The 71,518-nt window shown below is 43.4% G+C and overlaps 5 protein-coding genes and 1 long non-coding RNA gene across 6 annotated transcripts in view; all 6 read left to right on the top strand.

Annotated features, from left to right (window-relative positions):
* LOC124013859 (calpain-5-like) overlaps nt 1-13,565 on the top strand; it is a 32,466-nt gene extending 18,901 nt beyond the window's left edge. Inside the window, exons 11-14 of the mRNA XM_046328413.1 lie at nt 9,666-9,862; nt 10,059-10,173; nt 10,856-10,996; nt 11,262-13,565. Of these exons, the coding sequence (XP_046184369.1) occupies nt 9,666-9,862; nt 10,059-10,173; nt 10,856-10,996; nt 11,262-11,438 (630 nt within the window). The 3' untranslated portion in view covers nt 11,439-13,565. The remainder of the gene's footprint in view (nt 1-9,665; nt 9,863-10,058; nt 10,174-10,855; nt 10,997-11,261) is intronic.
* A 7,007-nt stretch (nt 13,566-20,572) lies between these two features.
* LOC124013718 lies at nt 20,573-22,202 on the top strand. Its single transcript, XR_006834918.1, has 3 exons — nt 20,573-20,694; nt 21,131-21,181; nt 22,020-22,202. It is a non-coding gene; the product is annotated as an uncharacterized LOC124013718 (long non-coding RNA).
* An 11,422-nt stretch (nt 22,203-33,624) lies between these two features.
* On the top strand, nt 33,625-34,097 carry LOC124013857 (transmembrane protein 272-like). The gene is made up of 2 exons (XM_046328412.1): nt 33,625-33,749; nt 33,871-34,097. The coding sequence occupies exons 1-2, from the start codon at nt 33,671-33,673 to the stop codon at nt 34,095-34,097; spliced, it is 306 nt and encodes a 101-aa protein (XP_046184368.1). The 5' UTR covers nt 33,625-33,670.
* Nucleotides 34,098-45,625: 11,528 nt separating this feature from the next.
* Nucleotides 45,626-48,893, top strand: LOC124014613 (transmembrane protein 272-like). Its single transcript, XM_046329823.1, has 5 exons — nt 45,626-45,708; nt 46,043-46,126; nt 46,217-46,267; nt 46,417-46,608; nt 48,171-48,893. The coding sequence occupies exons 2-5, from the start codon at nt 46,072-46,074 to the stop codon at nt 48,404-48,406; spliced, it is 534 nt and encodes a 177-aa protein (XP_046185779.1). The 5' UTR covers nt 45,626-45,708; nt 46,043-46,071; the 3' UTR covers nt 48,407-48,893.
* A 10,247-nt stretch (nt 48,894-59,140) lies between these two features.
* On the top strand, nt 59,141-60,942 carry LOC124014326 (cytidine deaminase-like). Its single transcript, XM_046329184.1, has 5 exons — nt 59,141-59,313; nt 59,481-59,609; nt 59,759-59,870; nt 60,188-60,245; nt 60,584-60,942. Exons 1-5 carry the CDS (start codon nt 59,307-59,309, stop codon nt 60,692-60,694), a joined length of 417 nt encoding a protein of 138 aa, XP_046185140.1. The 5' UTR covers nt 59,141-59,306; the 3' UTR covers nt 60,695-60,942.
* A 426-nt stretch (nt 60,943-61,368) lies between these two features.
* On the top strand, nt 61,369-67,744 carry fis1 (fission, mitochondrial 1). The gene is made up of 5 exons (XM_046328676.1): nt 61,369-61,518; nt 62,868-63,000; nt 65,750-65,826; nt 66,003-66,108; nt 66,271-67,744. The coding sequence occupies exons 1-5, from the start codon at nt 61,474-61,476 to the stop codon at nt 66,375-66,377; spliced, it is 468 nt and encodes a 155-aa protein (XP_046184632.1). The 5' UTR covers nt 61,369-61,473; the 3' UTR covers nt 66,378-67,744.
* Nucleotides 67,745-71,518: the final 3,774 nt, after the last annotated feature.

Genomic DNA, 71,518 nt, shown 5'->3' with positions numbered 1-71,518 from the left:
TGGGATCGCGGCTGATTAGGGGTGTTGTTAGGCTTGGCTGCCTGAGGCGATTCTCAATTGGAGTCAGGTGCTTATCGTTGTCTCTGATTGGGAACCGTATTTGGGGAAAGTGGAGTGGAGAATAATGAGGGAGTTGCTAGCTTGGTGCTATAGATATAATATTCGTCCGACGGATCGTGTCGGGGATTTGATAGCACCTGAGTTAGCGCTCTATACTCAACCTGAGGTGCGTGTTAGTCAGCTGGTGAAGTTGGTGCCAGCCTCACGCACCAGGCCTCCTGTGCACATCCCTAGCCTTGCACGTCCTGTGCCTACACTGCTCTCAAGATCTCCAGTACGCCTTCACGGTCTAGCCCATCCTGTGCCACCTCCACACACCAGTCCTCCGGTAGCCGCTCCCCGCACCAGGCTTCCTGTGCATGTCCTCGATCCAGTACCACCAGTTCCAGCACCACGCACCAGGCCTCCAGTGCGCCTCGCCTGTTCAGCGCAGCCAGCGCTTTTCTCCTCTCCTGCGCTGCCGGAGTCTCCGGCCTGTTTAGCGCAGCCAGAGCCTTTCTCCTCTCCTGCACTGCCGGAGTCTCCTGTCTGTCCAGCGCCGCCAGTGCTCCCAGTCTGCCCAGTGCTCCCAGTCTGCCCAGCGCCGCCAGTCTGCCCAGCGCCGCCAGCGCCGCCAGTCTGCCCAGTGCCACCAGTCTGCCCAGCGCCGCCAGTCTGCCCAGCGCCGCCAGTCTGCCCAGCGTCGCCAGTCTGCCAGGATCCGCCAGAAGTGCCAGTCTGCCAAGATCCGCCAGAAGTGCCAGTCTGCCAAGATCTTCTAGATCGGCCAGACAACCTGAATCATCCAGTTCCACCAGCCAGCCAGGATTTACCGGAGCCTACTACCTGCCTGAGCTTCCTCTCATGACTGGGCTTCCTCTCAGTACTGGGCTTCCTCTCAGTACTGGGCTTCCTCTCAGTACCGGGCTTCCCCTCAGTACCGGGCTTCCCCTCAGTACCGGGCTTCCCCTCAGTACCGGGCTGCTTCTGTCCCGAGCTGCCCCTCAGTCCCGGGCTGCCCCTCTGTCCCGGGCTGCCCCTCTGTCCTGAGATGCCCCTCTGTCCTGAGATGCCCCTCTGTCCTGAGATGACCCTCCGTCCCGAGCTGCCCCTCTGTCCTGAGATGCCCCTCTGTCCTGAGATGCCCCTCTGTCCTGAGATGCCCCTCTGTCCTGAGATGCCCCTCTGTCCTGAGCTGCCCCTCTTTCCCGAGCTGCCCCTCTGTCCCGAGCTGCCCCTCTGTCCCGAGCTGCCCCTCTGTCCTGAGCTGCCCCTCTGTCACGAGCTGCTCCTCTGTTATGTGGGGATCTGGGTGAGGACTATTAGGCCATGGTCGGCGGAGAAAGTGGATTATCCCAGGACGCGAAGGGGAGGAAATAGGACATTAATGGAGTGGGGTCCACATCCCGAGCCAGAACCGCCACCATGGACAGACACCCACCCGGACCCTCCCTGTGCTCTTGAGGTGCGGCCGGATGTCCGCACCTTAGGGGGGGGGGGGCGGGGTTCTGTCACGCCTTGGTCATTGTATTTTGTGTTTTTGTTATACGTTTGGGTAGGCCAGGGTGTGACATGGGTTTATATGTTGTGTTTCGTATTGGGGTTTGTATATTTGGGATCGCGGCTGTTTAGGGGTGTTGTTAGGCTTGGCTGCCTGAGGCGATTCTCAATTGGAGTCAGGTGCTTATCGTTGTCTCTGATTGGGAACCGTATTTAGGCAGCCTGAGTTTCGCTTTGTATTTTGTGGGTGTTTGTTCCTGTCTTTGTGTAGTTTTCACCAGATAGGCTGTAATTAGTTTCACGTTTCGCTTGTTGTTTTCGTATTTCAGTTATTTCATGTACCGTCATATCTTTCATTAAATTCATGAGTAACCTACACGCTGCGCTTCGGTCCGACTCTCTTCATTCAACAGACGAACGCCGTTACAGTTGTCCTATATCTTTTTTAGATTTTCACTCTCAAAATTACATTTTCTTTGGATAGAACAAAGACAACATTTGATGGTCTAAGTCCACAACAGTGGTTAAACCACATCTGATTGGAGCCCATCCATGTCTACGCCCCTGATGCTAACAGCACATCATGACAATTGCTAACAGCACATCATTACAAATAGTCTACTAACCAAGAGATCGGATGAAACTTTTTCAATACCTGGTTTGTATACCCAATGGTAGATATCATAAGTTGAAATGTCTTTCCTACCCTACCAGCTATCGATGTCATTCTTTGTGAGCTACTACATGCCAAAACCAGTTGAGAACTGCAAACTATTTCTGCCTGTAGATGATATTCCCCTGGATCTAGGCTATGTGTGCGGCGGGCATGTGAATATATTTCACGTGCTTTGCGATTGTGTAGACTACTTTGTGCATGATTTCTCTAATTGTACTGCATAATTGATAAGTCGTATCCCAGGTAGAAAACATTGGTTTCATAAAGGGTTTTTTTTGGTGTTGGATTGGTTGTCTAAACATTCTGAATGCATTCAGATAAACGTTCAGTTTTGGTGTGTAGGGGGACAGAATATATTTTGTAAACATTTGTCATAGGTGTCATCAACGTTTGGTAAACATCGGCATTAGTGTCATTTACAACATTGACAATTAGTTATCTTTTAAACTTGAATGAACAGCCAAACGTTGGTAATAGGTGTATTTTACTACTTTTAGTAAAGTACTACTTTACTATTTTATTACTATTTCCCTTTCTTTTTACCAGTGGACACATTTAATCAAATCGCTGGAGTTACAAAATGTCCTCTTTAGTCAAAAAGCATTCAGGTCAAATCTGTGCTTGTGCTCCTTCTCTCTCCTGGGCTTCTGTCTCTTGGGCTTCCGTCTCTCTCCATTATTTCAGGTGCTGTCGTCTGAAACAAGGTAACCTGAGTGTTAAAACTCCTCACTGGACCAATAACATTTATTTGAGGGGCACAGTTAACTCGTGCTCTCTCAGACCATTTGGGCACACCGATCTCTTTCTGTTTATCGGCGACTCTGTCACAAAGCCTGGAGTGGTGGGTGCGGAGTCAAGCAGAGAGTAGAGGATAATGCGGACACCGGACTTTATTACGGCCTCCAAATTAAACGGCCAAAACAACAGGCGAATAATCAAAAATGGTCCAACCCAACACAGGGCACAAACAGACAGGAACACTACACGCAACAACCTCGACTAACAGAAAACAAGCCCGCACAATAACAGGCGGGCCTAACAGGCTAAAATAGTCCTGAAACAAAACAAAAATAAGAGACAGGTGCAACCAATAAAACATAACAAACAGAAAAGGAAAAGGGGATCGGTGGCAGCTAGTAGACCGGCGACGACCACCGCCGAGCGCCACCCGAACAGGCAGGGGAGCCACCCTCGGTGGGAGTCTTGACAGATTCTCTTTTCTCTGGAGACAGATGTGTCAATTTTGACAAGTAACATCATAGAAGAAGAAAGTTACCTAGCATTATGGGATAGTGGTGAAGTAAACAAACATGGCTGTACCCACGAAGTGCGTACGTGGCAAACGTTGGAATAAGTTTCAAATACATTAATTTATAAATGTTTATTTTGAAACCTACTGAAAATGTTCATAAACGTTGGCCAGGAGTTCCTTCTCGTACGTGTCAAACAGTTTCAAATCCCAACATATTGGCTATGTTGGAATAGGTTTCAAATACATTTATTTTGAAACATTCATTTTGAAACCTCCTGACAACGTCTAGAAACGTTGGCCAATAGTTCTGTTTCATACGTGTCAAACAGTACCAAATCGAGGAGCACGTGATGCCGCGGAGCTGAGCAGACGTTGACAAACCGAGCTCTTCAAAGTTATTCCATTATTACCTAAATAACAACGTTGAAACAATATTCTAACATCGGCTGATAAATTGTCAAGTACTTACCTTCCCAAAGAACCTTGGACCTCCGGCCGAGAGGCAAGAAGGACGACCTAAACGTAGTTTATTCCCAAAATAACACTACAGCTAGCAAGATTAGCATTAGCCCTCATAACTCAGACGACAGTTCCAGACTGTTGCTCTCGGCCTCTTGCGAGCCTGCTGACAGGCTTGCTACTCTCCTCCGGGAAATTAGGATGGTAACAAAGGTCTTTCTCTGAAAATTGGCAAGAAATGAGATTGAGTTGTGCATTAGCACAGTTGAAGATACCATTACTCGACATGACCAGGTTCTGATACAACTGCAGAAGGACCATGCCTACCTGACAAACAAGGTAGACCAGATGGAGAACCAGAGCAGACATAGCAATATCTGTGTGGTGGGATTGAAAGAGGACAGCAAGGGCCATGACCCGGTCTGTTTCTTCACTCATTGGATCCCGGAGGTCCTAGGCATAATCAACTTCACCAAGCCATTGGAAATCGAATGCGCCCACAGAACATCCGCCCCCGAAACCCCGGGCCAGATGAGCCCTCACGAGCTGGCCTGATCAGGTTCCTCCGTTTCCAGGACAGAGAGAAGATACTGCAACTCACAAGAGCCAAAGGCTATATCACCATCGATGGCAAGAGGGTCAGCCATTTACCGGATATGAGCGCGGATCTCGCCAGACGTCGTAAGCAGTTCAGACCTGCCGCCAAAGCACTGAAGGAGAAGAACCTCACCGGCTACCTCATCCACCCTGCGCAGATGAATTTTCAGTACAAAGGCCGAAGCCATCTCTTCAACACACCGGGAGACGTGTTCACTTTTCTCAAAGAACTGAACCGGGTCTGAATCAGGATGGTCTCTCTGGGGGATACAGTTTGTTTGTTTTTTATTTTCCATGCTGTCCTGGGACTGAACTGCTGATCTCTTCTTGGAATTTGGATCCATTTACCCCGCTATCCGGTCACTATAATTGATTTGTACATTTTCAACTAACCATTTTTTCCCAGGGTGAGTCCTATTACATTTACAGGAGAGTATATTTTAGTTTAGTCAATATCCACTATGCGAAGCAAATTAGTGGGCTTAGGCCCACTGCTTTCCCCCCCATTTATGTTTCTCCGCTCCTGAAAAAGACTCATGCAGCCCTACTGTGGGCAGTAGATATTCTGCCATAAACGTCTATTCACAACGTTTGTTTTCAACTTAGAGAGCTCGCAGGTTTTAGTTCAGGCCAAAGTTTAGCTAGTAAGAGCAAGATAGATAGCGAGCAACAACGTATCTCTACAAGTGTATTCATGTTTGATTGTTGGGATTGTGGTTTTAGTCTGACAACCCCTGGTGGGGTTTCTGTTTTTTTTCTTTCTATGTTTATTGTTTTTTCCTTCCTAAAGAGACACATAGGTCACTTCAGTGTTCAAAGTAAAGTTGAATATATATATAAGAGATTACATATAAGAGATTTCCATTTGGTTATATATTTTAAACCCAACCTATGCTTAATCCACTAAAATATGTCACATTCAACGTAAAAGGTCTTAACAGCCCGATTAAGAGGAAAAGAGTCTATACATACCTTAAGAAATTAAGGCTGACATTGTGTTTTTACAGGAAACACATCTTACAGCCAGTGAACACAAGGAATTGAAGAGGGAATGGGTAGGACAAATTTTTTTTGCGTCCTCTTTTAGCTCCAAAGCAAGAGGAACTGCAATTTTACTGCAAAAGTAGACACACCCCCTTCTGCGTCAACAACACCATCTCTGATCCCTCGGGCAGGTTTTTGGTGTAGGGGCATACAAAGCCTATGTGAGGGGACAGATCATTTGCTATACTAAAGGGTTGAAGAGAAAACACGGTGCGGAACTGAATGCCCTTGAATCTGAAATCTCTGAGCTAGAGAAGACCTACCAAAGAGGCCCAACTAAATATCTATACAGGCTTTTGATAAATAAAAAACTGAAATATAATACTCTGAACACATATCAGGCTGAGAGGGCCATCACTAAATCAAATCAGCGTTACTACGAGCTTGGAGAGAAAGCACACAAAGTATTGGCATGGCAACTGAATGCAGAGGAAAGTAAAGGGCAATTAATGCTATAGAAACTCTTACTCATGAGATATCTTTCGACCCTACTGAAATTAATGATACTTTTAAGAAATAACACTAAGACCTCTACACTTCCCAATCAAGCGATGATCTATCAGAGATCAACTCCTTTCTCTCCTCAACCTCCCATGCCTGTCAGAGGAAGACAGAGAGCGCCTGAGTGAACAGTTCTCAGTTCCTGAATTGTTGGAGGCAATTAATTAAATCCTTACCTTCTAATAAATCACCTGGGGAGGATGGCTTCCATCCAGAGTTCTATAAAGAATTTAGGGAGCTGTTGGTCCCCTACCTTATGGAGGTACTTAAAAAAGCCAGGGAAGACAACTGCTCTCCAGAGTCTTTCTCTCAAGCAGTGATAACTGTAATTCACAAGAAAGAGAAAAACCCGCTAAAGTGCGCCTCCTATAGACCAATCTCTCTCCTGAACACAGATTGTAAACTGGTCACCAAGATGCTATCTAAGAGAGTGGAGTCATGTCTTCCCCTGTTGGTCAACCCGGATCAGACTGGCTTCATAATTAATAGATTGACCTCCCATAATCTCAGAAGGTTCTTTGATATAATTCACCTTGCTAACAAAAACAAAATACCTAGTGTCACAGTCTCCCTCGACGCTGAAAAGGCTTGAATGGCCATACCTCTTTCGCGTCTTGGAAAAGTTTGGTTTAGGTACCGTGTTTTTAAGTTTGATAAAATCACTCTACAAATCTTCTATAGCTAAGATTGCTACCAATGGGATTACTTCCTCCTCTTTCCCTCTCTATAGGGGGAATAGACAATGTTGCCTAATTATCCCCACCTCTTTGCCCTCGCCATTGTCGTGTCTTTGGCTATGCCGGATTAAGTGATGTGACATGCTATTCTATAAAATAATTTCTCCGTAATTAATATCACCTGATTGAGCTAATCATGAAAATGTAATTAACTAGAGAGTCGGGCACCACAAAATAATATTTGTAGAGCTGTTATCTTCCGAATAAACTCTTAAAGACCTAGTAATATTTTACATCAATAGCAGTCAATATCAATCGTCATCTTAATTCAGTCTCATCTGAAAGTTGTAAATTCTTGGTTATCTGCACGAACCCTGGCTAACAATCTGAATCAGCAATACAAAATTGGGTTTAATCATTTATTTACTAAATACCTAACTAATCACACAGAATTAAACATACACATAATTAAATCAAACTTGATTACAAATTACGTCATAAAGCAAAACATCCCTAGCGGGCGGAACAGATATGACAGCTTGTTACACAAAGGAAAAGGGCTGGGTTTGAGTGAAAGAGTGAGAAGACTGAGGAACAAAGGGAGAAGCTGTGCTATCATAAATACAGTATCTCATGCATTCTAAATTACCACCCATTTGGAAAAGGGAAATGCAATAAACATTTACTCTGAGCTGTGCTTCGGTAGGTTGGTGGTGGATGGAAGGCCGTGTTGCCCAGCCGAGTCCTGTCTCCTTTGAAGAATGTCTCTGCTGGTAAATTGAATACATTGTATTAACGCCGTTGTGTGGTAGACGGGATACTCTGTCTGTTCCTTCCTAACCTACGTTTGCAGCTGCAGTTGCTAACTCAACGGCTAGGAGGTATCACTTCTGTAGTGAATAATAGTTCAAAGTTCATACCATTCGCAACCAAAGCTCCCACTGATGTTGGCTTCATTCTGTAGTTCTTATCTGAACCATTCTGACATCGGACCGTCGTCCTACATCCTCAGGAAACAGAAAGTGATATTGTCGTCAAGGGCTTATATAGGAAGGGAGAGGAGGGCGTGTTTGAAAAGTTTTATAGCCCATGTCCCTTCACAGGGCGGGCCACTGATTGAGCAGCCCTATTTTATGAAAATCCAAATCTCTCATTTTAGTAGTTAAAATCACATTTCATCCCATCACAAATAATTTCATATTCAAACATTTAAATTGAACAACAATTCCATGTGAATCCGATAACTCTGATGTGTAGACTTTCCACTGTAGAGTTTATATCATCTTATCATTGAGAATGTCTCAGATAAAAACCGAACTGACATCATATTCATTAAGTACCACCGCATATGTTCAATTGGTCGCATTACCAGAATATAGTTAATTTCCCCCCACCTTCTGATGTTCCCCAAATCTCTATGTTAACGAAGGGTTTTGCAAAAGTAACCTTAGTAGGGTAGAGAGAGGGAAAAGGGGGAAGAGGTATTTATGACTGTCATAAACCTAACCCCCAGGCCAACGTCATGACACCATCGAACTGTTGACTGAGGCTATTAGAACGTGTCCTGACATACATGGCTTTGAGGTGGGCCCCCATAGCCACAAGTTATCACTCTTTGCGGACGACCTTATCTTATTTCTAACGAACCCAGAACAATCCCTCTATCACTTGCAGATCCTACTACAGTGTTATAGTTCTTTCTCTGGATATAAGATCAATTTTGGTAAAAGCGAAATCTTACCGTTGTCTGTCTTTGACCACCATACCATCAAGCACAAGTTTCCATTTAGATGGTCGCCTATGGCTTTACATATTTGGGTATAATGGTGGACGGTAACCTGAAGAACCTCTATAAACTCAATCTGTCGCTAAATGTTGCTGCTGACCTTGTGCGACAGCAAGCCTTTTCCTTTTGGTCAAAAATATGGAGAGTTATGAGAGAGAGTTATTTATGAAAACTGGGTGTTTTGCAAATGTTGAACTTACAATATGGCTACTAATACTGGAAAAGCATTAAGCATTAAGCATTTCCCAATCGAAATGTACAACGATTACTTCCCATTGCAAAATGCATTTCATGTTTAGTACACAAAGTAACCAGTGACCTAAAGTTTAAAGTGTAACTGACAGTGTTTGAACTACTTTGCAGATATTAAACAAACTGGCAATCATAACATCAGTAACAAATATCAAATTTCCAGTTCATGCTACAAAACCAACTTCATGAGAGGTTTTTAAAATAGGTTATATTTGCACACTCTTGCATTCCAGGTGACTACCTCAGAAAGCTGGTTGAGAGAATGCCAAGAGTGTGCAAAGCTGTCATCAAGGAAAATGGTGGCTGCTTTGAAGAATCTTAAATATAAAACATATTTTAATGGAACACTTTTTTGGTTATTACATGATTCCATGTGTTATTTCACAGTTTTGATGTCTTCCCTATTATTCTACAATGAAGAAAATAGTACAAATAAAGAAAAACCCTTGAATGAGTAGGTGTCGAAACGTTTGACTGGTACTGTACACGTAGCTAACATTAGATAGTTAATCCAGAGATTATTACCTTTGCCTCGATTCGGCAGTCTCGTCCAGATCATCATGGCGTTTGTAGTTCTTTATGATAGCCACGTTAGCAGCTAATGTAAAAGATATGCAAAACTCCAATCAAAAGAAAGAAGGGAAGCGCTACTAAGGTACACAATAGTAGATTTTGGTAGACAGAAGGGGCTCTTTGGTAAAAGGGGTAAATTGGTCATCAAAAAGAAAGGAGGACCAAGGTACTCTTCATGTAGTTAAAATGCCTTTATTTGTATGGCATGTTCAATGGATACAAAGTTTATAAACTACATGTGTGTGTGCGTATGTCATATTTACTGTGTGTTTACCCGCATATTAATTCACCCTCCTCCATTGTTAACAGGTGGAGGTGAACCGTCTAAGCCGTGTGCAGCGTGTGGTGGAGCAGGCTGCAAGCTCTGTGTACATGGACTCCCGTAGCGTTGCCCTGCGAGTGACCCTGGTCCCCGGCCGCTACGCCCTCCTCCCCACCACCTTTCAACCTAGGGCCACCGGACGCTTTCTGCTACGCCTCTTCTCACATTCACACCTCAGACTCAGGTCAGGGGGAATGGTGTGAATGTTAAGAATGAAGGAATGGAACATATGTTAGGAAAGAAGGTGTAATGTCAAGTGTGTGTGTGAGATTCCCTGTGCATTTAGCATGTCAGCACTATATAATGATTGATAATATTACTGTCTATCATTCTTCCTCTTTACTACTTTTATTCTCTCTCCCTATATATATATATATTAGTGAGTTGAGACAGGAGTTGCCTGCTCTGTCAGTGTGGCAGTGTTGTCTCCCCCAGTCCAGTGTCGTGACCACCGTCCACCTGCGCCGAGCTTGCGGACTCAGCCAGCCCAACAGACAGGTAGTGTTACCTCACTGGGGCATTATTAACGTTATCACAACATACATTATCATAAAATACATTATTGTGACATATATTATTATAAACATACATTATCTTAATAACATAGATTATTGTGACATATATTATCGAAACAGATTATTATGAACTGTATTATCATAACATACATTATCATGCTAAACATTATCATAACATACATTATCATGCTAATCATGATCATAACATACAGTACATTAAACATAAATGATCATAAAATACACTATTGTGACATATTATTATAAACATACATTATCATACCATAAATTATTGTGACATATATTATCGAAACAGATTATTATGACATGTATTATCATAACATACATTATCATGCTAAACATTATCATAACATACATTATCACAGTAAACATTGTTGACAAATTATTATAACTTTATTTATTTATTATGCCATACATTATCTCAACAACAACAATTGTGGCATACATTGTCGCTACGAACATTAGTATGACATACATTACCATAACATACATTACCATCCCACAGAATTGTGGCTCATACCAGTATCTGACCACATCAAGTCTCATTGTATACACACCTCGATATCAATCTTTCCAAAGAATATGAGACGAAGTCTGACAACACAAGAGTAATTGTCTATGTATGGTGTCTGGATCTGTGTTGTGTAGCACCAGATGTGTATGCTGTGATCTGTTGTGAAGACGACACCATAAGAACACGAGTGTTCAAGGAGGATGGAAATCCAGAGTTCAATATGAGGGCCATTTTCTACAGGAGATACCCAGATGCACACATCAGCATTAAGGTTAGAAACACACACACACACACAGCTCACAAGGATGACACAGTACCGAGGGCTAGTAGTACTGAGGGCAAATAGTTTTGAGAGAAAATAGTATTGAGGGCGAATACCACTGAGGGCGAATGTGTGTGTGTGTGTGTGTGTGTGTTTAGTTGTGTGTGTGTGTGTGTGTGTGTGTGTGTGTGTGTGTGTGTGTGTGTGTGTGTGTGTGTGTGTGTGTGTGTGTGTGTGTGTGTGTGTGTGTGTGTGTGTGTGTGTGTGTGTTTAGCTGTGGAGCCGTGGTCTACTTTGGGACACTCTATTAGGAGGGGCTCGACTCCAGACCGGCGACAGCGAGAAAGAGCGGAGCCAGGGGATTGACCTGCAGGGCGGCCAATCACATTCAGGATACCAGGGATGCATCTATGTGGAAACCTTATCCAGCAAATGCCTGACAGACTTGTGACAGACAGCTGTGGCTTGTCCCACCCACTATACAACCATGGCAATCACTGCTTTTCTGGATGAAGCAGCGGATTTGAATGAGGATGGATCCAATTCAATAGCTTTGAAGGAAAATAGACATTTGTCTTCGGCTTCCATGAATTACAAAGACAAATACCTCTTTGAATGAAATGTTATGAGAACTCGGAACTACTGCGTTAAGGAACAGAAAAGCACAGTGATCTGTTTGTTGTTCACTACTAGTGCAGAGGAGATCATAAAATCATAAAAATATCCCCTAACGTTACATCTCTGCTGGCTAGACCATGTAAGAGTACAATATTATCCAAAAAACAACAACATTTAAACTGTAAAAATACATTGATTACCAGCTGCCAAGGTTATCTAAGGAATATACATAATATATGTAGGTCTACTCTTTTTTTAAAGGTGCATAAATTTAGGAAAAACATTTTGATCAATTAAAATGTCATTTTTCACTACAAACTGATCATTATATAGATGTTTTATTTCACCTTAATATGGTATGCTATATTTTCAAATATTTATTTGAAAAAGATACATATTTCAACGTGGGATTTTGTTTTTTGAATTAATGTGAACAAGAGTATACCCTAACCTGTCTCTTCTAGCCGTATTCACAATCAACTATCAGGTTTCAGGTATGACCCAGATGCAGACAGTGTCGATGAAACAAACATTTATTTCTAGTCCAGGGGCAGGCAAACGACAGGTCAATGGCAGGCAGAGGTCAGTAATCAAGCGAGGGTACAAAAGGCCCAGAACGGCAGGAGGACTCAGGGTCAGGGCAGGCAGGGGTCAATAATTCAGTGAGGTGGGGCAAGGTATAGAGCAGGCAGGCAGGGTCAAGGCAGGCAGGGGTCAATAATCCAGAGGGTACAAAAGGTCCAGAATGGCAGGAGGACTCAGGGTCAGGGCAGGCAGGGGTCAATAATTCAGTGAGGTGGGGCAAGGTATAGAACGGCAGAAAGGCTCGGGGTCAGGGAAGGCAGAACGGTCAAAACTGGGAAGGGACATTGCTAAAGTGGGTGTGGACAAAAATATTAATTGTAAAAAAAATATTGACTTGAATGCTAAAAAAATAATATTGTACACAGTATTATCAAAGACTTTTATAATTAACCAAGATAGACTGGAGACTGTCTTTTCAAATGGGAGCAAACTGGGCTTCCTCGCATCACCATATTTGGTATTTGGTAGAGTGGAAACGCCAATCAGATGCTTCACATTTATACATCTGGTGAAATATCTGTCTCATTGTTCTATCTGTGGTATGATCAACTTAATTACTCCAAATGCAAAGCACTTGAGACCAAGTGTTGATTAGAAGGAGTACAAAAGAGAGAAACATATTGTATAGAACTTTAAAAATATTTTATCTGTTGTGAGTAGAGAATTGGGGCATCTTTATACATTACATTTCTATAGGCCGTTGATGACAAAACCTGGGTTGAAATCTTTCCAATACTTTGAGCCTGGAGTGCAAGGAATGAGGGATTTGCACTTTTGAGACTTTTCTATTGGTTCCATTTCAACAGGCAACCTAAATCAATTACAGATACAGTGAATGATTTCAAATAGTATTTGAACGCAGATCTGTTGATGACAAGGACCATAATATAGCATCCTATGGAATGTTTGTGTCATGGCTCTCTTTCTCCCTCTGACTTTCCTGAATACCAGTGGTGATTTTAGCATGTCAATCTTGGTGAAGCAAACTCCCCAAATGTTTTGTTGTTGATGCATGCCAACAAAGCCACTACACAACACTACACTAAACAATGCATTCATTGCACTATAACGGTGACAAATGTAATTCAGTCTTATTGACTGTCTTTAAAAAATAGATATCTGATATGGCTGACTTGCTTAAACAAATGTGGTTTCTACTGACAAATGAGATGTACAAACTATGGCATAAGGAGATGACGAGCAGATAGGAGGCAATCTGTAATTTCGATTAGACATTAATGAGCGAGCTAGGATGGATTTAGTCAATATAATTATGTGTTCAGCACTTTTGACATGTATAGTTACAGAATTCAGAACATGGGCCGTTCTTACAGTATTCTCCCTGTTCACCAAGTCAGAACCGTAGGATATATAAAGGGGGTGTATACAGTGCCTTGCAAAAGTATTCATCCCCCTTGGTGTTTTTCCTATTTTGTTGCATTATAACCTGTAATTTAAATATATTTTTATTTGGATTGCATGTAATGGACATACAGAAAATATGAAGTGAAATGACAAAAATAACTTGTTGTTAAAGCCTGCTAGCCCCCCGAATAGCAACACTGCAGAAACTATTACACTCAACGGAACGACTTGATTAGTGTAGTGTCAACAACGCACCCACTGCCAGCTGGCCTACTTCAGCAGTACTGTATCATTTTAATCATTTTAGTCAATAAGATTCTTGCTACGTAGCTTAACTTTCTGAACATTCGAGACGTGTAGTCCACTTGTCATTCCAATCTCCTTTGCATTAGCGTAGCCTCTTCTGTAGCCTGTCAACTATGTGTCTGTTTATCCCTGTTCTCTCCTCTCTGCACAGACCATACAAACGCTCCTCACCGCGTGGCCGCGGCCACCCTACTCTGGTGGTCCCAGCGCGCACGACCCACGTGGAGTTCCAGGTCTCCGGTAGCCTCTGGAACTGCCAATCTGCGGTCAACAAGGCAGAGTTCATCTCAGCCTATGCCTCCCTCCAGTCCCTCGACTTCTTGGCACTGACGGAAACATGGATCACCACAGACAACACTGCTACTCCTACTGCTCTCTCTTCGTCCGCCCACGTGTTCTCGCACACCCCGAGAGCGTCTGGTCAGCGGGGTGGTGGCACCGGGATCCTCATCTCTCCCAAGTGGTCATTCTCTCTTTCTCCCCTTACCCATCTGTCTATCGCCTCCTTTGAATTCCATGCTGTCACAGTTACTAGCCCTTTCAAGCTTAACATCCTTATCATTTATCGCCCTCCAGGTTCCTCGGAGAGTTCATCAATGAGCTTGATGCCTTGATAAGCTCCTTTCCTGAGGACGGCTCACCTCTCACAGTTCTGGGCGACTTTAACCTCCCCACGTCTACCTTTGACTCTTTCCTCTCTGCCTCCTTCTTTCCACTCCTCTCCTCTTTTGACCTCACCCTCTCACCTTCCCCCCTACTCACAAGGCAGGCAATACGCCGACCTCATCTTTACTAGATGCTGTTCTTCCACTAACCTCATTGCAACTCCCCTCCAAGTCTCCGACCACTGCCTTGTATCCTTTTCCCTCTCGCTCTCATCCAACACCTCCCACACTGCCCCTACTCGGATGGTATCGCGCCGTCCCAACCTTCGCTCTCTCTCCCCGCTACTCTCTCCTCTTCCATCCTATCATCTCTTCCCTCCGCTCAAACCTTCTCCCACCTATCTCCTGATTCTGCCTCCTCAACCCTCCTCTCCTCCCTCTCTGCATCCCTTGACTCTCTATGTCCCCTATCCTCCAGGCCGGCTCGGTCCTCCCTCCCGCTCCGTGGCTCGATGACTCATTGCGAGCTCACAGAACAGGGCTCCGGGCAGCCGAGCGGAAATGGAGGAAAACTCGCCTCCCTGCGGACCTGGCATCCTTTCACTCCCTCCTCTCTACATTTTCCTCCTCTGTCTCTGCTGCTAAAGCCACTTTCTACCACGCTAAATTCCAAGCATCTGCCTCTAACCCTAGGAAGCTCTTTGCCACCTTCTCCTCCCTCCTGAATCCTCCGCCCCCTCCCCCCTCCTCCTCTCTGCAGATGACTTCGTCAACCATTTTGAAAAGAAGGTCGACGACATCCGATCCTCGTTTGCTAAGTCAAACGACACCGCTGGTTCTGCTCACACTGCCCTACCCTGTGCTCTGACCTCTTTCTCCCCTCTCTCTCCAGATGAAATCTCGCGTCTTGTGACGGCCGGCTGCCCAACAACCTGCCCGCTTGACCCTATCCCCTCCTCTCTTCTCCAGACCATTTCCGGAGACCTTCTCCCTTACCTCACCTCGCTCATCAACTCATCCCTGACCGTTGGCTACGTCCCTTCCGTCTTCAAGAGAGCGAGAGTTGCACCCCTTCTGAAAAAAACCTACACTCGATCCCTCCGATGTCAACAATTACAGACCAGTATCCCTTCTTTCTTTTCTCTCCAAAACTCTTGAACGTGCCGTCCTGGCCAGCTCTCCCGCTATCTCTCTCTGAATGACCTTCTTGATCCAAATCAGTCAGGTTTCAAGACTAGTCATTCAACTGAGACTGCTCTCCTCTGTATCACGGAGGCGCTCCGCACTGCTAAAGCTAACTCTCTCTCCTCTGCTCTCATCCTTCTAGATCTATCGGCTGCCTTCGATACTGTGAACCATCAGATCCTCCTCTCCACCCTCTCCGAGTTGGGCATCTCCGGCGCGGCCCACGCTTGGATTGCGTCCTACCTGACAGGTCGCTCCTACCAGGTGGCGTGGCGAGAATCTGTCTCCTCACCACGCGCTCTCACCACTGGTGTCCCCAGGGCTCTGTTCTTGGCCCTCTCCTATTCTCGCTATACACCAAGTCACTTGGCTCTGTCATAACCTCACATGGTCTCTCTTATCATTGCTATGCAGACGACACACAATTAATCTTCTCCTTTCCCCTTCTGATGACCAGGTGGCGAATCGCATCTCTGCATGTCTGGCAGACATATCAGTGTGGATGACGGATCACCACCTCAAGCTGAACCTCGGCAAGACGGAGCTGCTCTTCCTCCCGGGAAGGACTGCCCGTTCCATGATCTCGCCATCACGGTTGACAACTCCATTGTGTCCTCCTCCCAGAGCGCCAAGAACCTTGGCGTGATCCTGGACAACACCCTGTCGTTCTCAACTAACATCAAGGCGGTGGCCCGTTCCTGTAGGTTCATGCTCTACAACATCCGCAGAGTACGACCCTGCCTCACACAGGAAGCGGCGCAGGTCCTAATCCAGGCACTTGTCATCTCCCGTCTGGATTACTGCAACTCGCTGTTGGCTGGGCTCCCTGCCTGTGCCATTAAACCCCTTCAACTCATCCAGAACGCCGCAGCCCGTCTGGTGTTCAACCTTCCCAAGTTCTCTCACGTCACCCCGCTCCTCCGTTCTCTCCACTGGCTTCCAGTTGAAGCATCCGCTACAAGACCATGGTGCTTGCCTACGGAGCTGTGAGGGGAACGGCACCTCAGTACCTCCAGGCTCTGATCAGGCCCTACACCCAAACAAGGGCACTGCGTTCATCCACCTCTGGCCTGCTCGCCTCCCTACCACTGAGGAAGTACAGCTCCCGCTCAGCCCAGTCAAAACTGTTCGCTGCCTGGCCCCCCCCAATGGTGGAACAAACTCCCTCACGACGCCAGGACAGCGGAGTCAATCACCACCTTCCGGAGACACCTGAAACCCCACCTCTTTAAGGAATACCTAGGATAGGTTAAGTAATCCCTCTCACCCCACCCCCCCTAAGTTTTAGATGCACTATTGTTAAGTGACTGTCCCACTGGATGTCATAAGGTGAATGCACCAATTTGTAAGTCGCTCTGGATAAGAGCGTCTGCTAAATGACTTAAATGTAATGTAAATGTAAAACAGAAAAGCCCCTTCGCTATGAAGCCCGAAATAAGATCTGGTGCAACCATCTTCAGAAGCCCCACAATTAGTTAGATTGCACACAGGTGGATTTCATTTAAGTGTCACATAATCTTTCACATGATCTCAATATATATACACCTGTTCTGAAAGGCCCCAGAGCCTGCAACACCACTAAGCAAGGGGCACCACCAAACAAGCGGCACCAAGAAGGCCAAGGAGCTCTCCAAACAGGTCAGGGACAAAGTTGTGGAGAAGTACAGATCAGGGTTGGGTTATAAAAAAATATCAGAAACTTTGAACATCCCGCAGAGCACCATTAAATCCATTATTCAAAAATGTAAATAATATGGCACCACAACAAACCTGCCAAGACAGGGCCGCCCACCAAAACTCACAGACCAGGCAAGGAGGGAATTCATCAGAGAGGCAACAAAGAGACCAAAGATCAGCCTGAAGGAGCTGCAATGCTCCACATTGGAGATTGGATTATCTGTCCATAGGACCACTTTAAGCCATACACTCCACAGAGCTGGGCTTTACAGAAGAGTGGCCAGAAAAAAAAGCATTTGCTTAAAGAAAGAAATAAGCAAACACGTTTGGTGTTTGCCAAAAGGCATGTGGGAGACTCCCCAAACATATGGAAGAAGGTACTCTGGTCAGATGAGACTAAAATTGAGCTTTCTGGCCATCAAGGAAAACACTATGTCTGGTGCAAACCCAACACCTCTCATCACGCCAAGAAACCATCCCCACAATGAAGCTTGGTGGTGGCAGCATCATGCTGTGGGGAAGTTTTTCATCAGCAGGGACTGGGAAACTGGTCAGGATTTTTGTATTTTACTAGGCAAGTCAGTTAAGAACATGTTCTTATTTTCATTGACAGCCTAGGAACAATGGGTTAACTGCCTTGTTCAGGGGCAGAACGACATATTTTTACCTTGTCAGCTCAGGGATTCGATCTTGAAACCTTTCGGTTACTAGTCCAACACTAACCACTATAGTACCTGCTGCCCCAAATTGAAGGAATGATGGATGGTGCTAAATACAGGGAAATTCTTGAGGGAAACCTGTTTCAGTCTTCCAGAGATTTGATGTCTGGGACAGAGGTTTCCCTTCCAGCAGGACAACGACTCTAAGCAGACTGCTAAAGAAACACTTAAGTGGTTTAAGGGTAAACATTTAAATGTCTTGGAATGGCCTAGTCAAAGCCCAGACCTCAATCCAATTGAGAATCTGTGGTTTGACTTAAAGATTGTTGTACACCAGCGGAACCCATCCAACTTGAAGAAAGTGAAGCAGTTTTGCCTTGGAAGAATGGGCAAAAATCCCAGTGGCTAGATGTGCCAAGCTTTTATAGAGACATATCCTAGAGACTTGCAGCTGTAATTGCTGCAAAAGGTGGCTCTACAGAGTATTGACTTTGAGGGGGTGAATAGTTACGCACGCTCATGTTTTCTGTTTTTTTTTGTCTGATTTCTTGTTTGTTTCACAATAAAACACATGTTGCATCTTCAAAGTGGTAGACATGTTGTGTAAATCAAATGATACAAACCCCCCAAAAATCTATTTTAATTCCAGGTTGTAAGGCAACAAAATAGGAAAAATGCCAAGGGGGGTGAATACTTTCTCAAGCCACTGTAAGCAGACAATGAAAGCTCTTACAATATTCGAAGATGACATTTCTCTAAAACAGGCTATAGGCTACATGTGCACCACCAAGTCAGAACAGTAGGCTAAGCTATGAATAAAGGGAAAGGGGCCAAATTATTAGGGTGAGGCACATGGGCTACTAACAGCTTACTACACAACAAAGACTTAGTATTACTTTCTTAGCTACAGTATACATATCTCCCTGGTATATTACATAATGTTTGTCAGCAGCATACAATACATTTTTGGACTCACATTGTTGTGCTGTGCTCACTTGAACAGGAGGGTGGCGCGGCAGTCATCAGACTTTGTCACCAAAGCCTGGCCATCTCTGGATTTATGGTGCTTTCAAGACAACTGGGAACTCAGAAAAAAAACAATGTTGAATCATGATGTCAGTGATCTTCAGGTCGAAGCTCTAGAAAGAGGCTAGAGCTCCCGACTTGGAATTCTAAGTTGAATGACCGTTCTGTTGTCTTGAACTCACTGAAGTCTGAAATTTCCCAGTTCCCGAGTTTCCAGTTGTTTTGAATATGGCAGAAGTCATGCTGGATTGACAGCATGGCCAATATATTCCACTTTTTCTGGCCTATGGTGTTGAATGTGTATCCTTTTAAGCTTGGAAAAGAGACCTTTAAACCCACACTTGGACCACCCTCCCACTCCACTGAGTAGCAGGCTAGTGATTGCTTTGCAACGCTTATAGTTACCCACTAATTCCTTCCAAACAACTCTTTGTTGAATTTGCGATGTCCAACTTGTTGTGTAATGTTTATGTCCAATGGCCGATGAGCACCGATACATTTTATCCATAATTTTGCTTCATATGACAAGAATTGAAAGGATTTGCCAGTCGATTGTCAACGTGATTCATGAAGATGACTGCATGTCTAGCTTGCTAGCTAAGATTTTGAAAGTATGATGTTGACATGATCAGTCCAATCAAAGCTACGGTAGATATAACGTGATTTGACATAATTTTATCTGTGGCTAATGACCTTGAGCCTTCTTGGATGGGCATTTCTAATGTAACTCTATGGCAGTATCCAAGGCGCTTGAATTTTCCAGCTCTCCCCGTAGATTTTTGCCATGACGTACAGTAGTGTCCCCATGAGTGACAGAACACTGAGCCAATCACGTTGCAACTAGAGAACATTTACCAACCTGGCTTCCCCACCACCACAGAAAGCACTGAGCTAAGCTGAGATCCCTTACTCAAGAAAGCAAAAAAGAGACCATGCAGCTTTATTAACTGAATAATTAAAAATATATGTATATCTATATGTGACAGGCAATGCCACTGCTGAATACAACTGCAACTTTAAATCAATATAGTGTTTGTGTTTGAATTAAGATGCAGGATTAAGATGTCAAATCTGCTGCCACCCACAAGATGCAGTAGTGATAAAGTCCGGAGAATGTGGAGTTTCTTATCATTCATCAAACTGAAAGTACTACCTTTAGATTCATACTGTTACAGTAAGGTCACCGTAGTTCCATTTTTAGCGACGTTCCAATTCCCTTTTCACTTCTGCATTCATAGTTGATTTGGTGTTCAGCAGCGTAAGTGTCTGACCGCTTAAGAGAACGCAAGTTCTACAGCTACAACAGGTAGGAAATGTATTAACTCACAGGATTTCTGCACTTCTATTCTCTCTCTCCTAGACAAGGATAACTCTTATCTATATGTGTTAGCAAACCAGCAGTGAACAGTTAAGTAATGATGGTTCAATTGTAGCATTGTGTCAACAATAGATATATTTAGTTAGCCTATGTGGCTGTGGGGAGTGTGACGGTGGGGAGCCTAGAAACTGACTGGAGTGGGAGTAAAAATAAGATACTGCCGAAGTGCAGAAGGGACACACAACGACTACAGTGTTATCACTTCTCGTCTTCATGAAAAAGTACATTTTACATTTTGTCTCATCCGCCATTCAGGTCAATCCCAGCAATCTGTGTCACGCACCATGGGCAGATGTATCCAAGGTGCGTACCTGAGCTACTTCCTTTATAAAGGTTTAGCCACGTTACAATCTGACGGCATTACAGAAGCCTAAAGAAATTGGTGTTTAACATACCGGCAAATCTGATGCCCAACTGTGCAGTCGATGACGTGGCACGCAGCCATTGGTTGATGAAATGTAGTCCGTCTGGAATGTGACCCATGTAACATGACATCATAACTCTTAATATACATATTGCACCCCTCTAGAGAACAGTTAGTCATGGTATGGCTGCGCTGTTGATGATAACTGAAGGGTAGGGAAACAATGACACATGTCTGTTTATAAATGTACACGATTATAAATGTATACATTTATATAGGTTTCTAAAATGTAAAGATGTTATATCATCATGCTATGCAACCATAGATAGGGCATGAAACAACAACAAAAACATTTTGTGTTGTCTAATTCTGCAGTTTGCAAGCTGGTCCTATGGGTTGCAGTTTGTGTGACCTTCATTGTATTGGGTAAGTAGCTAGTAAGAAAAACATATCGTTATCATACCGCATCATCTTTCATCGACAAAACTCCTCTACTTCTCCACATAGGTGCTGTGTACACTGATGACTGCCCAGTGAAACGTGTCATCCCTATCCACATGATCATTTCTGGATCTTTCGGTCTCCTCTCTGTATTCTTCTCCTGCTGCAAGGACCGTGTTGTGTGCCAACATTTGTCTAAACTATTTTGGTTCATGATCATCATCTGGCTCATTATTGGTACGAGACGTCAAATTACGATACATGTTGCCTGGTTTGAATATTTTTTAAATGCTTCCTTCCTCACACCTTTCCTCCCGCCTTTCCTCCCTCCTTTCTTTGAGGTAATCACTGATCTGTTTCTGTATTGCTTCCAACAATCCAACATTATCAGCTCAGTGATTACTTCACGGAAGGAAGGAAGGAAGGAAGGAAGGAAGGAAGGAAGGAAGGAAGGAAGGAAGGAAGGAAGGAAGGAAGGAAGGAAGGAAGGAAGGAAGGAAGGAAGGAAGGAAGGAATGTACTGAAACTGTCATTTCAGCAAGCACCATCTCAGATTGTTCTGAAATCATTTCTGTAGTTAGAAACAGATAAGATTAGGATTTCTGCAACATTATTTTGTTGAAAAATAATTTGATCTCTGAGAAGCTAAATTGATTGCCAAATTGCCCATTTTAATTTATAGTATTCATATAATATTCTATAAATGTAGTCTGATTTGGACCAAACTTTTATCTAACTTAGCCTTAACTCTACACTGCACAAAACTACACAAGATCTCTCAAACTGTGTACATTGATTACATTTCCTACTGCTTTGTCTACAGGCCATTTTTGGACCTTCTCTGTATTCCAACCCAACTACGCACGGAAAGAGATCATCGACAACACAGTATACTGCAACAAATCTCTATACCTCTTTGTGGCCTCTACCACCATCATATTGGACATTATTATATGTACAGTGCCTTGCGAAAGTATTCGGCCCCCTTGAACTTTGCAACCTTTTGCCACATTTCAGGCTTCAAACATAAATATATAAAACTGTATTTTTTTGTGAAGAATCAACAACAAGTGGGACACAATCATGAAGTGGAACGACATTTATTGGACATTTAAAACTTTTTTAACAAATCAAAAACTGAAAAATTAGGCGTGCAAAATTAGTCAGCCCCTTTACTTTCAGTGCAGCAAACTCTCTCCAGAAGTTCGGTGAGGATCTCTGAATGATCCAATGTTGACCTAAATGACTAATGATGATAAATACAATCCACCTGTGTGTAATCCAGTCTCCGTATAAATGCACCTGCACTGTGATAGTCTCAGAGGTCCGTTAAAAGCGCAGAGAGCATCATGAAGAACAAGGAACACACCAGGCAGGTCCGAGATACTGTTGTGAAGAAGTTTAAAGCCGGATTTGGATACAAAAATATTTCCCAAGCTTTAAACATCCCAAGGAGCACTGTGCAAGCGATAATATTGAAATGGAAGGAGTATCAGACCACTGCAAATCTACCAAGACCTGGCCGTCCCTCTAAACTTTCAGCTCATACAAGGAGAAGACTGATCAGAGATGCAGCCAAGAGGCCCATGATCACTCTGGATGAACTGCAGAGATCTACAGCTGAGGTGGGAGACTCTGTCCATAGGACAACAATCAGTCGTATATTGCACAAATCTGGCCTTTATGGAAGAGTGGCAAGAAGAAAGCCATTTCTTAAAGATATCCATAAAAAGTGTTGTTTAAAGTTTGCCACAAGCCACCTGGGAGACACACCAAACATGTGGAAGAAGGTGCTCTGGTCAGATGAAACCAAAATTGAACTTTTTGGCAACAATGCAAAACGTTATGGTTGGCGTAAAAGCAACACCCTGAACACACCATCCCCACTGTCAAACATGGTGGTGGCAGCATCATGGTTTGGGCCTGCTTTTCTTCAGCAGGGACAGGGAAGATGGTTAAAATTGATGGGAAGATGGATGGAGCCAAATACAGGACCATTCTGGAAGAAAACCTGATGGAGTCTGCAAAAGATCTGAGACTGGGATGGAGATTTGTCTTCCAAAAGACTGATCCAAAACATAAAGCAAAATCTACAATGGAATGGTTCAAAAATAAACATATCCAGGTGTTAGAATGGCCAAGTCAAAGTCCAGACCTGAATCCAATCGAGAATCTGTGGAAAGAACTGAAAACTGCTGTTCACAAATGCTCACCATCCAACCTCACTAAGCTCGAGCTGTTTTGCAAGGAGGAATGGGAAAAAATGTCAGTCTCTCGATGTGCAAAACTGATAGAGACATACCCCAAGCGACTTACAGCTGTAATCGCAGCAAAAGGTGGCGCTACAAAGTATTAACTTAAAGGGGCTGAATAATTTTGCACGCCCAATTTTTCAGTTTTTGATTTGTTAAAAAAGTTTGAAATATCCAATAAATGTCGTTCCACTTCATGATTGTGTCCCACTTGTTGTTGATTCTTCACAAAAAATACAGTTTTATATCTTTATGTTTGAAGCCTGAAATGTGGCAAAAGGTCGCAAAGTTCAAGGGGGCCGAATACTTTCGCAAGGCACTGTATGTGGCTGCTTGTGTTGTTTGATGTATGTAAATGCTTCATACTTTGTCTGGTCTGCTGTGTCTCTTTGTGCAAGTCTGACGATGTCAAACCTGTGCAGGTTGTTGAGCCTTTGAGGGTTGTGGAGACTGAGGACTGTGTTGAACCTAAGGAGTGTGTGGGGACTGACCTGTGTGTGGGGACTGAAGTGTGTGTATGGGGATTGAGGTGTGTGTGGAGACTCAGGTTGAGTGTGGGGCATGATGAGAGTGTGAGACATGAAGAGAGTGTGGAGTATGTGGAGAGTGTGGAGTATAAGGAGTATGTGGTAACTGGGCAGAGTGAGTCCAACACTGCTCATTATTAATGCAATTCACTATTCACAATACCAATAGTAATTTACATGAATGTGTCTATTTTGGGGGATGAGATAATGTAAAAATGTAGATGTCATCATAAAAAATAAGCAATCAATGGGTCAATTTGTGCCATTATGTTGCCAAAAATCTGAAGATTAAAATAAAAATATTAATTCCCACTTTGATTTTCAAGATTTAAAATGGAGACAAATATTATCGTTACCATTTTTGAGCAGAATGATAGTAATTTGGCTAATAGGCTGCTGTTCCACTTCACAAACACCCGCCCTGAAATAGTTTAGTGGAACGGCCCATCAATGAAAACGCACACCCAAAGAAAATGGACTGGTGTGTTAAAATGGTCTGTTCTACTGTATCTTAGTCAATGCCGCTCTGACATTGCTCGTCCATTGAATTGATAAAATGTGTGTTGTGTTCTTCCACAATAAAAAGGCCAGGGCTTCGAGACTGGTGTGTTTCATTTGACCTACTCTATTTGAGTTGGCATAATTCAAATGATTGCCAATCTATTCAAATGAAGTTGTGCTGCCTTACTGTAACATTGTAAATTGTCAGTCGCCCGTACCGTTTCGATAAGGTAGCCAACAGTAGCTTGTGATATTGGCTGCTTTCAGTCGCCCGCAGCACCAGACGAGGGACCGCAAGAGCATGCGCTGTTGAGAGCGGTGGCTCCGTCAGTTAATGAGAAATGGTGAAATTGAATTATTTTCTGACTTTCCCCAAGCGCAGATCTCTCAGTAGTAGTGTTTACTTCACTGACACACGCACAACCAAGGTAAGTTTACCATATCGCAATCAAATACATTTGACATGTTTTGCCAAATTCTGTAAAGGTTTTTGATTGATATTTTTTTTTTATCATAGCCTACATTCTAATGCCGACAATCCATGGATGCGTTCATTGGACGAAAGTCGACGAAAGAATAAAAGGCTGATCATTACTGGTTATCAATTGTCTGCATAGGTTCTTGGTTATTGGTATTAACTTAATATGATTAAATGACATAGTATTAGCTCAATATTATTAATTGTGATGTAGAACTGTCCAACTGTGTTTTATTGAAAAAAGATATAGTCTGTGATGGACTAACAAAATGCTAACGTGAACAAGTGTGACAGATCAGGTTACTTCACTATTTAATGTAACTTCAACCAAACATAAAACTTTGTATGAAAACACAACGAGAGGTGAAATTGCAAAGCTAAGAAAATCAAATATAGGTAAGGGCCAGCAAAGACAGACAGGTGTGTGTGTATAGTTATGGGATTGGTGATTGTGTGATTGATGTTTGTGTCAACTTTTCATGGTAGATATACAGTGCATTCAGAAAGTATTAAGACCCCTTGACTTTTTCTACATTTTGTTAAGTTACAGCCTTGTTCTAAAATTGATTAAATAATGATCCCCCCCTCTAATCCATAGACAATACCACATAATGGCAAAACAAAAACTGAAATATGACATTTACATAAGTATTCAGATCTTTTACTCAGTACTTTGTCGAAGCACCTTTGGCAGCGATTACAGCCTCGAGTCTTCTTGGGTATGAACGCTAAAAGCTTGGCACACCTGTATTTGGGGAGTTTTTCCAATTCTTCCCTGCAGATCTTCTCAAGCTCTGTCAGGTTAGATGGGGAGCGTCGCTGCACAGCTATTTTCAGGTCTCAAGATGTTCGATTGGGTTCAAGTTCAGGCTCTGGCTGGGCCACTCAAGGACATTCAGAGACCTGTCCCAAAGCCACTCCTGCGTTGTTTTGGCTGTGTGCTTAAGGTCGTTGTCCAGATGGAAGGTGAACATTCGCCCCAGTCTGAGGTCCTGAGCGCTCATGAGGAGGTTTTCATCAAGGATCTCTCTGATCTCTCTCCGTTCAATTCAATTCAATTTCAATTCAAGGGCTTTATTGGCATGGGAAACATGTGTTAACATTGCCAAAGCAAGTGAGGTAGACAACATACAAAGTGAATATATCAAGTGAAAAACAACAGAAATTAACAGTAAACATTACACATACAACAGTTTCAAAACAGTAAAGACATTACAAATGTCATATTATATATATATATATATATATATATATATATACAATGTACAAATAGTTAAAGGACACAAGATAAAATAAATAAGCATAAATATGGGTTGTATTTACAATGGTGTTTGTTCTTCACTGGTTGCCCTTTTCTCGTGGCAACAGGTCACAAATCTTGCTGCTGTGATGGCACACTGTGGAATTTCACCCAGTAGATATGGGAGTTTTTCAAAATTGGATATGTTTTCGAATTCTTTGTGGATCTGTGTGATCTGGGGGAAATATGTCTCTCTAATATGGTCATACATTGGGCAGGAGGTTAGGAAGTGCAGCTCAGTTTCCACCTCATTTTGTGGGCAGTGAGCACATAGCCTGTCTTCTCTTGAGAGCCATGTCTGCCTACGGCGGCCTTTCTCAATAGCAAGGCTATGCTCACTGAGTCTGTACATAGTTAAAGCTTTCCTTAATTTTGGGTCAGTCACAGTGGTCAGGTATTCTGCCGCTGTGTACTCTCTGTGTAGGGCCAAATAGCATTCTAGTTTGCTCTGTTTTTTTGTTAATTCTTTCCAATGTGTTAAGTAATTATCTTTTTGTTTTCTCATGATTTGGTTGGGCCTAATTGTGCTGTTGTCCTGGGGCTCTGTAGGGTGTGTTTGTGTTTGTGAACAGAGCCCCAGGACCAGCTTGCTTAGGGGACTCTTCTCCAGGTTCATCTCTCTGTTTGTGATGGCTTTGTTATGGAAGGTTTGTGAATCGCTTCCTTTTAGGTGGTTGTAGAATTTAATGGCTCTTTTCTGGATTTTGATCATTAGTGGGTATCGGCCTAATTCTGCTCTGCATGCATTATTTGGTGTTTTACGTTGTACACAGAGGATATTTTTGCAGAATTCTGCGTGCAGAGTCTCAATTTGGTGTTTGTCCCATTTTGTGAAGTCTTGGTTGGTGAGCGGACCCCAGACCTCACAACCATAAAGGGCAATGGGCTCTATGACTGATTCAAGTATTTTTAGCCAAATCCTAATTGGTATGTTGAAATTTATGTTTCTTTTGATGGCATAGAATGCCCTTCTTGCCTTGTCTCTCAGATCGTTCACACCTTTGTGGAAGTTACCTGTGGCGCTGATGTTTAGGCCAAGGTATGTATAGTTTTTTGTGTGCTCTAGGGCAACAGTGTCTAGATGGAATTTGTATTTGTGGTCCTGGTGACTGGACCTTTTTTGGAACATCATTATTTTGGTCTTACTGAGATTTACATTGTAGAATAATTGTGAAGACATCACAACTTTGAAATAACACATATGGTATCATGTAGTAACCAAAAAAGTGTTAAACAAATCAAAACATATTTTATATTTGAAATTCTTCAAAGTAGCCACCCTTTGCCTTTATGACAGCTTTGCACACTCTTGGCATTCTCTCAGCCAGCATTACCTAGAATGCTTTTCCAACAGTCTTGAATGAGTTCCCATATTTGCTGAGCACTTGTTGGCTGCTTTTCCTTCCCTCTGCGATCCAACTCATCCCAAACCATCTCAATTGGATTGAGGTCGGGTGATTGTGGAGGCCAGGTCATCTGATGCAGCACTCCATCACTCTCCTTCTTGGTCAAATAGCCCTTACATAGCCTGGAGGTGTATTGGGTCATTGTCCTGTTGAAAAACAAATGATAGTCCCACTATGCGCAAACCAGATGGGATGGCATATCGCTGCGCTGCAGAATAATATATATGCCATTTAGCAGACGCTTTTATCCAAAGCGACTTACAGTCATATGTGCATACATTCTACGTATGGGTGGTCCCGGGGATCGAACCCACTACCCTTGCGTTACAAGCGCCATGCTCTACCAACTGAGCTACAGAAGGACCTGGTGTGGTAGCCATGCTGGTTAAATGTGCCTTGAATTCTAAATAAATCACAGACAGTGTCACCAGCAAAGTACCCCAACACCATCACACCTCCATGCTTCACGGTGGGAACCACACATGCAAAGATAATTTGTTCACCTACTCTGCGTCTTCCAAAGACACGGCAGTTGGAACCAAAAATGTCAATTTAGACTCATCAGATCAAAGGACAGATTTCCACCGGTCTAATGTCCATCCTCCGCTGTGCAATCTGGTTTCCGAGCCGGTCACGGGTGCACCTCAGCCACGCTCAAGGTACTAAACGATATCATAACTGCCATCGATAAAAGACAGTACTGTGCAGCCGTCTTCATCGACCTTGCCAAGGCTTTCGACTCGGTCAATCACCATATTCTTATCGGCAGACTCAGTAGCCTCGGTTTTTCAGATGACTGCCTTGCCTGGTTCACCAATTACTTTGCAGACAGAGTTCAGTGTGTCAAATCGGAGGGCATGCTGTCCGGTCCTCTGGAAGTCTCTATGGGGGTGCCACAGAGTTCAATCCTCGGGCCGACTTTTTTTTCTGTATATATCAATGATGTTGCTCTTGCTACGGGCGATTTCCTGATCCACCTCTACGCAGACGACACCATTCTATATACTTCCGGCCCATCCTTGGACACTGTGCTATCTAACCTCCAAACGAGCTTCAATGCCATACAACACTCCTTCCGTGGCCTCCAACTGCTCTTAAACACTAGTAAAACCAAATGCATGCTTTTCAACCGTTCGCTGCCTGCACCCGCACGCCTGACCAGCATCACTACCCTGGATGGTTCCAACCTTGAATATGTGGACATCTATAAGTACCTAGGTGTCTGGCTAGACTGTAAACTCTCCTTCCAGCCTCATATCAAACATCTCCAATCGAAAATCAAATCAAGAGTCGGCTTTCTATTCCGCAACAAAGCCTCCTTCACTCACGCCGCCAAACTTACCCTAGTAAAACTGACTATCCTACCAATCCTCGACTTCGGCGATTGATAGAGGAATTCTAAATTCCTTTATGTTTTAATTGCCAAAACCAATTTCGCACTCGTTTCTAATTCATTAATGATGTGTTTTCTAATTCATTAATGATGTGTAAAAAGTTCATCCCTAATAAGTTTTATGCACTATTGTTAAGTGACTGTCCCACTGGATGTCATAAGAGACCAGTCTTGGAAAGAGCCAAATGACTTAAATGTAATGTAATGTAAAAGCCGGGTAAGAGCGTTTAATTCCAGAGAGTACTAAATGCTTACACACATTTCCACAGGTTATAAACTGAACATGACATCATCAGTTTCCCACCCTCTCTCCGATTCTCACAAGAACCCATTGTTTTAGGAATGGAACATCTCCCAGACATTTCTTATCTGTCTGAAAAGCCATAGCATCACTCCCCTTTTAAACCTTCCAAGAGACACAGACAATTAATTTGTTCTGCTTACATTTTCAGTAACAGCTTAACCAATAACTTTTACTTTTCATACCATAACATAATAGTATTAGAATAAATGGTTCTAATCAATAATGTATACATAATTAATCATTTCAATCATAATTTCCTCTAACAGCGATGTCATCTACAAAATTGCTTCCAACACTCTACTCAGCAAACTGGATGCAGTTTATCACTGTGCCATCCGTTTTGTCACTATTCGTCGCCAGACCCACTGGCTCCAGGTCATCTACAAGTCCATGCTAGGTAAAGCTCCGCCTTATCACAGTTCACTGGTCACGATGGCAACTCCCATCCGTAGCACGCGCTCCAGCAGGTGTATCTCACTGATCATCCCTAATGCCAACACCTCATTTGGCCGCCTTTCGTTCCAGTTCTCTGCTGCCTGTGACTGGAACGATTTGCAAAAATCGCTGAAGTTGGAGACTTTTATCTCCCTCACCAACTTCAAACATCTGCTATCTGAGCAGCTAACCGATCGCTGCAGCTGTACATAGTCTATCGGCAAATAGCCCACCCATTTTTACCTACCTCATCCCCATACTGTTTTTATTTGTTTACTTTTCTGCTCTTTTGCACACCAATATCCCTGTACATGACCATCTGATCATTTATCACTCCAGTGTTAATCTGCAAAATTGTAATTATTCACCTACCTCATGCCTTTTGCACACAATGTATATAGACTCCACTTTTTTTCTTCCTATTGTGTTATTGACTTGTTAATTGTTTACTCCATGTGTAACTTTGTGTTGTCTCCTCACACTGCTATGCTTTATCTTGGCCAGGTCGCAGTTGCAAATGAGAACTTGTTCTCAACTAGCCTACCTGGTTAAATAAAGGTGAAATAAATCAAAAATAAATTGCTCGTGTTTCTTGGCCCAAGCAAGTCTCTTCTTCTTATTGGTGTCCTTTAGTAGTGGTTTCTCTAATAACTGGTAACTCTAATGAACTTATCCTCTGCTGCAGAGGTAATTCTGGCTCTTCCTTTCCTGTGGCGGTCATCATAAGAGCCAGTTTCATCATAGCGCTAATTGGTTTTTGTGACTGCACTAGAAGAAACTTTCAAAGTTCTTGAAATTTTACGGATTGACTGACCTTCATGTCTTAACCTCTTGCTCCTACCTGACACGCAGGCGTCCCATCTAGACATCTGGAAATGCAAATGCGCTACGCTAAATGCTAATAGTACTAGTTAAAACTCAAACGTTCATTAAAATACACATGCAGAGTATTGAATTAAAGCTACACTCGTTGTGAATCCAGGCAACAAGTCAGATTTTTAAAATGCTTTTCTGGGAAAGCATGAGAAGCTATTATCTGATAGCATGTAACACCCCAAAAGACCGCAGGGGACGTAAACAAAATAATTAGCATAGTCGTCGCTACACAAACCGCACAAATAAAATATAAAACATTCATTACCTTTGACCATCTTCTTTGTTGGCACTCCTAGATGTCCCATAATCACTATTGGGTCTTTTTTTCGATTAAATCGGTACATATATAGCCTAGATATCGATCTATGAAGACTGTGTGATAAACGGAAAAAAATAGCGTCTTGTAACGTCATTTTTTTTAATTAAAAAAGTTGACGATAAACTTTCACAAAACACTTCAAAATACTTTTGTAATGCAACTTTAGGTATTAGTACACGTTAATAAGCAACCAAATTGATCACGAGGCGATGTATATTCTTGAGCTGTCCATCTGGAAATAATGTCCGGGTAAATCTCAACCAAAATATCCGGTCGAAGACCGGAAGAAATGGCTTGTCTCTTCTTCGTTTGACCAAGAAACAAAGCCTAGGCAAATGACAAGACTGTTGACATCGTGTGGAAGCTGTAGGTATTGCAACCTCAGCCCCATTTATTGTGGTTCGCCTTTATCAATGGGTTGAAGTGGCGGATGGATATATATTTCCATTTTCAGTGATCAGATTTTCCTGTGCTTTTCGATGAAACGCACGTTCTGTTATAGTCACAGCCGTGATTTAACCAGTTTTATAAACGTCTGAGTGCTTTCTATCCACACATACTAATCATATGCATATATTATATTCCTGGCATGAGCAGCAGGGCGCTGAAATGTTGTGCGATTTTTAACAGAATGTTCGAAAAGTAGGGGGTAGGAGTAACAGGTTAAAGTAATGATGGACTGTCGTTTCTCTTTACTTATTTGAGCTGTCTTTTACCAAATAGGGCTATCTTCTGTATACCACCCCTACCTTTTCACAACACAATTGATTGGCTCAAACGCATTAAGAAGGAAATAAATTCCACTATTCCATTAAGTCACACCTGTTAATTGATATGCATTCCAGGTGATTACCTCATGAAGCTGGCTGAGAAAATGCCGAGAGTGTGCAAATCTGTCATCAATTGTGGCTACTTTGAGGAATCTCAAACATAAAATATTTTTTGATTTGTTTAACACTTTTTTGGTTACTACATGATTCCATATGTGTCATTTCATAGTTTTGATGTCTTCAGTATTATTTTACAATGTAGAAAATAGTAAAAATAAAGAAAACCCTTGAATGAGTAGGTGTGTCCAAACTTTTGACTTGTACTGCATGTATACTTTGGGTGCAAGAGGTCCTCTTTCCAGTGTCTGTTTTCTTTTGCCCATCTTTAATCTTTTATTTTTATTTGCCGGTCTGAGATATCGCTTTTTATTTGCAACTCTGCCTAGAAGGTCAGCATTCCTGAGTCGCCTCTTCACTGTTGACGCTGGTGTTTTGCGGGCACTATATTATTGAAGCTGCCAGTTGAGGACTTGTGAGGCATCTGTTTCTCAAACTAGACACTCTAATGTGCTTGTCCTCTTGCTCAGTTGTGCACCGGGGCCTCCCACTCCTCTTTCTATTCTGGTTAGAGTCCGTTTGCGCTGTTCTGTGAAGGGAGTAGTACACAGCGTTGTACAAGATCTTCAGTTTCTTGTCAATTTCTCACATGGAATAGCTTTCATTTCTCAGAACAAGAATAGACCGACGACTTTCGGAAGAAAGTTATTTGTTTCTGAACATTTTGAGATGGTAATCGAACCCACAAATGCTGACGCTCCAGATACTCAACTAGTCTAAAGGCCAGTTTCATTGCTTCTTTAATCAGCACAAAAGCTGTCAGCTGTGCTAACATAATTTCAAAAGGGTTTTCTAATAATCAATTAGCCTTTTTAAATTATAAACTTGGATTAGCTAACACAACGTGCCATTGGAGCACGGGAGTGATGGTTGCTGATAATGGGCCTCTGTGTGCCTATGTAGATATTCCATTAAAAATCGCTTGTTTCCAGCTACAATAGTAATTTACAAGATTAACAATGTCTACACTGTATTTCTGCTCAAGGATGTTATTTTAATGGACAAAATTGTGCTTTTCTTTCAAAAACAAGGACATTTCTAAGTGACCCCAAACTTTTGGACGGCAGTGTATGTTTACAACTGAAATCATTACCTATCATCTCTTATCTATTATCTCTGTTGTGGCTAATTGAGAATTGTGAGAGCTATACATTACATTTCTATCTCTCCAATGTTCCAAGCGTTGCACACCACTGAATTAATACAGCGTCCTATGTCATGTTTGTGTCATGGCTCTCTATCGCCCTCTGTAAGCCTGACTGTGTCGCACAAGATGGAGAGGGGAAATCTGCTGCAACACATGCGTCACCCTTCCAAACCAACCATATCAGGTGGAATGAAATACGTTCCATTGCATCACTTAAGAGTTGCTCAGATCAATTGAATGGTGCATTTAGGGTCGAATCCTAACTTCCACTTAAAGCGCCCTTCCGCAGTTGAAACAATAACATAGCTCTTGGTAAACAGCTGAAGGATTGGGCTGCAGAAATGTAACCACTATCGCATAATTCATAGACATGGCTATGGATGCAAGGACTGACCATCCATGCTATCGATTTACATTTACTTTATATACAAACATTGGGGTAAAATTCAAACAAGCTTATATTTTGGGTTCTGAGGATGACAGTTGAACTGTGCTCATGAGACATTTCTACGTTATATTATTTCATAATCAATGGGTACATATTATTAATATATAGGTCCAAAAATGTATGTAGTAGCTGCAGATATTACCACTTTAAGTCAAAGGGAAAATGTAGCTAAAATATGTAGATTGGGTTTAGGGCAAAAATATGAACCTCTATCTTCTCTCTCCCCCAGGTATCTCAAAACTACTTGCGTGTGTCATTCCTATCGCTCAGATCACCATAGGTGAGTAGCTGAAGTAATACTTTTATAATACACCTTCCTTACCATTGTTGTACACTTTGCAACCCCCTCTTGCTGCAACTGACTATCCCAAACTCTCCTACCCCTATGTATTACTTTATAGGTGCAGTGTACCTGTATGACTGCCCCCGGCAGCACTACATCCCCATTTACCTGGTGGTAATGGGGGCCACCGGCCTGGCCCTAGCCCTGCTCTCCTGCCTACCATGTGCCCAGGACTCAGATGACATGGCCCCCAACTTCCTGAACCACCTCTGCACCACCTGGAGCACCCTGACCTCCCTCTTCCTCTTCTGTTGGTTCATCAGCGGTGAGTCTGAGAGACCGTGAGAGAGAGAAAGACGGTGTGGTAGGATAGAGAAAGAACACTGTGTGTGTGTGTGTGTGTGTGTGTGTGTGTGTGTGTGTGTGTGTGTGTGTGTGTGTGTGTGTGTGTGTGTGTGTGTGTGTGTGTGTGTGTGTGTGTGTGTGTGTGTGTGTGTGTGTGTGTGTGTGTGTGTGTGTGTGTGTGTGTGTGTATTCAAATTGTGAATAATGTGCCTGTGTTTCATGTTATGATCCTAGTCTGGTGTAGGTATATGATTGTATCAGTCATTCAGTTTAATCTGCAGGACAAAACTGTTTTTGTATCACAATTAATCAGTGATACAGGTCTATCAGAGCCACATTATTACCAGTTCTTACCTTCTGGGTAACAGTTGCATTTCCATGCCTAAGGTATATTGTTCATACATTATATATCTCTATGGATAGCTCTACGTAATCATTGACCAACAAACATATCAGGCTTACTGTTATGTGTTGGACTGGGAGCCTTACAATCCCTGAGATCAAAATGAAACTGAAAGTTTCAGTTACTTGAGAATCCCAGACGAACCTTGTTCAGTTTAAATGTTACTCCATTTGAACTCTTTGTACAGCTATTTTCTTTCATTCAATGCTTTCAAAATGCCCTATTCACCGATAACAGTACAGGATACTTCATATCTGTATGATTTGACAAAAACAGTGCTTTAATTAGTATGAGCTGCACAAGGCCTATATGTGCTGTCTTATTTGACACATAATATTTTGGTGTCCCCAACCTGGCTTAAAATACGTAAACTCCTTTCAAATACTTGAGCTGCACTGATTGAGTTGCCTTGTACAAGGGATTCAATTGAATAATCCCAAAAGTGCAAAGTCCATGCAAAATCAAACGCCGTTCAAATTACCAAGACAGTTAGAAGCCTTTCAAAATCACTGGGTTTAAATATACAATTATTATAATCACATTTTCCCTAACCCACTGCCCTAACCCATCTGGACAAGAGGAATACCTATGTAAGAATGCTGTTCATTGGCTACAGCTCAGCATTTTACACCATAGTACCCTCCAAATACATCATTAAGCTCGAGACCATGGGTCTCGACCCCACCCTGTGCAACTGGGTCCTGGACTTTCTGACGGGACACCCCCAGGTGGTGAGGGTAGGAAACAACATCTCTACCCCGTGGATCCTCAACACTGGGGCCCCACAATGGGACAGCCTACAGGGAGGAGGTGAGGGCCCTCGGAAGTGTGGTGTCAGGAAAATAACTTCAAACTCAACGTTAACAAAACAAAGGAGATGACGTGGACTTCAGGAAACAGCAGAGTGAGCACCCCCTTATCCACATAGACAGGACAGTAGTGGGAAGGTGGAACGTTTTAAATTCCTCACGGACAAATTGAAATGGTCTACCCACACAGACAGTGCCACTTCAACCTCAGGAGGCTGAAGAAATTTGGCTTGTCACCAAAAACACTCACAAACTTTTATCAACTTTTACACCCACAACCATAAGGCTCTCCAGAGGGTAGTGAGGTCTCCAGAGGGTAGTGAGGTAGTGAGGTCTGCACAACGCATCAACGCAAACTACCTTCCCTCCAGGACACCTACACCACCCGATGTCACCGGAAGGCTTAAAAGATCATCACGGACAACAACCACCTGAGTCACTGCCTGTTCACCCCGCTATCATCCAGAGGGCAAGGTCAGTACAGAGACTGAAAAACAGCTTCTATCTCAAGGCCATCAGACTGTTAAAAAGCGATCATTAACATTGAGTGGCTGCTGCCAACATACTGACACAAATCTCTAGCCACTTTAATAATAAAAAATAGGATGTAATAAATACATCACTAGTCACTTTAAACAATGCCACTTAATATAATGTTTAATATAATGTTTACATACCCTAAATTACTCATCTCATATATATATATATACTCATATATATACACTGTATATATACACACACATACTGTATACACACACATATATATATACCATCTACTGCATCTTGCCTATGCCGTTCGGCCATCGCTCATCCATATATTTATATGTACATATTGTTATTCATTCCTTTGTTATTGTCAAATGGTTAGATTACTTGTTAGATATGACTGCATTGTCGGAACTAGAAGCACAAGCATTTCGCTACACTCACATTAACATCTGCTAATCATGTGTATGTGAGCAATAACATTTGATCTGTTTTGATTAGTTACAAAAGAGACATGAGGGGTGCCATGAAGCTTGGGAGGGGCTGAGCGCAGGGAAAACAATCGCATGTGACAGTACTGATAAGGGGAGAAACCGTTGAAGGCTCAAACCACTTAGTTCCCTGCTTAGCAAGAACGATGCATAAGGAGGAGTGATAGAGGAGACCACCCAATGTGGGGTATGAATACCACCACAGGGGAAAGCTATGTCTTTGACTGAATACAGCTGTATCGGCCCTTTGGGAAGAATTCAACTTGTCCGTGAGTTATTTACTCTGAAAATTAGAAGCTAACAACATGGATCATAAAGGAGAATGATGCATTACACACAGACTAATACACAAGCTCACAGACCACAATGCCCTGCTACGTGCAGAGAGTGTGCATCCCCTTCCCCTCAAGAATGGTCTACCATATTGTCACGCCCTGGCCATAGTTATCTTTGTTTTCTTTATTATTTTGGTTAGGTCAGGGTGTGACATGGGGGATTTGTGTGTTTAGTTTGGTCTAGGGTTTTTTGTATGTTGATGGGGCTGTATCCTTTCTAGGTAGTTTGTAGGTCTATGGTTGCCTAGATTGGTTCTCAATTAGAGGCAGCTGTCTATCTTTGTCTCTGATTGGGAACCATATTTAGGCAGCCATATTCTGTGGGTACTTTGTGGGTGGTTGTCTTCTGTCTTTGTGTCATTGCACCAGATAGGACTGTTTCGGTTTTCACAGTTGTTGTTTTGTATTGTGTAGTGTTCTCGTGTATGGTCTTTATTAATGCAACCACTGTGTCAGATTTCAAAAAAGCTTTACGGAAAAATCAAACCATGCAATAATCTGAGTATGGCGCTCAGAGCCCAAACAAGCCAAAAAAGATATCTGCCATATTGTGCAGTCAACAGAAGTCAGAAATAACATTATAAATATTCACATACCTTTGATGATCTTCATCAGAATGCACTCCCAGGAATCCCAGTTCCACAATAAATGCTTGATTTGTTCGATAATGTCCATCATTTATGTCCAAATAGCTCCTTTTGTTAGCGCGTTTGGTAAACAAATCCAAACTCACGAAGCGCGTTCACTAGGAGCAGACGAAAAGTCAAAAAGTTATGTTAGTCCGTAGTAACATGTCAAACGAAGTATAGAATAAATCTTTAGGATGTTTTTAACATAAATCTTCAATAATGTTCCAACCGGAGAATTCCTTTGTCTGTAGAAATGCAATGGAACAGAGCTTGCTCTCACGTGAACGAGCGTGGCCAGCTCGTGGCTCTCTGGCAGACCTCTGACTTGTTCGACCCCACTTCACATTAGAAGCATCAAACAAGGTTCTAAAGACTGTTGACATCTAGTGGAAGCCGTAGGAAGTGCAACATGACCAATATCTCACTGTATCTTCAATTGGGAATGAGTTGAAAACCAACCTCAGATTTTTCTCAGGTTTTTGCCTGCCATATGAGTTCTATTATAGTCACAGACATCATTCAAACAGTTTTAGAAACTTCAGAGTGTTGTCCATCCAAATATAATAATAATATGCATATATTATCAACTGGGACTGACTAGCAGGCAGTTTATTCTGGGCACCTCTGGGCTCCTTATTCATCCAAACTACTCAATACTGCCCCCAGCCATAAGAAGCTAGTGTTCAGCGAAATAACAACACAATGTCAAATACAGGTATCCTAGACAAAGACAGTAAGTAACATCCAATCACATTAACCGCCACTCTCTCGCGGGAATTCCACTAACGGTCTGTATGAAGCCAAACGTAGCTGATGATCATGTTGGTATCTGTACTGATGGTGCAAAAGCCATGATGGGAGACATAGTGGAGTGGTAATGTGCGTGCAAGCAGTTTCTCCCGACACCACTTGGGTACACTGCAGCATCCACTGAGAGGCTCTTGCCTCCAAGGGAATGCCTGACAGCTTGAAAGACGTTTTGGACACTACTGTTATGCAGGTGAATGAGGACCCAAAAGCGACTTAACAGAAACAGAGTTTATTCCAGTCTTAACAGAAAACGACTAATCCTGAATTCTTTCACAGGTAATGTCCAAACAGGAATAACAGAAATCCTCTAGTCTGTAGAGGGGAACAACAGGAGAAGCGGCCACAGACTGCAGGTCGCCTCGGGTAGGCGCAGGCCGTAGCTGATAGAGACACCTGCTCACTCGCAGCATCTGATGAAGGCAAAAACACGACGGAACAAGAACACAGCACAGCAAACATCAAACAAGGATCCGACAAGGACAGAAGCGGAAACAGAGGGAGAAATAGGGACTCTAATCAGAGGGAAAAATAGGGGACAGGTGTGAAAGAGTAAACGAGGTAGTTAGGAGAATGAGGAACAGCTGGGAGCAGGAACGGAACGATAGAGAGAGAGAGAGAGAGAGAGAGAGAGAGAGAGAGAGAGAGAGAGAGAGAGAGAGAGAGAGAGAGAGAGAGATAGATAGAGAGAGGGAAAGGACCTAATAAGACCAGCAGGGGGAAACGAATAGAAGAGAAAGCACAGGGACAAGACATGACAATCTATGACAAAACATGACAGTACCCCCCCACTCACCGAGCGCCTCCTGGCGCACTCGAGGAGGAACCCTGGCGGCAACGGAGGAAATCATTGATCAACGAACGGTCCAGCACATCCCGAGAAAGAACCCAACTCCTCTCCTCAGGACCGAAACGGGAAACAATGTAGAGGGAATCTAGTGCAATTACTATTATAAAAATGAGACACGGGTAGAGAACTGTAAGAGTTAGAGCAATCAGGACCAAACAGGCCAGGAGAGTAACAACTAGGGACAGACTGAGACACAGCAAGGCTAAGACCAGGAACAGGAGAGAGGCGGTGGCTGTGGACAGACTGAGACACAGCAAGTGCAGGAACAGGACCAGGAGAGATGCGGTGGCTGGGGACAGACTGAGACACAGCAAGGGCAGGAGAGATGCGGTGGCTGGGGACAGACTGAGACCCAGCAAGGCCAGGAGCAGAAGCAGGAAGAAAGTTACCGGACTTAGTCTGCGCGCAGTCCGAACAAGCAGCCACGAAACGGCGCGTGTCATGCTCTTGAGTAGGCCACCAAAAACGCTGGCGAATAGAAGCAAGCGTGCCCCGAACGCCGGGGTGGCCAGCTAACTGGGCAGAGTGAGCCCACTGAAGAACGGCCAGACGAGTAGAAACGGGAACGAAAAGAAGGTTCCTAGGACAAGCGCGCGGTGACGGAGTGTGAGTGAGTGCTTGCTTTACCTGTCTCTCAATTCCCCAGACATTCAACCCGACAACACGCCCCTCAGGGAGAATTCCCTCGGGGTCGGTAGAGGCTACAGAAGAACTGAAGAAACGGGATAAAGCATCAGGCTTGGTGTTCTTAGTGCCCGGACGATAAGAAATAACGAACTCGAAATGAGCGAAATACAGCGCCCAACGAGCCTGACGCGCATTAAGTCGTTTGGCAGAACGGATGTACACAAGGTTCTTATGGTCAGTCCAAACGACAAAAGGAACGGTCGCCCCCTCCAACCACTGTCGCCATTCGCCTAGGGCTAAACGGATGGCGAGCAGTTCGCGGTTAGCCACATCATAGTTACGTTCCGACGGCGACAGGCGATGAGAAAAATACGCGCAAGGGTGGACCTTATCGTCAGTATGGGAGCGCTGGGACAGAATGGCTCCCACGCCCACCTCTGACGCGTCTACCTCGACAATGAACTGTTTAGTGACGTCAGGTGTAACAAGGATAGGAGCGGATGTTAAACGCTTCTTGAGGAGATCAGTACAACAATCATACGACCGGTGAGGAGGAAGGGAGGTGGCTCTGGACCGACTGAAGACCGTGCGCAGATCATGATATTCCTCCGGCAATCCTGTCAAATCACCAGGCTCCTCCTGTGAAGAGGGGGCAGAAGAAACAGGAGGAAAAGCAGACATTAAACATTTCACATGACAAGAAACGTTCCAGGAAAGGATAGAATTACTAGACCAATCAAAAGAAGGATTATGACACACTAGCCAGGGATGACCCAAAACAACAGGTGTAAAAGGTGAACGAAAAATCAAAAAATAAATGGTCTCACTATGGTTACCAGATACTGTGAGGGTTAAAGGTAGTGTTTCACATAATATACTGGGGAGAGGACTACCATCCAAGGCGAACATGGCCGTGGGCTCCCCTAACTGTCTGAGAGGAATGTCATGTTCCCGAGCCCAGGCTTCGTCCATAAAACAGCCCTCCGCCCCAGAGTCTATTAATGCACTGCAGGAAGCTGCCGATCCGGTCCAGCGTAGATGGACCGGCAAGGTAGTACAGGTACTTGACGGAGAGGACAGAGTAGTAGCGCTTATCAGTCGCCCTCCGCTTACTGATGAGCTCTGGCCTTTAACTGGACATGAAATGACAAAATGACCAGCGGAACCGCAATAGAGACAGAGGCGGTTGGTGATTCTCCGTTCCCTCTCCTTAGTCGAGATGCGAATACCCCCCAGCTGCATGGGCTCAACACCTGAGTCAGTGGGGAAAGATGGTAGTGTCGGGAGAGGGGGGACACAGTTAACGTGAGCTCTCTTCCATGAGCTCGGTGACGAAGATCTACCCGTCGTTCTATGCGAATAGCGAGTTCAATCAAAGAATCCACGCTGGATGGAACCTCCCGGGAGAGAATCTCATCCTTAACCTTAGCGTGGAGTCCCTCCAGAAAACGAGCGAGCAACGCCTGCTCGTTCCAGTTACTGGAGGCAGCAAGAGTGCGAAACTCTATAGAGTAATCCGTTATGGATCGATTACCTTGACATAGGGAAGACAGGGACCAGGAAGCTTCTTTCCCAAAAACAGAACGATCAAAAACCCGTATCATCTCCTCCTTAAAGTTCTAATACTGGATAGTACACTCAGCCCTTGCCTCCCAGATAGCCGTGCCCCACTCCCGAGCCCGTCCAGTAAGGAGAGATATGACGTAGGCGATACGAGCAATACCCCTGGAGTACGTGTGGGGCTGGAGAGAGAACACTATATCACACTGGGTAAGGAACGAGCGACATTCAGTAGGCTCCCAGAGTAGCACGGTGGGTTATTAATTCTGGGCTCCGGAGACCCGGAAGCCCAGGAGGTAACCGGTGGATCGAGGCGGAGATTGTGAATCTCCTCCGAGAGGCCGGAGACTTGGGCGGCCAGGGTCTCAACGGCATGTCGAGCAGCAGACAATTCCTGTTCGTGTCTGCCTAGCATCGCTCCCTGGAACTCGACAGCAGAGTAGAGAGAATCCGTAGTCGCTGGGTCCATTCTTGGTCGGATCCTTCTGTTATGCAGGTGAATGAGGACCAAAAAGCGACTTAACAGAAACAGAGTTTATTCCAGTCTTAACAGAAAACGACTAATCCTGAATTCTTTCACAGGTAATGTCCAAACAGGAATAACAGAAATCCTCTAGTCTGTAGAGGGGAACAACAGGAGAAGCGGCCACAGACTGCAGGTCGCTTCGGGTAGGCGCAGGCCGTAGCTGATAGAGACACCTGCTCACTCGCAGCATCTGATGAAGGCAAAAACACGACGGAACAAGAACACAGCACAGCAAACATCAAACAAGGATCCGACAAGGACAGAAGCGGAAACAGAGGGAGAAATAGGGACTCTAATCAGAGGGCAAAATAGGGGACAGGTGTGAAAGAGTAAACGAGGTAGTTAGGAGAATGAGGAACAGCTGGGAGCAGGAACGGAACGATAGAGAGAGAGAGAGAGAGAGAGAGAGAGAGAGAGAGAGAGAGAGAGAGAGAGAGAGAGAGAGAGAGAGAGAGAGAGAGAGAGAGTGAAAGAACCTAATAAGACCAGCAGGGGGAAACGAATAGAAGAGAAAGCACAGGGACAAGACATGACAATCTATGACAAAACATGACAACTACAGTGAAAATGTGCTAACTTTGTTATAGCAAGGCCCTTGAACTCTCGTGTATTTTCTCCACTATGCAATGATATGGGCAGTGATCATGTAACGCTTTTACATACAGAGTTCATATGCAAGAATGGCTGGCTCCTACAGTCATAGGAGCCATCCATTCTTGCATGGTCCTCCTTAAGTCATCATTAATAATTCAGTATTATCATTTTTTTCTCTTTGACTAGAGGTAATGGGATGCCCGAGAGTGTATCATCCTGTGAAAATTTTATTTAATCAGAAGCCACTTTAGAATGACAAATTAGTTCTTATTTTCACTGTACAGGGCCTTTGACATCAAAACATGTTATCAAATCACAATACTCTAATAAAAAGCATGAGCTGGAGTACCCCCAGAGAACATGATTTAGTGTCGAGGTGCTGACTAAATAAACTCTAATATATAAAAAGAAATAAAGAGAGTTGCACACTCTATACACATGTACTCCCAATAATTTATTGGGTAAAACACCAATGTTTCTGGGATCACTGTGCTTTCCTCAGGGTAATGTCATGAATGTTTGAATCAGGTTATATAGACAAGAGGTTCCCAAACTTTTTATAGTCCCGTACCCCTTCAAACATTCAACCTCCAGCTGCGTACCAAATCAAATCAAATCAAATGTATTTATATATCCCTTCGTACATCAGCTGATATCTCAAAGTGCTGTACAGAAACCCAGCCTAAAACCCCAAACAGCAAACAATGCAGGTGTAAAAGCACGGTGGCTAGGAAAAACTCCCTAGAAAGGCCAAAACCTAGGAAGAAACCTAGAGAGGAACCAAGCTATGTGGGGTGGCCAGTCCTCTTCTGGCTGTGCCGGGTAGAGATTATAACAGAACATGACCAAGATGTTCAAATGTTCATAAATGACCAGCATGGTCGAATAATAATAAGGCAGAACAGTTGAAACTGGAGCAGCAGCACAGTCAGGTGGACTGGGGACAGCAAGGAGCCATCATGTCAGGTAGTCCTGGGGCACGGTCCTAGGGCTCAGGTCCTCCGAGAGAGAGAAAGAAAGAGAGAATTAGAGAGAGCATATGTGGGGTGGCCAGTCCTCTTCTGGCTGTGCCGGGTGGAGATTATAACAGAACGTGGCCAAGATGTTCAAATGTTCATAAATGACCAGCATGGTTGAATAATAGTAAGGCAGAACAGTTGAAACTGGAGCAGCAGCATGGCCAGGTGGACTGGGGACAGCAAGGAGTCATCATGTCAGGTAGTCCTGGGACATGGTCCTAGGGCCCAGGCCAGTTGAAACTGGAGCAGCAGCATGGCCAGGTGGACTGGGGACAGCAAGGAGTCATCATGTCAGGTAGTCCTGGGGCATGGTCCTAGGGCTCAGGTCCTCCGAGAGAGAGAAAGAAAGAGAGAAGGAGAGAATTAGAGAACGCACACTTAGATTCACACAGGACACCGAATAGGACAGGAGAAGTACTCCAGATATAACAAACTGACCCTAGCCCCCCCGACACATAAACTACTGCAGCATAAATACTGGAGGCTGAGACAGGAGGGGTCAGGAGACACTGTGGCCCCATCCGAGGACACCCCTGACAGGGCCAAACAGGAAGGATATAACCCCCTCTAGCACCAGGGTCAGTACACTCTCAAATGTTTTTTTGCCATCATTGTAAGCCTGCCACACACACACTATACGATACATTTATTAAACATAAGAATGAGTGTGAGTTTTTGTAACAACCCGGCTCGTGGGAAGTGACGTAGAGCTCTTATAGGATCAGGGCACAAATAATAATATAATAATAATCAATCATTTTGCTCTTTATTTAACCATCTTACATATAAAACCTTATTAAAATTGTGAATAACTCACCACAGGTTAATGAGAAGGGTGTGCTTGAAAGGATGCACATAACTCTGCAATGTTGGGTTGTATTGGAGAGAGTCTGTCTTCAATCATTTTCCACACACAGTCTGTGCCTGTATTTAGTTTTCATGCTCGTGAGGGGCGAGAATCCACTCTCACAGATGTATGTGGTTGCAAAGGGCATCAGTGTCTTAACAGCGCGATGTGCCAAGGCAGGATACTCTGATGACTTAAGGAGGACCATGCAAGAATGGCTGGCTCCTATGTCTGTAGGAGCCAGCCATTCTTGCATGGTCCTCCTTAAGTCATCATTAATAATTCAGTATTATCATTTTTTTTCTCTTTGTCTACAGGTAATGGGATGACCTAGAGTGCATATCCACCCAACTATGATCAGACCTACGGGAGCAAAACATACTGTGACAAAACTGTTTACTTTCTCTACCTTTATCATATTGGACATTGCAAGTGCAGTGACACTGTCCGCATGGATTATCAAGTTCTGTCAGCAATTTGATCTCTGTGGTGTTAGTTTCAGTGTTGCTTTCTGTGAGTGCTGCTGAAGATGTTATGGGAGGTGTGTGCTGTAAATACTCCAAACTATGGGAGGGCTGTGGCGGTGAGGGGACGTTAGTACCTTGGCAGGCTGTGAGGAATGTATGGCAACATAAATCATACAAGCTGACAATGTTTACGGGCTGCCTGGACAGGAGTGATCTCAGGAGGAATTCTTGGGGTGTTTTGAGATTTTTTTGACTAAAGGATTTTTGACTTGCCTTATTGCTGAACCATCCAGTCTATTTGTCATATACTGTAAATCAACACATTGGTATGCTAATAAAATCAAACAACATCTTCCCCATTGAGTTCAATGAGAAATATACAGTACATACTATATGCATTATCATTGGGATACACTCATTTGAAGTGTTGCAACGATCAAGTGGTGCCTTGAGGACTATTTTCAAACATCCTGTCTTAAAGATATTACAAACTAGCATTCTGTTCATTAATGTAACTCTGGTAACTCTGGCTTTTGCAATGTTAGTCTTTGAAAAGAGAAAATGCAAAGGAAATGGCTGCTAAGAATAATTCTCTATACAGGGTATGTAACGATGTTCGTCTGAGGAAGAATGAGTAGACCAAAGCTCAGCGTGGTACGTGTTCATATTTCCTTTAATTAACTGAACACTAAATACAAAAGAACAAGAGAATAAATGAAAACCGAAACAGTCCCATATGGTGCAAACACTGAAACGGAAAACAGCTACCCACAACCCATAGTGGGAAAACAGGCTGCCTAAGTATGGTTCTCAATCAGAGACAACGATTGACAGCTGCCTCTGATTGGGAACCATACCAGGCCAAACACCTAGAAATATAACACACAGAACCAAAACATAGAATGCCCACCCCAACTCACGCCCTGACCAAACTAAAATAGAGACATAAAAAGGTCAGGACGTGACAGGGTATGAGTTGTGTTGTAGAGTGTGGTTAGGGCGTGTTGCAATGGTTCTGCTTTGCCCCGAGGGTGCATTTCAAAACATCCTACCTCAATGGTAGAAGTTTCAAAGTTGACTAATTATGGCACAAGCTGTGCGGCTACACGTTAACGGAAAAGCAAAAATCTTGACAGATTCACTCCTTCACAAAAGAGACAGGTAAGAGATACTCACAAAATAAAACATATTTTATGTATTGAATACTGTAAACTGTAAACTAATTTGAGGGTTCAGTGTTTATTTCCACGTCATTTGGCAACCATTCATTTATGATTTCAGCATTTGACATAAAGTTAATCAAGTAAGAACCGATATCTACGCTGGTTTTATCTTATCCATCATTTATTGGTGGCACATTGTATAGTAGAAACTAGTATATTTAAACGTCGGAGTCTTTGCTGTCTGCAATTTGGTAAATAAAACTTTGAACCTGGAACCATCTATCAAATATTTCAAGTTGAAATGACTGTTCAGAGACCAATCCTGTGTCTAGTCCTTTTAGATTTAAAGGACTCACAAAAGATGGAGACTTCACAGAGGTCTCCCGTTCTGTCATCCTGTCTGATCTCAATAATAGGTACAGTAGTTACCTCTCATATAACAAACGAGTGTTCAGTGTTTTCAGCATGTTGTCGAGTTTGTGATCTCTTGATCTCTCTGTCTACAGTTGTGCTGAATATCATCCTGTGGATGTTTCTAATGTCAGCAGTGGGATTAGGTGTGTACATCATATTTCCTTTCCTCTCCATACTCCTTACTGCGAGAATGACATTGATGGTGGATAAGATACTGCAAGATGCCTAAAACCACCCTTTGAGAGAAACTGACATACTGTGTATATAATCAATCTCCACTTTCTTCCTTTAGGGGCTATGCACCTACATGACTGCCCCTTACAGCCTTATATCCCCATCTACCTGCTGGTGATCGGGCTGACGTCCATCGCCTCCCTGCTCCTAGTCTACCTCAATAACACACTGGAGACTGGCTTCCTGAGCCTACTGTGTTCCTCCTGCATCTTCCTCCTCCAACTCTTCAACTTCGGCTGGTTCATCACAGGTAAGCAAGAGGGATGAGGAAAGGATATTGAGGGAAGGGAGAAGGAGGTGGCAATAGGCACATAGGGGCAAATCCTATCTTCCACTTCAGTCAAATTTTCACTTGCATTCATGCATTAATGTCAATGGGAGACTAACTGAAAGGATTTGCCATGTAGAGAGGCTAGGGGAGACAAGAAAGTTCTGGTGCACAAACCGGTCAACCAGAACACTTGAGCACAGGAAGTTGCAGAATAGCCTAGCACCACCAACTTCACATTGTCATTACCAATACATAGACTCCACAGTATGTCACAAAGTAAACAGTAGCGTTATTTCCCCAAATCTGTATATACAGTGCATTGGGGACTACTTTACTATTTCCACATTATGTTACGTTACAGCCTTATTCTAAAATTGACTAAATCGTTATTTTCCCTCATCCATCTACACACAGCACCTCATAATGACAAAGCAAAAACAGGTTTTTAGAAATCTTTGCAAATTTATTACAAATAAAAAACTTAAATATCACATTTACATGTATTCAGACCATTTACTCAGTACTTGGTTGAAGCACTTTTGACAGCAGTTACAGCCTTGAGTCTGCTTGGATATAATGCTTCAAGCTTGGCACACCTGTATTTGTAGAGTTTCTCCCATTCTTCTGTGCAGATCCTCTCAAGCCCTGTCAGGGTGGATGGGGAGCGTCATTGCACAGCTATTTTCAGGTCTCTCCAGAGATGTTCGGGGTCAAGTTAGTTCTGGCTGGGCCACTCAAGGACATTCAGGGATTTGTCCCGAAAAACAAGTTTTAATGACTCCAACCTAAGTGTATGTAAACATCTGACTTCAACTGTATGTAAATAAGGTATTTCTGTTTTTATATTTAATACATTTCCAGAAATGTCTAAAAACCTGTTTTTGCTTTGTCACTATGCAATATTTGTTTCAAAATGCTTTGTGATGTAGTCACGACAGACAAAGATATATAGTTAATCAAGTTAATCAGACTTTACCATGCATGTTGTTTACCAGCACATCAAGTACATGAAGACAGTAAGTAACAATTGGCTTCCATTTCCTGTTTCCTGTGCAACTTCAATACCACTGCCACTCTCTGTTGTCATCTATGCATAGTCACTTTAATTAACTCTACCTACATGTACATACTACCTCAACTAACTGGTGCCCCCGCACATTGACTCTGTACCGGCACCTCTATGTATATATTGTTATTTCTTTCTTTCTTCTCCTCTTTAACTTGTTACTTTTATCTCTTATTCTTATCCATATTTTCTGAAACTGCACTGTCGGTTAGGGGCTCATAAGTAAGCATTTCACTGTAAGATCTACTACACCTGTTGTATTCGGTGCATGTGACTAATAAAATGTTATTTGATTTGATCAATAGTGCTACAGTATTGTGTGTAGATTGATGAGGAAATTGCTTTATTTAAAACATTTTAGAATAAGGCTGTAACGTAACAAAATGTGGAAAGAGTCAAGGGGTCTGAATACTTTCTGAATGCACCGTACCTATTATTGTCTGACATTATTCCTTGTTTTTCTCTGTATCTTAAGGGAGTGAGTGGGTGTACTCCATATATCCCCCGAACTATGACACGAATGGTGGAGAGAAGTACTGTCAGAGGAAGATATACCTGTTTGCTTTCTGGTTCAACAGCCTGGGCAGCATCTGTATGGCTGTGGTGTTCTTCTGTGGAGTGTTCTTCATCTTCCTTACCTGTGTGAAAATGGCATTTAGGGGACACCATCTACTCCATTCACATCAGAGATCGTATGGTGTGGACGCTTGAGAACTCTGTGGCACAGAAACCTCACTAACATGGTTTTGCTGTTCTTTCTTTCTTTCTGTCTGTCTGTCTGTCTGTGTGTCTGTGTGTGTCTGTGGTGCCTGGAGAAGTGGGTATACAATAATGTTCCCAAATGTTCTGCCCAGTGAAGTAAAGTCGCACTGTGTGAAAAATTATTTTTCCATAGTTTTTCCAGGTATTCACTCTCAATTGCAATTCTTCTTCTTTTTTTTACCATATCAGGAGACAATTTTTGGGGTCTGGAAAAAATCAAAAAATCAATATTTGGGGAGGTGTAGTTGCCATTTAATTCAGTTTCACACCAAGCAAGATACCTTTTGGCTAGCGGGGTTTCTGTAGCCTAGTGTACAACGTACAGTTGAAGTCAGAAGTTTACATACACTTAGGTTGGAGTCATTAAAACCTCATTTTTCAACCACTCCACAAATTTCTTGTTCACAAACTATAGTTTTGGCAAGTCGGTTCAGACATCTACTTTGTGCATGACACAAGTCATTTTTCCAACAATTGTTTACAGACAGATTATTTCACTTATAATTCACTGTATCACAATTCCAGTGGGTCAGACGTTAACATACACTAAGTTGACTGTGCTTTTAAACAGCTTGGAAAATTCCATATAATTATGTCATGGCTTTAGAAGCTTCCTTTTATGCTTTGCAGAAGTTAGAATAACAATGATCCAGGGTTTTACCAGCCCTGGATGCACAATCAATATGCTGATAGAATTTAGGGAGTCTTGTTTTCAGATTAGCCTTGTTAAAATCCCCAGCTACAATGAATGCAGCCTCAGGATATGTGGTTTCCAGTTTACATAGAGTCAAATTAATTTAGTTCAGGGCCATCGATGTGTCTGCTTGGGGGGAAATATATGCGGCTGTGATTATAAACGAAGAGAATTCTCTTGGTAGATAATGAGGTCAACATTTGATTGTGAGGAATTCTAAGTCCCCCCCCCCTGCCCTTCTTCAAACCAGAAAGATGCTTGTTTCTGTCGGCGTGATGCGTGCAGAAACCAGCTGGCTGTACCGACTCCGACAGCGTGTCTCGAGTGAGCCATGATTCCGTGAAGCAAAGAACGTTACAGTCTCTTATGTCTCTCTGGAATGCTACCCTTGCTCCGATTTCATCTCCCTTGTTGTCAAGAGACTGGACATTGGCGAGTAGTATGCTCGGGAGCGGTGCGCGATGTGCCCGTCTCTGGAGCCTGACCAGAAGACCACTTTGTCTGTATCTATATCCACAGTAAAACTAGTCCTATATCGACATAACCCGAAAGGCCACTCAGCAAGGAAGATGCCACTGCTCCAAAACCGCCATAAAAAAGCCATACTACAGTTTTCAACTGCACATGGGGACAAGGACCGTACTTTTTGGAGAAATGTCCTCTGGTCTGATTAAACAAAAATAGAACCGTTTGGAGGAAAAAGGGGGAGGCTTGAAAGAACACCATGCCAACCGCGAAGCACGGGGGTTGCAACATCATGTTGTGGGGGTGCTTTGCAGCAGGAGGGACTGGTGCACTTCACAAAATAGATGGCATCATGATGATGGAAAATTATGTGGATATATCAAAGCAACATCTCAAGATATCAGTCAGGAAGTTAAAGCTTGGTCGCAAATGGGTCTTCCAAATGGACAATGACCCAAAGCAAACTTCCAAAGTTGTGGCAAAATGGCTTGAGGACAACAAAGTCAAGGTATTGGAGTGGCCATCACAAAGTTCTGAACTCAATCCTGTAGAAAATGTGTGGGCTGAACTGAAAAGGTCTGTGTAAGCAAGGAGGCCTACAAACCTGACTCAGTTACACCAGCTCTGTCAGGTGGAATGGGCCAAAATTAATCCAACTTATTGTGGGAAGCTTGTGGACGGTTACCTGGAATGTTTGACCCAAGTTAAACAATTTAAAGGCAATGCTACCAAATACTAATTGAGTATATGTTAACTTCTGACCCACTTGGAATGTGATGAAATAAATAAAAGCTGAAATAAATCATTCTCTCCACTAGTATTCTGACATTTCACATTCTTACAATAAAGTGGTGATCCTAACTGACCTAAAACAGGATTGTTTTACTTGGATTAAATGTCAGGAATTGTGAAAAACTGAGTTCAAATGTATTTGGCTAAGGTGTATGTAAACTTCTGACTTCAACTGTAGACCTACAGTGTAAATGTGATGGCAGAGTTCGCTAAAAAAAAGAATGCCCTCCCGATTGCTAAAAATCATAATGATATCATTCTGTCAGGTAGGCCTACTTTGGAGTAATTTAATTGTGAAGATTTTTTGGTAAAGCCTTGTTTACTCAAACAGTGCCTGATGACTGAATTGCGCTTTGCAAAGATTCAAACAAGACTTCGGACTAAACGTTTTCAATACCTGGTTTGCATACCCATTGTTCCCTTAGTTAGCATATACTGGTAGATATCATAAGTTGAAACGTATTTCCTACCTACCCTACAGGCTCCCGATGTCATTCTTCTGTGAGCTGCTCCATGCAACAAACGCTTGAGAGCTGTGTGCTCTTCTTCTTCTCCTTCTTTAACTTTGTATTGGCTGATCGCAACCAAGAGGTGCATACGCCACCTACTTACTGTACTGGAGTGTGAGGCCAGTCACAGCCTCCCTATTCATAAATTGATCTGATCTAGTCCTGTGTTTCTGCCTACTGTTCTGGAGTGTGAATTCATTCCACTTTGTGACTAAAAAGGGAAGGGAAAAATAACTGGGAAAAGGAGAAAATAATTCCCTACCAACTAACCCTACAGCCATTAAAATCTCACCAATATTGCACTACTTGGCCCTATCTGATCCTACACCAGGCCGGCAGCCTGGACCCATCTTCCTCTACTACTCTCTTCACTGCCTGAGCATATTACACCTTCTGTACTACCCTAATCCTGACAACCTCAACCTGCCTTTCTCTCAAATCAAAAATAAAATCAAATGTATTGGTCACATACACGTGATTAGCAGATGTTACTGTGGGTGTAGCGAAATGCTTGTGCTTCTAGCTCCGACAGTTCGGTAATATCTAACAAGTAATATCTAACTAATTATACAACATATACCCAAATCTACGTAGGAATGAATTAAGACTTTATACATATGGAAGAGCGATGCCAGAGCGGAAAGGACTAAGATACAGTAGAATAGTATAGAATACAGTATATACAGTGCCTTGCGAAAGTATTCGGCCCCCTTGAACTTTGCGACCTTTTGCCACATTTCAGGCTTCAAACATAAAGATATAAAACTGTATTTGTTTGTGATGAATCAACAACAAGTGGGACACAATCATGAAGTGGAACGACATTTATTGGATATTTCAAACTTTTTTAACAAATCAAAAACTGAAAAATTCAGCGTGCAAAATTATTCAGCCCCCTTAAAGTTAATACTTTGTAGCGCCACCTTTTGCTGCGATTACAGCTGTAAGTCGCTTGGGGTATGTCTCTATCAGTTTTGCACATCGAGAGACTGACATTTTTTCCCATTCCTCCTTGCAAAACAGCTCGAGCTCAGTGAGGTTGGATGGAGAGCATTTGTGAACAGCAGTTTTCAGTTCTTTCCACAGATTCTCGATTGGATTTAGGTCTGGACTTTGACTTGGCCATTCTAACACCTGGATATGTTTATTTTTGAACCATTCCATTGTAGATTTTGCTTTATGTTTTGGATCATTGTCTTGTTGGAAGACAAATCTCCGTCCCAGTCTCAGGTCTTTTGCAGACTCCATCAGGTTTTCTTCCAGAATGGTCCTGTATTTGGCTCCATCCATCTTCCCATCAATTTTAACCATCTTCCCTGTCTCTGCTGAAGAAAAGCTGGCCCAAACCATGATGCTGCCACCACCATGTTTGACAGTGGGGATGGTGTGTTCAGGGTGATGAGCTGGGTTGCTTTTACGCCAAACATAACGTTTTGCATTGTTGCCAAAAATTTCAATTTTGGTTTCATCTGACCAGAGCACCTTCTTCCACATGTTTGGTGTGTCTCCCAGGTGGCTTGTGGCCAACTTTAAACAACACTTTTTATGGATATCTTTAAGAAATGGCTTTCTTCTTGCCACTCTTCCATAAAGGCCAGATTTGTGCAATATACGACTGATTGTTGTCCTATGGACAGAGTCTCCCACCTCAGCTGTAGATCTGCAGTTCATCCAGAGTGATCATGGGCCTCTTGGCTGCATCTCTGATCAGTCTTCTCCTTGTATGAGCTGAAAGTTTAGAGGGACGGCCAGGTCTTGGTAGATTTGCAGTGGTCTGATACTCCTTCCATTTCAATATTATCGCTTGCACAGTGCTCCTTGGGATGTTTAAAGCTTGGGAAATCTTTTTGTATCCAAATCGGGCTTTAAACTGCTTCACAACAGTATCTCGGACCTGCCTGGTGTGTTCCTTGTTCTTCATGATGCTCTCTGCGTGTTTAACGGACCTCTGAGACTATCCCATGATCAGGGCGTGACAAAAGCTCTAATCAAATCCAGACATATTTTTATGCTTCATAATGCTTTTTATTGACACGTCCGGTTTTGACATACTTTGTACCCTCTGGAATGGAACATTTTTAAAATATTGGGAAATATTCAACCCTAATGGGTATGTATGATAGCCATTTTTATGTCAGAAAATGTAGAGAGGAAAGGTTAACTATTCTCAGAACATAAATGGCAAGCCTATTTTCATTCGCTATAGAAATAACCCAACAACTTCCCCAACTCTGTTAAGACCACAGTATTTGGTGAGATATGCTTCTCCGCCTCCACTAAGCACGAGTAAAAGCGCAGGTACTCTGAATGATAGCTATTCTGACACTGTTGAATAGTTTACTGCCTGTAAATAGGCCTACACCTTATCAGCTAGAATAACTTTAACGTCTTCACCAAGCTCTCCTAAAAAAAACATTAAGAACATATTGGTCTTGAGTGTCAGTGGATTCGCACGTTAATATGGAGAGGCTTTCAGTTTTTTTAACAGACTGCGCCTCCGTTCTTTACATGTGTGTTAAATAATGTGTGCATTTTGGGATTGTCAACTTTTCTGAGAGGGATGTTTGCAGAAGCCATATCCTGAGCATTTACGTTTTTACATGTATTTTTACAAGTGAATAAAAATGGCTACTTTTTTCGGAAATAGATTACATTACATTATTCTCATATAATCTTGATAACAGACAATTAAATATGATTTATGTTGATAGCTAATTTCCTTAAGATATGTTCATTGGGCTAAAGTGTAGGTTGCTGATGAGAATAATTGCAGGCAAACATTTAATTTGAGTCAATCTGTAACGATCTGAGTGTAGTGGGTGAGAAGTCAGATGCAGGAAGCAGAGAGTTCAGGGGAGTGCTCTTTTAATGCACAAGGAAACGGCAAACATAAGCCAACCCCACGAAAACACAGGGCGTAATGAACAAACAAACGCCCCAAACAGGGGGACTTAAACTGTCCAGGAAAAACTACAAAAATGGGAAAACACGAAACCCATAGACGTGCACACAAGTACACCAAACAGACGGTCACAATAATGAATCCCGCACAAGGAACCAGGCGGGCCGGCTGACTAATAAAGCCTCACTACTATATTACCTAACTCAAAACAGGTGCACTCAATAAACACATAAGGAGGAGGAGGAAATAATCAGTGGCAGCTAGTAGGCCGGCGACGACGACCGCCGAGAGCCACCCGAACGGGAAGGGAAGCGTCCTTTGGTCGGAGTCGTGACAGTACCCCCCCCTTGACGTGCGGCTCCCGCAGCGCGCCGACACCGGCCTCGAGGTCGACCCGGAGGACGAGGCGCTGGGCGATCCGGATGGAGGCGATGGAAATCCCTCAACATTGACGGATCCAAAATGTCCCCCACCGGTACCAGCACCTCTCCTCCGAACCGTACCTCTCCCAGTCCACGAGGTACTGCAGGCCCCTCACCCAGCGTCTCGAGTCCAGAATGGCCCGTATCGTATACGCCGGGGACCCCTCGATGTCCAGAGGGGGAGGAGGGACCTCCGGCACCTCACCGTCCTGTAGGGGACCAGCTACCATCGGCCTGAGGAGAGACACATGAAACGAGGGGTTAATACGATAATAGGAAGGGAGTTGTAATCGATAACACACCTCGTTTATTCTCCTCAGGACTTTGAAAGGCCCTACACACTGCGGCCCAAGCTTTCAGCAGGGCACGCGGAGGGGCAGGTTTCGGGTCGAGAGCCAGACCCTGTCCCCCGGTACAATCCACTAGCCTGTTGAAGGGATTCCTGGACGGCCCTCCAGGTCTCTTTGGAGTGCTGCACCCATTACTCCACCGCGGGAGCCTCGGTCTGGCTCGCATGCCACGGTGCCAGGACCGGCTGGTACCCCAACACACACTGAAAGGGGGACACATTAGTAGAGGAGTGGCGTAGTGAGTTCTGGGCCATTTCAGCCCAGGGGATGTATCTCGCCCACTCCCCTGGCCGGTCCTGGCAGTACGACCGCAGAAACCTACCCACCTCCTGGTTTACTCTCTCCACCTGCCCATTACTTTCGGGGTGATAACCGGAGGTCAGGCTGACCGAGACCCCCAGACGCTCCATGAACGCCCTCCATACTCGGGACGTGAACTGGGGGCCCCGATCAGAAACGATGTCCTCCGGCATCCCGTAGTGCCCGGAAGACGTGGGTGAATAATGCCTCCGCAGTCTGTAGGGCTGTAGGGATACCGGGCAACGGGAGGAGACGGCAGGACTTAGAGAACCGATCCACAATCACCAGAACCGTGGTGTTGCCCTGAGACGGGGGAAGGTCGGTCAGGAAATCTACGGATAGATGTGACCATGGCCGTTGTGGAACGGGGAGGGGTTGTAACTTCCCTCTAGGAAGGTGCCTAAGAGCCTTACTCTGAGCGCATACCGAACAGGAGGAGACATAAACCTTAACGTCCCTAGCCAAGGTAAGCCACCAATACCTCCCCCGAAGGCTCCCCACTGTCCTCCTCACCCCAGGGTGACCCGAGGAGGGTAGGACGTGAGCCCACCGAATCAGTTGGTCCCGAACACCAAGCGGCACGTATTTCCGCCCCGCCGGACACTGAGGAGGCGCGGGTTCAGCCCGTAACGCCCGCTCAATGTCCGAGTCCACCTCCCATACCACTGGTGCTATCAGCTTTGAGGCCGGAAGGATGGGAGTAGGTTCGGTGGACCTATCCTCCGTGTCGTAAAGGCGGGACAGTGCGTCCGCCTTCACGTTCTGAGAGCCCGGTCTATACGATAAAGTGAACCGGAATCGGGTGAAAAATATGGCCCACCTTGCCTGACGTGGGTTCAGTCTCCTAGCTGCCCGAATATACTCCAGATTTTGGTGGTCGGTCCAGATGAGAAAGGGGTGCTTAGCCCCCTCAAGCCAGTGTCTCCACACCTTCAGAGCCCTGACCACCGCTAACAACTCCCGGTCCCCCACATCATAGTTACGCTCCACTGGGCTGAGTTTCCTCGAGAAGAAAGCGCAGGGGCGGAGTTTTGGTGGCGTACCCGAGCGCTGTGATAGCACGGCACCCACCCCAGCCTCGGACGCGTCCACCTCCACTATGAATGCTATAGAGGGGTCCGGATGCGCCAACACGGGTGCCTCCGTGAACAGCGCCTTCAACTTGTTGAAAGCTCTGTCCGCCTCGGCTGACCACCGCAACCGCACCGGGCTCCCCCTTCAGCAGTGAGGTAATGGGAGCTGCTACCTGGCCAAAACCCTGGATAAACCTCCGGTAGAAGTTGGAAAAACCCTAAAACCGCTGCACCTCTTTAACTGTGGTCGGAGTCGGCCAATTACGCATGGCCTTACTGCGGTCACCCTCCATCTCCACCCCCGAGGTGGAAATGCGATGGCTCGTTTGGAGAACACACACTTCTCAGCCTTGACGTATAGGTCATGCTCCAGCAGTCTACCAAGCACCTTGCGTACCAGAGACACATGCGAGGCGTGAGTGGCAGAGTAGATCAGAATGTCATCGATATAAACAACCACTCCCTGCCCGTGCAGTTCCCTGAGAATCTCATCTACAAAGGATTGGAAAACGGCTGGAGCATTTTTTAACCCATACGGCATGACGCAGTATTCATAGTGGCCCGATGTGGTACTGTGGTTTTCCACTCGTCTCCCTTCCGAATACGCACCAGGCTATAGGCGCTCCTGAGATCCAATTTTGTGAATAACTGCGCTCCCTGAAAGGATTCCACTGCCGTAGCAATGAGAGGTAGTGGGTAGCTGAACCCCACTGTGATGGCATTTAGACCTCTATAATCAATACACGGATGCAAACCTCCCTCCTTTTTCTTCACAAAAAAGAAACTCGAGGAGACGGGTGAAATGGAGGACCGAATGTACCCCTGTCCCAGAGACTCCGTGATATATGTCTCCATATATGTCTCCATAGCCAACGTCTCCTCTTGGGACAATGGGTACACATGACTCTTGGGAAGCGCAGCGTTACCCTGGGAGATCTATCGCACAATCCCTTCCCGGTCGATGTGGTGGTAATTTAGTCGCCTTCTTTTTACTAAAAGCGATTGCCAAATCGGCATACTCGGGGGGAATGCACACTGTGGGACCCTGGTCTGGACTTTCCACCGAGGTGGCACCGACAGAAACTCCCAGACACCTTCCAGAACACTCCTCTGACCACCCCTGGAGAACCCCCCTGTCTCCACAAAAGTTTAGGATTGTGCCGGGCCAGCCAGGGAATCCCTAGCACCACTGGAAACGCAGGCGAATCAATAATATAGAGACTGATACGCTCCCTATGATTCTCCTGCGTTACCATGTCCAGTGGAACCGTGGTCTCCCTGACCACCCCTGACCCTAATGGCCGGCTATCTAGGGAGTGCACGGGAAAGGGAGAATCTATCGGCACAAGCGGAACACCTAATTTAATAGCGAGTCCGCGATCCATAAAGTTCCCAGCTGCGCCTGAATCGACTAGCGCCCTATGCTGGGAAGAGGGGAAAAAGTTAAGAAAAAAAAATCAAGACAAACATGTGACCAACAGGGGGTTCTGGGTGAGTTTGGTGCTGACTCACCTGGGGTGATCGAGAAATGTTCCGCCTGCCACCTTGACTCCCAGACGGACCCCCCCAGCACCGATCGGCCGTGTGTTCTCTCCGACCACAGCTGGTGCAGAGGGAGCCTCCTCCTCCGGTACCCCTCGGCAAAGCCCCTCCCAACTCCATCAAGGTGTTGGGTCGTGGAACACACAGGACCCTCTCCTAACGCCCGCGGGCAGCCAGCAGATTGTCCAGTCGGATGGACATGTCAATTAGCTCATCCAGGGAAATTGCGGTGTCCCGACACGCTAGCTCCCTGCGGACGTCCGCCCGGAGACTACACCGGTAGTGGTCGATAAGGGCCCTGTCGTTCCGCCCGGATCCTGCTGCCAAGGTACGGAACTCCAACGCGTAATCCTGGGCGCTCCTCTTCTCCTGCCGGAGATGGAATAGTCATTCTCCCGCCGCTCGGCCATCTGGAGGGTGGTCAAATACGGCGTGGAAGCGGTGAGAAAACTCGGGGTAATGCTCCTTCGCTAAGTCTGGGCCATTCCAGACTGCGTTTGCCCACTCCAGAGCACAACCCGTGAGGCAGGAGATGAGGACACTCACCCTCTCCGCTCCCGAGGGAGTGGGTCTGACGGTGGCCAGGTACTGTTCTAGCTGGAGTAAGAACCCCTGGCACCCTGCCGCCGCTCCATCATAGACCCTCGGGAGAGTAAGACGGAGGGTGCTGGAGTCGGGAGATAGGGAGTCCTGAGGGGGGGGAGCCGAAGGTGGAGAGAGGAGACCGATGGGAGGGGAGGGGCTATTGCTCCTGCTGACTCCATTCCTCCAGGTGCGGGATTCTATAACGATCTGAGTGTAGTGGGTGAGAAGTCAGGCACAGGAAGCAGAGAGTTCAGGGGAGTGCTATTTTAATGCACGAAGAAATGGCGAACATAAGCCAACCCCACGAAAACACAGGGCGTAATGAACAAACAAACGCCCCAAACAGGGGGACTTAAACTGTCCAGGAAAAACCACAAAAATGGGAAAACACGAAACCCATAGACGTGCACACAAGTACACCAAACAGACGGTCACAATAATTAATCCCGCACAAGGAACCAGGCGGCCGGCTGACTAATAAAGCCTCACTACTATATTACCTAACTCAAAACAGGTGCACTCAATAAACACATAAGGATGGGGAGGAAATAATCAGTGGCAGCTAGTAGGCCGGCAACGACAACCGTGTCCTTCGGTCGGAGTCGTGACACAATCCACATGGTTGGGAATTTATTTTGGACTAATTTGATCCTGTATTAGTGTTCACATGTGACAATTAATTCACACATGGTGTGAGAAGGTGCAATATCGCCTACTTGAGGTCTGGATGATCGAAATGCGGTGTAGAAAACTCTCCAAACCAAAAAGTGGGTATTTGGGCATATACCTATAGCCCCTACACCACTGTATGTGTATGCAAGCCTTTCTGTCACTTTAATTACAAATAAAGCTAGCAAGAAAACTGGTCACCTTGCAAAATATGTAATTGTATGTATTCTTTGAATGTGTGTTTACTGTAGTCTCAACAGAACAACGAAATGCCTGGTTCCGCTGTGGCTGGTGGCACATTGCAAATCTCCCCAAAATGACGCACACGTTCAACCAACCAATGGCGTAAAGGTCAACATTACATAAGCGTGAGTTAGTCCCTTCTGATGTATGATACATTTGCAAGACAAAACCAACTTGTGCGCTGCTGCCTCGGTGCCGTAATTTGAATGAAGTTGTCCTACTCTGATCTCCAATTTCTCCGTTTCAAAAGGATTCAATGTTGCATAGCCTACTTGTGGAAGACCCTTTTCGATTCCAACTGATATGGCAGGCAAGTGCACTAACAATAGAGAGACAGCTATCTTTTATTGCCAACAGTATTTTAAACACAGAGTAGGACAATCCTAAATGTGACAGAGTTAAATGTGCAGAGTTAAAAGCATTACGTTTGTAAGTGTGTGTTGGTTTTCTTTCTTCTGTGTCCTACTCATATCCCAGGCACAGACAACGCAAAAGTCAAGGAGCTCGTTTTAAAGTGCATGCATGCACGGGAAATGGCATATTGCCCTTACAGCCGGTTCCCGGTCGGTGCCGCCATACTAACAGCAGATGGCGCTATAATTACGGGTAATATCTTAGTCAAGGAGCTTAGATATTACTGACTGATGTCACTTTTCCTCTCTCAGCAGCACATTTGACATTTTATGCTAATTACAGTCAAATCGATTTCGACATGTAATTATGTTGTCCTTTGTGTGTGTTTGTTTGTGTAATAGGTTGCAATGTGGAAAATGCCTCTTTTGGGCTCACAGTGTGTGCTGAGCGAACAGCAATACAGAGAGCCGTAGCAGAGGGACACAGGAAATTCAGTGCTATCGCTGTTACATGGTGAGATACTAGCCCAGTAGCCCTTCATATTTATACCTTCTAAATTACTTCTACGACTGGTGAGACTGAACTTAATTGTCTATAACCATGATCTCTAATAACCAGGCTAACCATGCCTCTGGCTGGCTGTTTTCTCTCTCTCTCTCTCTCTCTCTCTCTCTCTCTCTCTCTCTCTCTCTCTCTCTCTCTCTCTCTCTCTCTCGCTCTTCAATTTCCATTTAATTACATTTTCAATTTTAGGGGCTTTATTGGAATGTGAAACATATGTTTACATTGCCAAAGCAAGTTCTCTCTCTCTCTGTGTGTGTGTTCTGTAGTGACATCAAAGATAGTTTTGTTGGACCTTGTGGAGCTTGTCGGCAGGTGCTCATTGAGGTAAGGTCATATCTGATATTTCACAGAACTAAATATAATAAAATATCCACAGGCAGCAGGCAGGGATTATGTTTGTATGTTTGTACACAATGTGCCTCTAAATCTTTATAAAAATGTTACTACTTATAGTTACATTTTATATATACGTGTGTGTGTGTGTGTGTGTGTGTGTGTGTGTGTGTGTGTGTGTGTGTGTGTGTGTGTGTGTGTGTGTGTGTGTGTGTGTGTGTGTGTGTGTGTGTGTGTGTGTGTGTGTGTGTGTGTGTGTGTGTGTGTGTGTGTAGTTGTCAACTGTGTTATAAGTCACTATCTCTCTCGCTCTTTCTCTCTCTCCCCAGTTTGGAACAGATTGGGATGTGTACTTGACTAAGCCAGATGGCTCATACAAAGAAACCAGCCTTAAAGAACTGCTCCCTCTAGCTTTCTCCCCAGCCCACCTAGGACATTAACTGACACAGCCAAGGACATAGCCATAATTAGCCTACACAGTTACAGTAATTCACACAGTATAGAAATGATATTACACATTCAAAATACTTCTTCTCGCCACATTCCATTTAGACATAGTGGTACAGACAGGCAGAATTTATATTTAGAAATATTATATACCATTTTTTTCAGAAGAGGAAATACAACTATGTTCAACTACCATTAAAATGACTGTTTGCATTAAATAAAACCATATGATTTTAACGTTTGTGTGTATTCATGTATTATTATTGTATTTATTATTATTATTATGGTATTTTATTGTAAATGCATATGATTTAGCAAAAACGGAAGACAAAAAAAAACGTTATTGGAAGAGAAAACATGGAAATAAAATAATGTTTGCTATAATTATATGGCTAGCTAGGGGCTCCCGAGTGGCGCAGCGGTCTAAGGCACTACATCTCAGTGCTAGAGGTGTCACTACAGACCCTGGTTTGATTCTAGGCTGTATCACAACTGACCATGATTGGGAATCCCATAGGGCGGTGCACAGTTGCCCCAGTGTCATCCGGGTTAGGGTTTGGCAGGGGTAGGTCATCATTGTAAATAATAATTTGTTCTTCACTGACTTGTGTAGTAAAATAAAATAAAAATAGCTAGCCACTTGGTAAAAGTGGGAGTTTCCAGTCACTTCCGAAAACATGGGTCGAAAATATACAGTAGCTTCAACATAGAAACTGTGAGGCTGTTGTCACATGGTAAAAGTGAGCATTTCCAGTTAGTTACTTCCGGAAACATGGAGGCTGTTGTCAGTGAATTGGTAGCTCCCGAAGACCTTTTGGTAAATTTACGTTTTATAATTCTCTTGATTTATAACAAAGCTGTATCATGTTTAGACAAAACCGTGTCGAAGATACCCAGCTTTCCAGATACACTCGTTAATATGTGATCAAACGTTTACAACATTTAAGGTGTAGAAGTGAAACATATGCTAACGTTATCTAGCCATATTGCTAGTAGCTAGCTAGCTACAGTAACGTTAGCTGTTATTCCTTCCTTACACATAATCACTAACACTAGCTGTGTTCTGTTGAGTCGTTTTGCCTAAATACACAGTATACAGATATGTATGAAGCCTTTTGATGGATATTTCAATCCAACGAAACGTTTAACAGCCAAGTGTTGAGCGCATTGTTGTGTTTTTCATGTTGTATCTTGAATGTTGTTCGACCAACGTTAGTTAGCTTGCACAACCTTTATTTAACCAGGTAGGCTGGTTGAGAACAAGTTCTCATTTACAACTGCGACTTGGCCAAGATAAAGCAAAGCAGTTTGACACACAACAACACAGAGTTACACATGGAATAAAAGAACATACAGTCAATAATACAATAGAAAAAGTCTATATATACAGTATGTGCAAATGAGGTAGGATAAGGGAGGTAAGGCAATAAATAGGCCATGGTACCGAAGTAATTCGAATATATAAATTAAACACTGGAATGGTAGATGTGCAGAAGATGAATGTGCTTGTAGAGATATCGGGGTGCAAAGGAGCAAGATAAATAAATACAGTATGGGGATGAGGTAGTTGGATGGGATATTTACAGATGGGCTATGTGCAGTGATCTGTGAGCTGCTCTGACAGCTGGTGCTTAAAGCTAGTGAGGGAGATATGAGTCTCCAGCTTCAGTGATTTTTGCAGTTCATTCCAGTCATTGGCAGCAGAGAACTGGAAAGAAAGGCGGCCAAAGTAAGAATTGGCTTTGGGGGTGACCAGTGAGATATACCTGCTGGAGCGTGTGTTACGGGTGGGTGCTGCTATGGTGATCAGTGAGCTGAGATAAGGCGGGGCTTTACCTAGCAGAGACTTATTAGTGACCTGGAGCCAGTGGGTTTGGCGATGAGTATGAAGCGAGGGCCAGCCAACGAGAGCGTACAGGTCGCAGTGGTATCACGCGTGACCATGATACAGCATTAATGTAGCTACTGTACTATCAACATCAAACTTCCTAAAGGTCCCAGATTAATCTTTTTATTTTACTATTATGACAGGAATACAGTCTTGAAATATGCTACAACAACTGAGATTGTTTATTCTCACTGCCTTCAGTAAATTCGCCAGTGAAGACTATCAACACCCTGAACCCACTAAAGGTACCCATATTTGTTCTGTTTTTTGACCATCAGAAATTTGAGAAGAAGTACAACTCTGAATTGGTAAAGGGGGGCGTATCGAAGGAGACCAAGTTTGAATATGCATGGTGTCTGACCCGGAGCAAGTATTCAGGTGACATCAAGAAAGGAATCGTATTGCTGGAAGGTGGGTAGCCTACAGTAGTTCTGTACTCGGAAGACAATAAGATATCCTTACAAATGCCTCTCATAAAATAATGATGTACAGTGCCTTCTGAAAGTATTCAGACCCCTTGACCTTTTCCACATTTTGTTACATTACAGCCTTATTCTAAAATGGATTCAATAAATAAAAATCCACAGCAATCTACACACAATACTCCATAATGATGAAGCAAAAAACATTTTTTAGACATGTATAAAAAACAGAAAAACCTTATTTACATAAGTATTTGGACCCTTTGCTATGAGACCCGAAATTGAGTTGAGGTGCATCCTGTTTTCATTATTCTTGAGATGTTTATATAATTTCCCACAGTTGACAGTGCATGATAGAGCAATCGGGGTCAGGCGCCTTGGTCATGGAGGTGACCAAGAACCCAATCTCTGCAGCACTCCACCAATCAGGCCTTTATGGTAGAGTGGCCAGACGGAAGCCCTCCTCAGTAAAAGGCATATGACAAACCGCATGGAGTTTGCAAAAAGGCACGTAAAGACTCTCAGACCATGAGAAACAAGATTCCCTGGTCTGATGAAATCTTTGGCCTGAATGCCAAGTGTAAATTCTGGAGGAAACCTGGCACCATCCCTACTGTGAAGCATGGTGGTGGCAGCATCATGCTGTGTGGATGTTTTTCAGTGGCATGGACTGGAAGACTAGTCAGGATTGATGAATGTAGCAAAGTACATGATGAAAACCTACTCCAGAGCGCTCAGGACCTCAGACTGGGGCGAAGGTTCAGCTTCCAACAGGACAACAACCCTAAGCACCTAGCCAAACAACGCAGGAGTGGCATCGGGACAAGTCTCTGAATGTCCTTGGAGTAGCCCAGCCAGAGCCTGGACTTGAACCCGATTGAACATCTCTGGAGCGACCTGAAAATAGCTGTGCATCGACGCTCCCCATCCAAGGCTGTAATCGCTGCCAAAGGTGCTTGAATAAAGTACTGAGTAAAGGGTCTGAATACTTGTGTAAATGTAATATTTCCGTTTAAAAAAAATATATATATATATATATATATATTTTTTTTTTTTTTCACCTTTATTTAACCAGGTAGGCAAGTTGAGAACAAGTTCTCATTTACAATTGCGACCAGGCCAAGATAAAGCAAAGCAGTTCGACAGATACAACGACACAGAGTTACACATGGAGTAAAACAAACATACAGTCAATAATACAGTATAAACAAGTCTATATACAATGTGAGCAAATGAGGTGAGAAGGGAGGTAAAGGCAAAAAAGGCCATGGTGGCAAAGTAAATACAATATAGCAAGTAAAACACTGGAATGGTAGTTTTGCAATGGAATAATGTGCAAAGTAGACATAAAAATAATGGGGTACAAAGGAGCAAAATAAATAAATTAATTAAATACAGTTGGGAAAGAGGTAGTTGTTTGGGCTAAATTATAGGTGGGCTATGTACAGGTGCAGTAATCTGTAAGATGCTCTGACAGTTGGTGCTTAAAGCTAGTGAGGGAGATATGTGTTTCCAGTTTCAGAGATTTTTGCAGTTCGTTCCAGTCACTGGCAGCAGAGAACTGGAAGGAGAGGCGGCCAAAGAAAGAATTGGTTTTGGGGGTGACCAGAGAGATATACCTGCTGGAGCGTGTGCTACAGGTGGGAGATGCTATGGTGACCAGCGAGCTGAGATAAGGGGGGACTTTACCTAGCAGGGTCTTGTAGATGACATGGAGCCAGTGGGTTTGGCGACGAGTATGAAGCGAGGGCCAGCCAACGAGAGCGTACAGGTCGCAATGGTGGGTAGTATATGGGGCTTTGGTGACAAAACGGATTGCACTGTGATAGACTGCATCCAATTTGTTGAGTAGGGTATTGGAGGCTATTTTGTAAATGACATCGCCAAAGTCGAGGATTGGTAGGATGGTCAGTTTTACAAGGGTATGTTTGGCAGCATGAGTGAAGGATGCTTTGTTGCGAAATAGGAAGCCAATTCTAGATTTAACTTTGGATTGGAGATGTTTGATATGGGTCTGGAAGGAGAGTTTACAGTCTAACCAGACACCTAAGTATTTGTAGTTGTCCACGTATTCTAAGTCAGAGCCGTCCAGAGTAGTGATGTTGGACAGGCGGGTAGGTGCAGGTAGCGATCGGTTGAAGAGCATAGATTTAGTTTTACTTGTATTTAAGAGCAATTGGAGGCCACGGAAGGAGAGTTGTATGGCATTGAAGCTTGTCTGGAGGGTTGTTAACACAGTGTCCAAAGAAGGGCCGGAAGTATACAGAATGGTGTCGTCTGCGTAGAGGTGGATCAGGGACTCACCAGCAGCAAGAGCGACCTCATTGATGTATACAGAGAAGAGAGTCGGTCCAAGAATTGAACCCTGTGGCACCCCCAAATATATATATATATAAATATTGTTTATTGCATATATATTATGTTTATTGCATATATATTATATATATAAATAAATATATATTTATATATTTATTTATATATATATTTATATATATATTTTTATATATATATATATTTATTTATATATATATATTTATATATATATTTATATATATATGTATATATATATTTATATATATATAAATATGAGCAAAAGTCCAGAGGTCTGAATACTTTCCGAAGGCACTGAATGGATCTTTTTGGAATGAAATGCTGACATAGTGCAACGTAAAGTGCATTGGCCTACTTAACACGCCTATAATAATGTTACTGGGACTGTTGCTCAATTTGTTTTATAGAGCTGGTTAACAAGGGATCAAAGGACGATGCCAGAGACTTCCTGTTCTACCTAGCTGTGGCCAACTACAGACTTAAGGTGACAGTCACTGTACTACTATATTACCCCCCAGGTTTTAAGAGAGAATTTATTGTAATGAAATAAATTACTCTGTCTCCCATCTCTTGTTGAGTTGATTGCGGAAGATATCATTGCACCTTTTACTTTATTGTATCTCTCTCTCTATCGCTCCATATATCTCCTTATCATCACAGGATTATGAGAAAGCTCTGAAGTACATCCGCACTCTCCTGAAAAATGAACCTGGGAACAAGCAAGCCTTGGAGCTGGAAAAGCTCATAGACAAGGCTCTAAAAAAAGGTGAATGGCAAAGAACAGGGTGCATATATGAAGGCTGGAACGCAATAGTTCTAATTTGAATCCTTCATGATCACTGATGTGGCAGGACATGACGGGTAGAAGATGGATAGGTGTAAGTAATAAGGGCAATGTTCATGTTTTGACATTCACTTTTTTCCACAGATGGCTTGGTTGGCATGGCGATCGTCGGGGGAATCGGCCTGGGCGTGGCCGGACTAGCAGGCCTCATCGGATTGGCTGTGTCTAAGGGTCATGGTCCGAGGTCCTAATATGAAGTGTGGAGGGCCTTCACTTTACTAACACACGTCAAAGAAAGACTGACGACATGCATTCTCTTAACTTCTCCCCCATAACAAATTCAACTAAGGTTGAAAGATCACCCGATGATCTTCCAAAAACATCCTACTCACGTTGTCCATGGAATAATGTTTGGGGATTGGTTTCTGAAAATAGCCTTAATTTCACTTAAATTGTCTTTTTTATTTTAACAGGTGTTTTGATTCCAGTGAATTTGACATATGTATGTACAGAAGTATATTGTGCCACATGTTGTCTTCTATATTATACAGTGTAAATAAGGGTGATGAAATATGTAGCTGAATGGAATGGAATGGCATTTCTTGACTTACTGCCCTCAGTATTTTAGTTATAGCATGCCTCCTGAGCATATAATTATGGTGGATTTTGTAATCAACTTTATAAGTGCAATGATACTTCAATTATTATTGTTCTCTGCATCATTCATTTAGAAACAAAGCATTGTAGTTTAGGGAAGTGTCTTAGTTTCAGAAGTAAGTGTACTTGTGTTGTGATGTAGTGTCCACGCCGGTAGCAGTGTCTCTATTGTTGGTCAGAATTAGGCAGCTGTGATGTGGGTCACTCATCTAATGCCCACAGGGGGCATCCTGTCTTAGGGATGCAAGTTGATGTTTACTGCGATGAGTCTTGTCCTGGAGGCAGAACTGAGCAATTTCCGCTAGATCGGCCAGCTGCAAAGTCAAAATTGTCTACATTGTGAAAATTAACAATAACAAAGAATAGGTTTTTGGTCTTAATTTAATAATATATTATTATTTATTATTATATATTAATTTAAGGTTAGGGTTAGCAGTGTGGTTATGTTTAAAATCTGATTTTATTACTTGGCTGTGCCAGCTGGTGACCACTCTGCAGAGCTGCCTCCAGAATAAGATTAATGACAAAAAATCACTAACCTGCCTTAGGGATAGGGTCAAGATGAATACCCAACTCGTTTGTCTTTCATTTGCAGTGTACATGTAATAATAACAGTATTTATCCACAATATAGCACAATTTACTCAAGTGATCGTAATAACAGGATACTAACACGATTATGATTGTTTTGTATCTGGTGTAATATATTACATCAAAATTCCAAGACTTATCAACTTTTGATTGTCAAGGAATTAATTTAAAGTTGGTATGGTTTCTTAATGTACACATTTGGAATGCACTGTTGGAGATAGGATACATCGTCATCATAATCCTTGCAGATGTTCAGTGTTAACCAACCACACATTTGGGTCACTGCATGCTTTGTTGTGTTTTGAATTGTTATAAATGATCAACAGGTTGGAAGGAAATGAATAAAGGGCAGAGCTAGTATACACGCACAATGTTGGCAGATCCATCTCCCAGTCTGTTCAATCTATCAAAGTCATTCTCTAAAGGGATCATCTATTGATCGACCAAAGTACAGTTTGCACTCCTCAATCCTCCCTGACCTGCTCGTTGTTTTCACACGTCTAACTGGCATTCTCTTTACTGTTGACATGCATGTGCCAGGGTTGTGTTCATTATGGCAAACCGTAGCAAAAGGTTTTGCAACGGAAAACAAAAACAAGCATTTCTTATTAGTTCAGGTAGCCTACTCCAGGTAGCCCTAGTTCATGTAGATCCTCCCTGTTTCAGTCCATTATATTCTGTTTGTAGTGGGTTGAGAGTTTCAAATTCCTTGATTGTAAACATCACTAAGGACCTATCATGGTCCAAACACACCAAGACAGTCATGTAGAGCACTCCCCAAAGCCTATTCCCCCACAAGAGGCTGAAAAGATTTTGCATGGGATCCTTAAAAAGTTATACAGCTGCACCATCGAGGTCCTCGCCAGACAGGGCGGTGTGTCACAGCATCATCGGACTGAGCTTGTTGTCATTGCAGGCAATCTCAATGCTGTGCGTTACAGGGAAGACTTCCTTCTCCCTCATGTGGTACCCTTCCTGCAGGCTCATCTTGACGTGACCCTCCAGCATGACAATGCCACCATCCATACTGCTCGTTCTGTGTGTGATTTCCTGCAAGACAGGAATGTCAGTGCTCTGCCATGGCCAGCAAAGAGCCTGGATCTCAATCCCATTGAGCACGTCTGGGACCTGTTGGAGCGGAGGGTGAGGGCTAGGGCCATTCCCCCCCAGAAATGTCCGGGAACTTGCAGGTGCCTTGGTGGAAGAGTGGGGTAACATCTCGCAGCAAGAACTGGTAAATCTGGTGCGATCCATGAGGAGGAGATGCACTGCAGTACAGTCCTGTGTAGCTCAGTTGGTAGAGCATGGCGCTTGTAACGCCAGGGTAGTGGGTTCGATCCCCGGGACCACCCATACGTAGAATGTATGCACACATGACTAAGTCGCTTTGGATAAAAGCGTCTGCTAAATGGCATATATTATATTATTATTATTATTAATGTAGCTGGTGGCCACACCAGATACTGACTGTTACTTTTGATTTTGACCCCCCCCCCCCCTTTGTTCAGGGACACATTATTCCATTTATGTTAGTTACATGTCTGTGGAAGTTGTTCAGTTTATGTCCCAGTTGTTGAATCTTGTTATTTTCATACAAATATGTACACGTTAAATTTGCTGAAAATAAACGCAGTTGACAGTGAGGACCTTTTTTGTTGAGTTTACATTCACATTCCTTCACACTATCCACTTACACTGCTGCTACTGTTTATTATCTATGCATAGACACATGACCTCTTCCTGCATGTACATATTACCTGAATTACCTCAACAAACCTATACACTGCACATTGACTTGGTACCTGTATATAGCCTTGTTATTGTTATTTTGTCGTGCACAATTGGCCCTGCGTTGTCCGAGTTTGGCAGGTGTAGGACGTCATTGTAAATAAGAATGTGTTCTTATCTGACTTGCCTAGTTAAATAAAGGTTATATATATTTATTTTTTTAATTGTCGGTTAAAGGGTTGTAAATGATCATTTCATAGTAAGGTCTACACCTGTAGTATTCGACGCATGTGACAAATAACATTTGATTTGGCTGTTCACTAGCCTAGTTAAGTTTGGTGGTCACACGCTCCAGAATGGATTCACTCACTGTGGACATCATTTTACAACAGGAACGTTTAAAGATTATGGATGATAGGTTATTACTTATGTAGGCATTATCAGCCGACAGCGATGTTAGCTAGCTACTCATTAACTCTTCGACACGACCGAAACTCACCATGACAAAGCATCGGGCAAAACAATTCTCATTTGGGTTGGTGTGCTGAGGCCAGGGTCACAAGGAAAAGCACATCACATAAAAGGGATAGTTCAGCCAAATTACAAATGAATGTGTATGTGTTTACACAGGCAGACAATTTTGACCAATTATTGGTCTTATCTGTCAAAAGACCAATTAGTGGAAAAATACCAGCCTTAGTTTCATTACTTTGATAGGCAAGGAGAGACTATAATCCACAATTTGGTTTTGTTAAATTAACCACTGCCATCAATTGCTAATATAAGCATTACAGAGCATTACAGAGAAGGACATTTAAGTTTCTATATCAGATTGACGGGAAACCCAACATAGTTTCTGCATTGTCCATTATACCAGAGTAATTTATCCGATTACTGGCTTCCCCACATCCTGTACACACACACTTTCCTAATCAGTGCTGTTATGGGAATGGAAATAGATTGTTTTTAAAAATCTTAACCTATTACACCAAGGACATCACAAGGATTCATCAAATAGTCCAAATGTTATGAAATATCACAGCCATATAACTAATCATTTAAAACCACTCAGTTAATTGGCAGATACAGTACTTAGTGCCTAATTGATACTTAGCTGGAGTGAAATCAACATAGACATGTGGTTCCCAACACTGAGAAACACTGGTCTACACCAGGGTTTCTCAAACAATGGGTTGGAACCCAAAGTGGTTATGAGAATAGATCTATAATCACACACTATTTCTTCTTAATTTGAGTCATTGAGGACGGCCAATTTCTCAATTGGGTCTCAAGCAGAAATAGTTATAAAAAGAACCTTGTCTAGACTAACTTGAAACTTACATCTACGCCCAACCAACCCCTAGCTCACAGCTGTAGCCAGTGCACTTGCAGAGTAATCACATTTTAATGATGACTAATACCTGTAAAGAGTTAGGGAAAGTTACACACCCTTCCATAAAAAAATCACATAAAAAGAATGTTGACAGTAAAAGTCATAACAACATGAAGAACTAATGGTTTGGACAACAGCTCAGAAGCCATGCTGGAGCAGAGGAAGCCATACAATTAGGCTTTGGTAAACATCTCTCGTTTTCAGAGCAAGTGAACTCTGGTGTCGGCGGACAACAGAACTAGCAAGGCTATAGGCTAGACTACATTTACTAGGCAGCATCTCAATAGCCTAAAGAGGCTTTCTCTCTCATTTACTGACATGAAATAACTGGACAGGGCAAAAAACTATGTACAACAACAGTATCACTTTCACCTGTCTGTTGTTTTCAGATCAGTTCAGATGAAGAAGAGGAGAATGTAAGACGAAGAAAGGAAGCCACAGACTATTGAGATGCAGCCTTAAATAGTAAGACAAGGGCCTAGTTCAAATATGTAAAGCATGCACCCTTCATATGATATTCACTGGATTGTGTTGTGTTGTGTTGTGTTTCACCAATTGGATGACACAAATGCATTAGTAGTTTCACTGTTCCAACACCAAAACCACATCTATTTGTTAACCAGACTTTTATCTCTTCGTAATAACAGTTCCTGATACTTCATGAAAAATGTACCCATATTTCCAGGGAGGGTGCGGCCTTTGGCACTCTTGCCTTCTCTCACTCATATTTATTGGCCAACAGTGTTTTCTTCTGGATTGATTTTAAAGGCCCTCCTATTGTCATTACATGGAGTTTGCACAAATGTGTTTGCTTGTTTTAAATTCTCTGAACCTAAATACTTCAACCCCCTGTCACTGAATCAGGTTAAGGATTAACATTGTTCTGAATGGGCATATTAGTGGGGGTCTGGGTTCCAGGGAGTGTGTGACTATGTTACACTTACTCTACAACAACCATGCAACAGATGGTAGCCTATGTGATTTGGGTGTGTTACTTGGAACTGGGCAGTTTTAGTGGGATGGT

This window comes from Oncorhynchus gorbuscha, linkage group LG25, assembly GCF_021184085.1.
Source record: "Oncorhynchus gorbuscha isolate QuinsamMale2020 ecotype Even-year linkage group LG25, OgorEven_v1.0, whole genome shotgun sequence".
Classification (NCBI taxonomy): Eukaryota; Metazoa; Chordata; class Actinopteri; order Salmoniformes; family Salmonidae; genus Oncorhynchus; species Oncorhynchus gorbuscha.
Note: the sequence above shows the minus strand (reverse complement) of the source record. Positions and strands in the feature narration are given on the sequence as shown.

What these genes read in the sequence shown, in the direction of transcription:
- LOC124013857 (XM_046328412.1), top strand. Translation starts at nt 33,671, where the DNA reads ATGAACCTCTATCTTCTCTCTCCCCCAGGTATCTCAAAACTACTTGCG. An exon ending in TATCGCTCAGATCACCATAG is followed by an intron (nt 33,750 to 33,870) that starts GTGAGTAGCTGA and finishes ATTACTTTATAG; the next exon opens with GTGCAGTGTACCTGTATGAC.
- LOC124014613 (XM_046329823.1), top strand. Translation starts at nt 46,072, where the DNA reads ATGGAGACTTCACAGAGGTCTCCCGTTCTGTCATCCTGTCTGATCTCA. An exon ending in CTGTCTGATCTCAATAATAG is followed by an intron (nt 46,127 to 46,216) that starts GTACAGTAGTTA and finishes CTCTGTCTACAG; the next exon opens with TTGTGCTGAATATCATCCTG. An exon ending in CTTCGGCTGGTTCATCACAG is followed by an intron (nt 46,609 to 48,170) that starts GTAAGCAAGAGG and finishes CTGTATCTTAAG; the next exon opens with GGAGTGAGTGGGTGTACTCC.
- LOC124014326 (XM_046329184.1), top strand. An exon ending in AGTGCTATCGCTGTTACATG is followed by an intron (nt 59,871 to 60,187) that starts GTGAGATACTAG and finishes TGTGTTCTGTAG; the next exon opens with TGACATCAAAGATAGTTTTG. An exon ending in GTCGGCAGGTGCTCATTGAG is followed by an intron (nt 60,246 to 60,583) that starts GTAAGGTCATAT and finishes CTCTCTCCCCAG; the next exon opens with TTTGGAACAGATTGGGATGT.
- fis1 (XM_046328676.1), top strand. Translation starts at nt 61,474, where the DNA reads ATGGAGGCTGTTGTCAGTGAATTGGTAGCTCCCGAAGACCTTTTG. An exon ending in TAGCTCCCGAAGACCTTTTG is followed by an intron (nt 61,519 to 62,867) that starts GTAAATTTACGT and finishes TTTGACCATCAG; the next exon opens with AAATTTGAGAAGAAGTACAA. An exon ending in AGGAATCGTATTGCTGGAAG is followed by an intron (nt 63,001 to 65,749) that starts GTGGGTAGCCTA and finishes TTTGTTTTATAG; the next exon opens with AGCTGGTTAACAAGGGATCA.